Source organism: Primulina huaijiensis, chromosome 10 (assembly GCF_012295235.1).
Source record: "Primulina huaijiensis isolate GDHJ02 chromosome 10, ASM1229523v2, whole genome shotgun sequence".
NCBI classification, from domain to species: Eukaryota; Viridiplantae; Streptophyta; class Magnoliopsida; order Lamiales; family Gesneriaceae; genus Primulina; species Primulina huaijiensis.
Window position 1 is genome coordinate 37,144 of NC_133315.1, and position 72,089 is coordinate 109,232.

The 72,089-nt window shown below is 36.8% G+C and overlaps 4 protein-coding genes and 1 pseudogene across 6 annotated transcripts in view; 3 read left to right on the top strand and 2 right to left on the bottom strand.

Annotated features, from left to right (window-relative positions):
- The first annotated feature begins 1,542 nt into the window (after nt 1-1,542).
- Nucleotides 1,543-5,995, top strand: LOC140985557 (transcription termination factor MTERF8, chloroplastic-like; annotated as a pseudogene).
- A 23,396-nt stretch (nt 5,996-29,391) lies between these two features.
- On the top strand, nt 29,392-30,897 carry LOC140985579 (nascent polypeptide-associated complex subunit alpha-like protein 2). Its single transcript, XM_073453433.1, has 4 exons — nt 29,392-29,588; nt 29,655-29,754; nt 30,225-30,331; nt 30,417-30,897. The coding sequence occupies exons 1-4, from the start codon at nt 29,544-29,546 to the stop codon at nt 30,768-30,770; spliced, it is 606 nt and encodes a 201-aa protein (XP_073309534.1). The 5' UTR covers nt 29,392-29,543; the 3' UTR covers nt 30,771-30,897.
- Nucleotides 30,898-31,036: 139 nt separating this feature from the next.
- Nucleotides 31,037-33,477, bottom strand: LOC140985577 (NAC domain-containing protein 91-like). The gene is made up of 5 exons (XM_073453430.1): nt 33,156-33,477; nt 32,725-33,005; nt 32,134-32,370; nt 31,524-32,024; nt 31,037-31,436 (listed from the first exon to the last, which is right to left on the bottom strand). The coding sequence occupies exons 1-5, from the start codon at nt 33,319-33,321 to the stop codon at nt 31,185-31,187; spliced, it is 1,437 nt and encodes a 478-aa protein (XP_073309531.1). The 5' UTR covers nt 33,322-33,477; the 3' UTR covers nt 31,037-31,184.
- Nucleotides 33,478-35,189: 1,712 nt separating this feature from the next.
- On the bottom strand, nt 35,190-38,491 carry LOC140985578 (exosome complex component RRP4 homolog). The gene is made up of 7 exons (XM_073453432.1): nt 37,793-38,491; nt 37,600-37,701; nt 37,479-37,524; nt 37,062-37,151; nt 36,695-36,760; nt 36,450-36,518; nt 35,190-35,885 (listed from the first exon to the last, which is right to left on the bottom strand). Exons 1-7 carry the CDS (start codon nt 37,945-37,947, stop codon nt 35,433-35,435), a joined length of 981 nt encoding a protein of 326 aa, XP_073309533.1. The 5' UTR covers nt 37,948-38,491; the 3' UTR covers nt 35,190-35,432.
- Nucleotides 38,492-68,875: 30,384 nt separating this feature from the next.
- LOC140986320 (polyadenylate-binding protein-interacting protein 12-like) overlaps nt 68,876-72,089 on the top strand; it is a 3,871-nt gene continuing 657 nt past the window's right edge. Inside the window, exons 1-10 of one of the 3 annotated variants that reach the window (XM_073454503.1) lie at nt 68,876-69,097; nt 69,231-69,806; nt 70,087-70,197; nt 70,283-70,327; nt 70,432-70,504; nt 70,587-70,699; nt 70,787-70,846; nt 70,929-70,976; nt 71,061-71,129; nt 71,616-71,666. In XM_073454503.1, the coding sequence (XP_073310604.1) occupies nt 69,303-69,806; nt 70,087-70,197; nt 70,283-70,327; nt 70,432-70,504; nt 70,587-70,699; nt 70,787-70,846; nt 70,929-70,976; nt 71,061-71,129; nt 71,616-71,666 (1,074 nt within the window). In that variant the 5' untranslated portion in view covers nt 68,876-69,097; nt 69,231-69,302. Of the gene's footprint in view, nt 69,098-69,230; nt 69,807-70,086; nt 70,198-70,282; nt 70,328-70,431; nt 70,505-70,586; nt 70,700-70,786; nt 70,847-70,928; nt 70,977-71,060; nt 71,130-71,615; nt 71,667-72,086 lie in introns of all 3 variants that reach the window. The other 2 variants (XM_073454505.1, XM_073454504.1) reach the window with 2 other exon arrangements.

Consider the following 72,089-nt stretch of genomic DNA (forward strand, 5'->3'; position numbering starts at 1 on the left):
GCAGTCTTGTGTTTATTGTTGCCTATCATCTAGGTTGGCCTCTTGACCTTTTTCTGGGTCTCTGGACAATTTGAACGGTAAATGTTTAGAAACTTATGTTTTGAAGTTATAACTAATTAATATAATTATCACAAAGCAAGAAGGTGGCCAGCATCTATTTGGTGGTGAACACTGTGTTAAGTTTCTTCTACTTGACATGCATCATCGACTGTATAGGTGTTACAGTAATTGTCTAATGGCTGGAATCCTTATACTTTCGCTATTTTTTCCATTGTCAACCTTGGGTATTGAAAGGTGAGAGACCATGCCAAATTGACCTTGGCTACTGGTATTTCAGATGCATGTATGTATTCAGGATGTAGGAAAACGTGGTAGTACATTTTCATACTCGTCCTTGTTAACAGTACTGGTTTCCTTGAGGCTCTGAGCCTCATAGATAGTCCCCCCTCCATGCGTTCTACGCTCAACGAAACTTCCTTGTCAATTCAACATCATCGATCCTTGTAAATACGCCTCCTCTCCTCCCCCTTCGTTATGATAAAAAAATAATTGGATTGATTGTTGAAATCTGTACGCGATGCCGACGATTTTCACCCCGTGCTTCTCAACCGGTCATTGGGTGGTTGTAAAATGGGATGATATGAAGAAGGGGGGAGACCTGCACTTTATAATCTCATAATCCTTCGCATAATACAAGATACTCCACATGCATGGATTCTTTTTTCAACTTGCCAAAGTTACATGGATTATTTATTGAAAGTAATCAGCGCAAAATTTGCCACTATATATTATTGCAATAATCAATTTGAGAACGAACAATATTATTTTTCTCAACAGTTGGTGTTTATAAAAATGTCGTCGAATTTGAAAATGAACATATGATGATAAGTACTAAAGGGTACTTAATATTCTTGCTAATCAAACTCAAAATGAGATTTTAAAAATTAAATATAACGGATTCAATTGCCACGTCACCCATATAATAACGATAACCAACCCCTCTGAATGATTATTTTCGTTTCCGATTAGCTCGCGATGCTCTGCTCATCCCTGTCCCCGAAAACCGGCTCGAGCTGGATGAACCGGTTGCGAACCGCCAAAGGTTTCCCGGATGATGGCGTCTCCGATCTCGAATATTTCCTCCACAACCCTCATTCTTCCGGCTCCGATGCACCGACTCCGCGTCCTGATAAACATCAGACTTTTGACTCAACCAAGGACGAGGATCTCAAATTGTTCATTCTCATATGCGAGCTGTTCAATTTTGGAGATGGTTTCTCTTCTTCGACAAAAGTCAAAAGATCCAGTCGCAAACAGGTGAACCGTAGAGTTTTTGCTTTCTCGGATAATGGGAATGTTGATATCAACAATTTTCATACGGAGAAGACTGCGTCGAGGAGTGGAGATGGTTATGGTGGAGTGGAGGACTCGAAGGAGTCCAATGAGAGGAAAGGCGAAGAGGATGGGCTGGAGGTGGATTTGCCTGGATTTTCGCGAACCGAGGTTACGGTGATTGACACCAGCTATGAGCAGTGGAAGTTTGAGAAGTTGCTGCTCAGGAAGAAGAATGTGTGGAAAGTGAGGGATAATAAGAGGAAGAGTGAGATTTTGGGAAGTAAGAAGAGAAGGAAATGGAGTGAGTGCGTAGAAGACCAGAAAAAGCAGAAGGTTCAAGATACAGATGAGTATGGTGTGGGGTGTGAGCCACCATTGAATAGAGTAAGTTGTGAGGATTATTGTTGAGATTTATTTTGTGATCCTATGATAATTGAATGCTGAAATCTTGTTTCAAGAATTTAGCTAGTAAAGTGCACCATTTGATTTTGTTGAACGACCTATATTCGGTATTGATGTCTAGCGTAGTTTGTGATGCTTTGCTTCTGGTTGTGCTTGAGTGATTGTATGAAGTTTGGAGCATATATATTGTATGGTAACTTCTTGTGGACAATATATTGTATATGGTAATATCCTAGCCATTTTAGTTTAAGGCTCTTAGTTCGAAAATAGACCGGTGAAGGAATAACATTGTGGGATTTTTTGCTAAGGCCTAGGATTTTTCTGGACTGTTTTGCAGGATTGATGAAAGATATCTTATTGATCATATGGTCTTCAGTTTAAAGTTCTATATCAATTGTTTGCTGTGTAGGTGTACCGGCTCATGCATAGATTTTGAAACAATATTTGAAGATCAAAACTTCGTTTAGCTAAAATTATCTGGTCTTAAATCGTGCTAGGCTGCTAGCCCTCTTAGATCCTTTATAAAACTCTGTCCAATATTTTGGCTGCTAGCTTGCAAAATTGTTTCTTGAAGATTTCTTCTGACTTGTTTTCAATACTCCCAAAGCAAGTTCACGACTCTTCCCGATATGGTTGAGAAACTGATTGGAATTTCATAGCAGTTGGCACATCATACTCACACGACATTTGAACATTCATGTTACTCTGTCGTTTTTGTATAATTTAAAAATGGCGAGTCTAAACTCCCAAGGTATGTGCTCAACATATAATACATGACAGCATTGAATGCTTTTCGTCGAATATTCTATTCTTCAGGTCTCTCATCGGAACGATGGATTAGAAGATCATGAGAGAGCACCTGAAGAAGTTGGAAAGGTTCTCAAATGAAGCAAGCAGAGTTGTAAGACGCATGGTACTCTTTTCTCTTCATACCAGATACCATATTTATATTGGATGTGTTCCATCTCTTATAACAACTGCATTTTAGGCCATCCCAGGAGTTGGAAAAGGAAAACTCATCAGTTATACTCATAAAGGGCATTCCCACCAGTATAAAAAACAGGACGAGCATTTCCCAAAATTGTCACAAGTCAAAACAAATCAAACCTTGAGAGTGTTCTTGAAAATCCCGTGGGCTGCAAACTACTACCTTGTTTGATTGGTGGAAGGAATCGAGGCATTTACCTGAAATACATTAGTTCAACAAGCATTTCTCATTCTGCTTGTTTCCTCCTGCCTTGGTCTCATCCTGCAATTTTTGAATCTGTGCCCTCCGTGCCCATTTAAAGTCGTAGAGGGGTCACCAGATTTACACAATTTTCTCTAAATCTTGTTTGTATATGATGTCCAGAATTCTTTGCAACTGCTTTGGGTATTCTATAGTTAATTATAGCATTTGTGATGACATTTATTTTTTGGACTACGACAAGATTATTTTTTCATTTAGAAATTGATAAACTGCGGAAAATATCTAGAAAATTTTTCCTATCTGGTGTAGTACCTTTTTTTTCAGCTAGATAAGTGTGATTGTGTTTGGTGATTTTGTCCACATCTCTCAGCTTTAGTAAGCTGTGCAATCCTAGATTGTCTTTGAATGCAGAATTTCGAACTCTTGATTTCATATGTTTCGTATTCACCCTTCTAAACATAAGCTATAGCACGAACAAATGAAATGGATTTCAAGAGCACATTTAAAATCCATATTTCAAATTCTTCCATCTGGAATTTTTTGATTGGTGGTGGGAGGAAAACGAAATGTTTCAATGAGTGGGGGAGGAAGAAAGGGTTAGTAGAGATGTATATAATCTTTCGCTCAAATTCATTTATTTTTAATTTATTATTCTCAGGCTTAATGTTGGTCTGTTCTTGAGTTGGTTGTTTTTGATTAAGAGAGAGCAGAGCACCAACATAAACCACTTGTTATTTGATGAAATATTTCTCCTATTGTTTAGTGAATATTACGTATCCAACTGGTCATGCGTGTGATTATTCTACAATATTTAATGCCCACTGTTGTTTGTTAGAAAAAGGACATATTAGGACCGAGTTTCATTTGGTAGGCACGAAACCAGTGAACCAGGCTGGGTTCTATCTTTTAGCAAGTACACGCACAGTCCCCTCCTCTTCTCTTCTCAATGGCTGCGAATCCTCTCTCCCTACCTCGAGTCCAAAGGCCACCAATTTACTTCTCAACTCCCGCTTTCAAACTTGTTGATTTTCCTTGTATTTCTGTGCGTAAAAAACCCGCAAACGATCGTTTACTTCTCAGCTGCTGCTGCGATGCTGTTGCTATTAATGGACGCCACTCTTCTAAAATTTTCAATGATTCGAGTATGCAAAGGCTCTCTCTTTTTCGTAATGCAACTCTCTTGTTTTATTTGGGTGTGAAAGATGAAGTATTGCTCCTGTATTTAAGTTAAATCTTATGTCATATACAGTTTTGAACTCATCTTTGTTATGATGCTATTTTCGTTGTTAAAAAAAAGGATTTAGATGGTAGGGACATTACAACGCCTCTGAATTTATTTATTTAATTTTAGGTACAATGCTGTTTGTATTATTTCGAGAAATGAGGTTCAATGAGAAAGACACTGAAGCCCTTTTACGGGCCAATACATCTCTCATATTTACGCCTTTCGAATTTGTTCGACATAGAATTCAAGCCCTGCAGTCTTTGGGAGTCACTGGTTTCAGTCTTTGGAGATTGATTGTCAAACGCCCTGATGTGTTAACCGCTCACGAAATAGAAAAGTTTCTGTATTTGCTTGTAAATGATGATGCGAATTTAGAGTTGAAAGCGAAAATCGAGCCACTGCGAATTGAGTGGCTTCTGAATTCAACAAAGCCTCGATCTCTTGTAGGTTTTGAGAGTAAGGTGCGATTGTGTTTTCTGTATGGAATTCCTGAAGAAAAGCTAGCTCATGTGCTTAATACCGTTAATATGACAAAGGCATTGTGTCTTAAATCCCTGGAAGAAATTGAGAGAATGCTTTCGTACTTGCAGCATTACGATGGTGTTCATTTAATTCTTCGACGACCTGCTGTTCTGAATTATGATTTGGACACTCAGTTGATACCAAGAATCGGGTTCCTCTTGGACTTGAGTGGGGGCGATGAATCTGCCACTGCCTCGGTTTTGTGTAAATTCCAATTTGTGCTGTCTTATACTGTGGACCATGTAAAAGATCATGTTGAATTCTTGAATTCGTATGCGGGGTTGAGCAACCGAGGAAATCTTTAGAATTGTTCTTTTTTATCCTAGTCTGCTTAGTGCCAGCAGACACAGAAAGCTGCAGCCAAGAATCGATTTTCTTAAGCAATGTGGTTTGAACTCCACCGACATATTTAAGTTATTGATAAAAGCACCGCTGTTTCTGAGTCTGTCATTTGAGGGAAATCTATCCCATAAATTGATTGTCTTGGTGAAGATTGGATACGAAAACCGAACTGAGGAATTGGCTTTGGCAATGGGAGCTGTTTCAAGATGCAGCTGTAAGAATTTACAAGAGGTGATTGGGGTTTTCTTGAACTATGGTTTGACTTGTGATGATATCTTAGATATGAGCAAGAAACATCCGCAAGTTTTGCAGTACAACCACGAGTCATTAGAGGAGAAGCTGGATTACTATTGAGGAAATGGGTTGTGATGTGCGAGAGCTTCTGGGTTTTCCTGCTTTTCTTGGTTACAAGCTTGATGACCCGATTAAACATAGATATGCAGTCAAAAGAAAGATCTTGGGTGAAGGGTTGTCGATAAATAAGCTACTAAGTGTTTCCGCGGCAAGTTTCACGACGAAAAGTAAGAGGAAAGTACTCGTGGGGCAGATTCCTGAACGAAAGTGAGGAAAAGTAAGAGTTGGAAAAAGCTCTATTCACTTGGCGCCGTGGATTTGATTGGGCAGTGATCTGATTTTTCATCAACTCGAATATGATTGTTCAGTTGATCTGTCTGAGTCCGTGGAATCGAAGACTTTGAACAAAAGGAGATAATATGAAATCATCACTCTTCAAACTGAAGAAGGTCACGACTTGAGCAGAAGTGACGCTAAAATAGAATGACAACGGTAGGGAACTGAGCTTAAGCAATCTGAATGACAACGGTAGGGAACTGAGCTTAAGCAATCTGATGTATTTATATACACAATCGGCGGAGGCGGGGAGCGGAGGCAGCGGACGGGGTGGTCCGACTGGGAGTGGTGGTCCGGGGCTACTGTATATGTGTTTCATAAATTTTTTAAAACAAACGGGATTAAAAGTTGAGGCTAACATTTATTTGGGTTGGTGTATTACGAAATTTGGACATGAACTCAACCAAGTCTGGCCATGGACGACACCTTTACATTCTTTTAATTCTAGAGTAATTGTCGTGGTAAATCTCATGAAGTTATATTCTAAAAAATATTGATTCCTACAAGACTAGCTAGCCTCAACTTTAGAATCACAATTTTATGTTTTAATTATTATATGTATGACTAGGTGGTTAAACTTTTCGATAAAAATTCAAACCAATTTATAAAATTATAAATCAAACTAAACCAAACCAAACCATTAATTTTTATAACCAAACCAAATCGAACCATGAATTTCGATTTGAATGACTAATTTTAATTTTTCAGCTTCTTAGTGAATTGGTTTATGAGATATTGTAATTTTGAAAAAGTAGCAATTGAATTTAATAGAAGTTGAGTGAATATTTTATTTGATTATGAACTATAATTATTATAAATATAATGCATACATTAAAATACTTATGTAAGTAGGGGTGTTCAAACTTCGAATAAAACCGAAAAAATCGAAAATCCAAACCGAAAAAATCGAACATTGAATGAACCGAAAATCGAATTTTATAATTCGGATTTAAATGTTAAAATCGAAATTTATTTGGTTCGATTTTGGATTATATATGTCAAAACCGAACCGACCGAAAAAACTTAACTTTCATTAAATTAATAATTTTATTTTTATTATATAATTTTTGAGATGATATTAGTGAATGGTGAATTATTTTGAATAATATTTAGTTGATTGTTATTTATGTAATTCATCTAGACTTTATATTTAAATGTTTTACTAAGAAATCATGTAAAAAGATAACATATTATATTTTACAATATATTTATCTTATTAATTTAAATAATTGTATCAAAACCGAAATAACCGAACCATTTCGGTAGAAAATCAAACCGAACAGAACCGAAGAAAAATGGTTCGGATATCGAATTATATATTTGTAAAACCAAAAACCGAAATAAAAAACCGAAAACCGAACCGAACCGATCGATGAACACCCCTATATACATGTTACAAATTTTTGCTACTTCAAAAAAATACCTAAACTTCTAGAATTATGTTTATTTGAGTTAAAATATGAAATAAATAAATTTTTATAATTGGACTATTAAGTAATAATAAAAAGTAAACTAAAAAAGAAATAAAATTTTCACATGTCCAAGAAAAATCACACAAAATATCAAACTTTATCACATCATTTCTTATATTATGTAATCGGTTTGGATAAGTTTGATTTGATTTATTTATTAAACTTTGAACTAAATCAATTCTTACGGTTTGGTTGATTTTCAAAATCGTGATTGCTTGAAAATTGAATCAAACCAAACTATGCAATTTGATTTAGTTTTACAGTTTGGATCAATTTAGTTTAGTTTCTAACATCCTATGTATAACACAAAACGAAGTAAAATAATTGAGCACTCAAAATAATATTTTAGTACGAAATTGCTATAGGAGATCTTAAATTAATGTTTTAATTCTATTCCCGATTGCACGAGGGCAACTTTACAATAAATCTCTATTTCCATACTCAACTTTCTTTTCTCTCCATCCCCTTAAATATTTGTTTTAACTCCCCAGTTTTTTAAAATTTCCAAAAATATCCTTAATCTTCAAATTATGGTACGTGACATTGTCTTAACTATCAAGCCTGTTCTTAAAAGCATATAGTCTAAAAGCATGCAGCTACGCAAGGTTTCTAGCTCATATACCATGTTCAGATGATCAATTTTTTTAATAAATGGCCCATCATATTTCCGTATAATAAATTGAACATTTTACTTCTTTGAACGGAGTGCCATCGGGTTATATTCACAGAGTTTTACAGACTGCTCCTCACAGCCTAACCACGCAGTCGCAACAGATGGTTCCTGTCGTGAATTTATTCAGCTGCACCTAGCACAACCCTGTTTCGTTTCCTACCTCAGGGTGTATAGTAAAGTAGTTCGATTTGAAAATAATACATGAGAGGGGCAAAAGCCTTGGTCTTTTTATTCAAAAATAACAAATTATTATTACATAGTAACCTCCTATAGAGGAGGAGGAACTTGTTTAACTACTAATAGTAGCCGAACTTACAACAGTCATAAACTGGAGAGAGAAAATATTACAAATTATTTTGAAAGAAAATGAAGAGGTTGAATGATACATTCATCTTCCTTCTGCCTTGATATTTATAGAAGCCCTTTAATGATTTGAATTTCAGACTTCAAAATCTTGAAATAACTTTTCTTTATTGCCTTCCAGCTGTGGTTGGCATTATCTTTTTAGTGGGTTGAGTGGTCCCTCCTTTTTTCTCGAATTGTCTTTTTCTAGATCATTAATCTAGAAACAGCTTGTTCTTTCATCTTTATCTCCTAGCATAAACAGTAGTTATGTGTCTGTATCATATCTGCTGAGATCTCATTCCTTACTTCTTTTAATTATTTATAGAGATCTTTGAAAATCTTCAGCTGATTTCTTATTACCTTGATACGTCTTTTGGAAATCTTAAAATATGTAAAATACATTTCTTTGGTTCCAAACTTCGTTTTAATCTTGTGTGATTTTCTAGTTCTCATTTACGTTTTATTTATAGGTGTATTGGGGTCCAAGTCTTTTTGATAGTGGGCAAATCACATGCCTACTTCTTTTGTCGGGAAATCTCTATCTTTTGGTATCTCCGAGCAAAAGTGATTGTGGTCACATGTCCATTTATTTTTGTCGGAGAATCTTAAACTTTTGGTATCTCCGAGGAAAATGTGACTGTGGTCCTTCACCACTTAGTCCTGTCTCTGCAAGATGCTTTCTGTCTGACCTAGGTCTGAAGTCCTTGCCAAATTCTGACTATTTTTGATTTGGGCATTCTGGGTCGATCTTTTCTGACCATCTTTCCACATGAGCTATGTTACAAAATTTCAGACGAGTTTCTTTACTCTCCGGCAGCTTGCTATTCCACACAAAATTTCTTTTCTTTTCAAATAAATCTTCTGTAAAACTTGTTATTTTCCCTGTCATAGTGTTTCACATGAATGATCCATTTACCAAATTGTGGTAAAACTTAAATGAAAACTTGACTTTGTCCATCTCGGTTAGACAGACCCATAGACCCCATGCTCTTCTGGTGGAAATGTCATCTTCAGTTATTGAAGCAACAAGGGGTATTTCTTCTTTCGGAGGATCTTGATAAATTTTTGAACATTTATGTCTGGCCTCCATAACTTGATAAAATGAAAGGCTTCGTGAGAGCCTTTTCCTGCTGGTTCTGGTGTTGTACTGAAAAAGTAAAGCTCCAGAATATCTCATCTGGACAAATATTCGTTATTTGTTCATACTTCATGAACCACTTTCTGAATCCATATAGGTAATCCTGAAATTTCTGGGAAGCTGGGTGATGTAGTATAAACCGAGACAAGAGCCCCGAATTCATACTATGTCTTTACCTCCTTTGGATATGAATTTGGTTTCATCCATGCCCTAGGATATTTTCTTGAAACATCAACCCTGATTGTGGCTGGGTTAATGCCTATATATTTTTTTTATTCCAATATTGTTGATACACCTATAATGGAGAAATTGTAGCTTTATTAGTACCAACCTTAGATTTACTCTTGTCTATATTTGGTCCAAGGTTAATCTTTTCTTCTTCAATCCCCTAGGTGAAGGGTTGACTTGATGACTCGAGATATGGATCTGGAGTTTCAATTTTTATTTTAACCGACTCATCTGAAGATGATCCCGACTTAACACTTGTGCTAGTTGTATTTGAATCCCCTGCTTCAGGCATAGAGTCCTGTACTCGAAAACTCTCCATTTGCGAAACCAGTGGCTTCTCAATGCCTTGGAGGATAAGCCGTTGCATTACAGATCATAACTGAGTATAAGCCTATAACATCTTTTAATTCGATCAGAGACAATTCTCTTATCGGTTTGTTGTAGCCTACCCTCAACTTCTGCATTTAGGGCAAGGTTGTTGAACTCGTTTTGAAGCATTTCAAGGTGTTCTCTCAAATACCTCTGTATTTTTATGATGGCACCACTGTCCATCTCTTGTTAAAAAATCTGCAAGAATATTTTCACGAGATTTAATAATCACAATATCAAAAATATAATTTTAACATAGAGCTTGCCATCTTAATAATCTAGCCTTCTCATGTTTATATTCTATTCTATTTTTCAAGAAAGCTCTTACTTGTGTTATCAACTTTCAAAGTAAATTTCTTTGCTAGTAAAAATAATGACCATTTTTCAAAAGCTCTTTTTACTGTATAAAATTCTTTCTCGTTGATATGCCATCTTATGACTTCTGCATCTGAGAAAAGTCCACTGCATTATCTGCATGGTTGTTCTCTTTCTTGTGTGAGCTTGGTTAAAACTGCCGCCCACCAATGATCAATGACATCTGTATATAATATCAGATCATTTTCATCCTGAGAAATAGTCATTTTCGGAAGATTTTTACAAATCTCCTTGAGTTGGCTAAGTCCCTGTGTGTGTTCTTCTATCCATATGAATTTTGCATATTTTTTCAGTAATGGACTGAACACTTTCCTGTGTTTTACTAGGTTTTTAATAAACATCCGAACAAAATTAACAACTCTTAAAAAACTTTGAAATTGTTTCTTTTCTTTTATTTTGTTTAGAAAATTTTACACTTTTTCTACGATGTGTTCATGCAAAATTATTTCAGATTCATCGATTTCTATTACGAGGAATTCAATATTTCTTGTGGCAGTGACTGCTTTCTTTTCAGATAAAATCGTTCCTTCTTTTTTACAAACTTTAGAGAAAATTTCTAAATGCTTGATATATTCCTCCATATTTTTAGACACAATTAAAACATCGTCAATATAGATAAACATAAATTTGAAATAATCTTTAAATAGATTATTCATTTTTCTTTGAAGTGAAGAAATTGGAGCTTCGATTGCAGAAGAATGATGTTCAGGCAGATCTGATTGTGCTACCGATGCTTGAGTTTGACATCATTCTTGGTATGGACTGGCTTTCGACGAATGGAGCTTCGATAGATTTTTGACAGAGGTCAGTATCTATTCGACCGCCCAGCGGGAAGTCCTTTTTTTGAGACAGCTAAGAACCAGCTGATGCCGCACATCATTTCCTGAATTTGTGAGAGAAAACTTTTGAAGAGAGGCTGCAAAGCATTCTTGGCGAGTATTGTGTCAGTTTCTGAGCCAGTCAGTCTGAGACTGGAGGATGTGTAGATCGCCAGGGATTTTCCCAACGTCTTTCCTAAGGACGTTTCTGGCATTCCACAAGACAGAGAGGTGAACTTTTCTATTAAGCAGATGCCGAGTACAGTGTTGATTTCTAAGGCACCATATCGTCTAGCACATGCATAGATGAAGAGTTGAAGGATCAGATTCAGGATTTGCTGGACAAGGGTTTCATTCGCTCGAGTTTTTCTCCATGGGGCGCATCGGTACTGTTTGTGAAAAAGAAATACGGCAGCATGTGACTCTGCATCAATTACAGAGAACTGAACAGAGTCACAATCAAGAACAAATATCCTCTGTCTAGGATTGAAGACCTATTTGATCAGCTTCAGGGAGCATCAGTGTTTTCAAAGATAGATATTTGATCAGGATATCACCATCTAAATGTGAGAGAGTCTGATGCGCACAAGACACCTTTCATGACGCGTTATGGTCACTATGATTTTATGGTGATGTCCTTCGTACCGACTAACATGCCAGCGATCTTCATGAATATCATGAATCGTGTATTTCAGCCGTATTTGGATCAATTCGTCATAGTCTTCATATATGACATTATGATCTATTCCAAGAGCAGAGAGGAGTACAGTCAGCACTTGAGGACCGCACTACAGACTTTTAAGGACAGAAAATTGTATGCCAAGTTCAGCAAGTGTGAGTTTTGACTGGACAGAGTGGTGTTCTTGGGCCACATTATTTCCAGGGATGGAGTTGAGGTGGATCCCAGCAAGGTTGAGGCAATCAGAGATTGGCCAGTGCCTAAGAGTGTGACCGAGATCCGCAGTTTCTTGGGATTAGCTGGGTACTACATGAAATTTATTCAGGGCTTTTCTTCTATTGCGGTACCCATGATCGCCTAGACAAAGAAGAATGCAAAATTTATTTGAGGATCAGAGCGCCAGGAAAGTTTGAAAAGTTGAAGCAAGCATTGACTTCTGCGCCATTTCTAGCTATGCCATCAGGGCAAGGGGAGCATGTGCTATATACATATGCTTCGAAGTTAGGTTTAGGCGCAGTTTTGTTGCAGCATTACAGAGTGATAGAATATGCATCCAGACAGCTGAAGTTTCATAAGAATAATTATCCGACTCATGACCTCGAGCTAGCAGCAGTAGTATTCGCCATGAAGATTTGGAGACACTATATATATGGGGAGAAGTGCAAGATTTTCTCAGATCACAAGAGTTTGAAATACTTATTCACATAGAAAGAGCTGATTATGAGACAGAGGAGATGGTTAGAGCTGGTGAAGGACTACGATTGCAACATTAGCTACCATCTGGGTAAGGCTAATGTGGTAACCAACGCACTGAGTAGGAAGACTACAACGATTGCACAGTTTTTTGTAGATAGACCATTGCAGACAGAGATTCAGAGATTTGAGCTTGCAGTTTATGCTAGGAGCGATGCTCCTAATCTTTTTACCTTGACAGTGCAGTTGACGCTGAGAAACTAGATTTGAGCAGTGCAGTCATCTGATGAGCAGTTACAGAAGTGGAGACATAATGATGAGTACAAGGGCCTGAGATTTTATTCTGTTGAGGATGGCATAGTCCGATATCGCGACCGATTGTGGGTTCCTAGCAGTGATTCACTGAGAGGATACATTATGAGGGAAGCCCACAGCACTTCGTACTCTATTCATTTGGGGGTTACGAAGATGTATAAGGATCTACAGTCTCTATATTGGTGGTTGGGCATGAAGTGAGATATTTTGCGTTTTGTGTCTGAGTGTTTGACGTATCAGCAGGTTAAGGCAGAGCATCAGAGACCTGCAGGAAAGCTGAGACTACACCCTATTCTCGAGTGGAAATAAGAGAACATCACGATGGACTTTGTGACAGGTTTTCCGAGGATAGTTGGAGGGTATAATGTCATTGGGTGATAGTCGATCGGCTCACTAAATCAGCACATTTTCTACCGATCAAGAAGACTTTCACCTTGATTCAGTACGCAGAGCTGTACATCAGAGAGATAGTCAGATTGCATGGGATCCCTGTGTTCATTGTGTCAGACAGAGACCCGAGGTTCACATCTGCATTCTGGAAGAGTCTGCATCAAGCATTGGGTACGAAGTTGCTATTTAGTACAACCTTCCATCCTCAGACCGACGGTCAGTCTGAGAGAGTGATTCAGATCTTGGAGGACCAACTCAGAGCTTGCGTGATCGACTTCCAGGATAGCTGGGAGCCGAAGTTACCTATCTTGGAGTTCACATACAACAACAGTTATCAAGCATCTATCAGTATGGGTCCAAACGATATGCTTTATGGGAGAAAGTGTAGGTCATCGATCTATTGGGATGAGGTAGGAGAAAGAGCCGAGTTGGATCCAGACATTGTCAGACAGACTGCAGAGCTAGTAGTCAAGATCCGGGATAGGTGAAGACTGCACAGAGTCGACAGAAGAGTTATGCAGATAAGCGGCATAGATATCTAGAGTTTGCCACCGAATCTGGCGGGAGTTCATAACGTGTTCTACGTCTCTATGCTGCGAAAGTATATGTCGAATCCTTCGCATGTGATGAACTATGAGCCTCTGCAGTTGACGCCGAACCTATCTTTCAACCAAAGACCTACCCCGATTTTGCACAGACAGGAGAGGAGCATCCGGAACAAGGTAATCCAAATTGTCAAAGTCAAGTGGCTGAATCATTCTGAGGAGGAGACTACTTGGGAAACCGAGACTGAGATGAGGAGTCGCTATCCAAAGCTATTCGGTACGTTTTAAATTTCGAGGACGAAATTCAATTTAGGGGGGAGGAATTGTAAGGTCTAGAAATTCGAACGACGTAATATGACTACATGCAAATCTAAGGTTTTATTAAAATGCTTATTTAATTATTTTTAAATGCATGTTTATGACATGAATATGTGTTTTATTTCATGAATTACTAGATTGCATTTATTTGGGCTTTTAGTAGTATTTCACGCTAGAACGAGAAAAAGAGACCGATGACAGTTAAGGGAAAATGTTTTTATTAAATAATTATTTTAATTATTTAGTATATGGTGAATTTTTATGGAATTTTCGAAAATGGGCCTTTTAAGGTATTTTTACGCATCAAGCCATATTTTAATATGGTATTCAATTTTTAGCGAATCGGAGGACTTTTTAAGGGTTCGTGTAATATTGTAACGCCCCGAAAATTCAAAGGTCCACGCGAATCACATGCATACAAGTTATTAAATTCCTTGTGCATTTCAATTAATTGTTTTAATTGCATAAATTAATTATGTTGTGCTTATTGGCATGTTTAAAATATACTTTTCTACATCGTTGCATTAAAATGTATTTTTAAAAGATATTCGAGTTGCGATCGAGGAACGGAGACCGAGGGCTGAAAAATAGAAAATGTTTTTATTTAATAATTGTTTTTAATTATTTAAAATATGGGTGATGCTTTTTCATATTTTTGAAAATAAGGGATTTTGAGGTGATTTTATACGACGGTACGTAATTTTTATCGGTGTTGGTTTTTCAACAAAAATACGAATGTTTTGGCAACCCGACTAATAAATTCACAAACTTTATTAAGCAAAATTATTTTAAAAATTTTTAATTAAGCACTAATGAGATATTGGGCCTAATTAATTTTTCTAATGGGTCTAAACCTTTGTTAGTGTTTTAATTATTATTTAAACCCAAATCCTACCCCATAACCCACAATATCACATGCCCACTTTTCCTAAACACTCCAAACTCCTTTATTTTATACAAGACAGGGCGCACAACAAAGCAAGAAGGAAAAGCATCAAATTCTTCAAGGGTTTTGAAGGGAAAAGCTTCGATTGTTCATGAGGTTTTCAAGCCATCGTCTTTGTGTCGTCGTTCTTCAATCGTCAACGTAAAATCGTGCGTTTAAAATGCAAAGACACGCCATATTCTTTCTTTCAAACATCCATCACACCATAATATTTATTTAATTGTGTTTTGCATGAAAAACAAGTTGCATCATGTTATATTTTCGGATTTTGCATCATAGGTGATTTTTAAGGCTTGTGTTTGCATCCAAAATCATGTTTTATTTGTGTTAAGGGGCTGCCATGGTTAGGGTATGTATTAAGCATGTTTTTACACGAGTTAGGGTCCAAATAACACAACTAAAACGTTGCACATCAGGAACATAACAGAAGCTGGAACCAGCAGGTGTCATGTGTGGCTTGAGGGCTTGGTTTTGGGAGTTAAGGGTTTGGCTTGGCTTTAGCTGGGACCATGTCTTAGCTAGGGTCCATGAGGGGTCAGGGAAGGAGTCCTAGCAAGGCTAGGACTCGAGACCAGGGGATGGGGAGGAGTCCTAGACCAGTGAGTTTCAAGGAAGTGGCGTAGATGTGCAGCAGCTTGTGCAGGAGAGATGGCTCCGCCTGGGGACTCTGGGCTGGGGTAGGTCGACTCTTTAAAGTCGTAGGATGATCCTAGTTAGGGTGGTTTAGGGTCTGGTTGGCTGGATAGAAGGCTGGAACCAGAAACGTGTGCTGTACAGAAGTGGGTCTCATGGAAGCGTTGTAGGTGTTCGGCCTTAGGGTGTCAGTCATGGGCTGGACCAGGGCTCTTGGCTACGGTTTGGGACATGTATTAGGGTCCTAGGATGAGTCTTAGGGGCTGGTTCAAGGGCTGGCTCGTTGGTTAAGCGGCTAGGGAAGAAAACTTAGACTCATATCCAATTAGGAGTCTCGGCCATGGCTGGCAACTGCTGCTGTGGCTTTGGTTCGAGCTTATGTTCGGTTCCTAGGGTTGCTAAGGATCCAGTAGGGTCCATAGGGGGTCTGACTTGAGGTTGGCTCATGGTGGTTTGAGTTTGGCTCATGGAAAAACGAGTTTGGCTCAAGGGTGCTTAGGTGGGATTTTGGGCTGTTTCTGCAGCTTAGGTGTTGCTTCGGTTTTGGAGCCAATGGGTTCTAATGGTCAAGGAAGGTGCCTAGGTGGGTTGGCTTGGGTTTGGATCAAGGTGGCTCGGGCATGGCTCGAGTAAATTAGAAAATGGTTCGGTGTGTTCGATAAGGTGTCAAAACCGAAAATTAAAGAGCTAAAAATGGAACCATGGGTCCACGGGTGTAGTTCATGGCTCACAAGGGTAGAATAAATAATAAAAATGTTATGTTTAAAACCCTTGAAGAATTTGTGACTATTGAGGATATGAGGATAAGAATGAGGATATCGTGAGGGAAAAGGCCTCAGAGGGAGCCCATTTATGGGAGAAGGCTCCAGAGGGAGCCCGACGATCGTATTTCCATTCGATGAGGATAGGATAAGGCTCAGTTGACGAGAAAGTGTCACTGATGTCCCCGCCGCCCAGTTCTATGGTTACATGTAGATGGATCCATCGACTTTTTGAGGATGAGGAAAGTCACAATTAACGATATGAATTCAATAAAAAAAAATATGCATATGCTCATGATGAAAGGATTTATGTTATGAAATGAGGAAAAAGAAAATGTTGATGTTTATGTTATGCATGTTCATATGAATATGTTGAGGATGATATGAAAAGGTTTACGAAAATGTTTATGAAAAGTTTATGAAAATGTTTATGTTTAAAAAAACGATATCATTTTGAAAAATGTTTTTTTTAAAGTTTATGCATCATGAAGATGTTTATGAAAATGGTATTGTTTTAAGGTTTATGCATCTTCATGAAAACGATATTTTAAGTAAAAGTATTTTTCACTGTTGTATGTGATTTGTATATGTATTACATGTTATCAAGATTATGGTATGTTGAGTTTTTAGACTCACTAGGTGTGATAGATGCAGGTGAGTTTGATGTTAATGATATTGGAGGGCTTGATGGTTGACTTTGCTGGACTGAAGGTGCACATAACCCGAGGACCGACGCTTTTCCGCACTAGTTTATGATTATGATTTATGTTAAAAGATATTTTTACGACTATTTATTTATATTTATGAGTGGTTTTTGAGAGGTTATAGTATGTGCTATACTTTTCAAATAATGTTTTTAGGTTTGGTAAAATGTTAACGATTTTACGATTTAAACTGTTTTCCTTTGGTTTGCAAATGTTAGTTGATTGTTTATTTTAAAAAAATGGTGTCCATGTATTTTAAAGTATATATATGTATCTTTTGAATTATGGAGATTATGGGGAAAAAAATTTTCTATCACATTTTAAGGAAACAAATAGCAGACGTTTCAAAAATTTTTGAAAACATATCAAAACGAAATATTTTTCGGGAATGTTAATGGGCCTAACGGACTTGTTTTAATAAATTTTTGGGCCAAACCCATTACACTTTAACATTGTAAACCCTAGGCCCGTGTACACTCATTTTATTCTTCAAAAAACCCACCATCAAACCCTAACCCTCCATCATAATTTCGGCCGCCCAACACCCGTCCAGCAGCTCTCCCACGAGTTCAGCCGCCTTTTGTTCGATTTTTGTGAGATAAAAAGCAGCCAAGGTCTTCCCCTTCCCTCCGGTATCCATTCTACACGTTGTTGTCGAGATTTTCGAGTGTATATATGCAAAGGCATGCCCTAAACCCTTTTTTTCTCATCGATCACATCATAGTATGTAATTTGATGCTATTTGCATGATATAATATAGATCTATCGACACGAACGAATTATACATGTATTTTACAAGATTTTTCATGAATATATCGTATTTTCATCTTTTATTTCTCACGTTTTTGACATGTTTCAAAAGGGGCTGCCTGTATCGAGAGCTATAGGACTCAAGTCTTGGCTAGCAGGTGGTCTTCGAAGGTTAAGATCAGATCGGGAGTTGGTTGGGTGATGGTGAGATCGCGTTTTCCTTGTTCTAGGGCATGTGATGGCTCTTTGGGTGTTGTGTGAGGTGCAGCGGTGCAATGGTGCAAGGGCTGTTCAGGGCTGTGGATCAGGCCCTGGTGGGTCTACGTGGCCTAGAGTGGCTTAAGCACAGTTGGTTGCGGGCTAGGAGTAGATCGAAATGGGTAGACTCGGTTAGGGCTCGTTTTTTGGCATTCGGGTGAAAACGACTCGACAGCGTGCATGGGGCTAGGAACCATGGCTAGGTCCGTCCAGGAAGGTCAAAACGTGGGCTAAGAAGGGTTGGTTCGAGCCTGGCTGGTTGAACGTGGTGTAGAGTTTGGCATCGACGTTGTTTGGAGTTTTTGGTCGCAGGGGGGTAGCGCTGCTCACCAAGCACCACAGCGCTGGTGCTTGGCGCCTAGGCATTCACCAAGAGCCGTAGCACTACACAGCCAGCGCCTAGGCGCTAGTCCTGTACTTCAAGGTTGGAGATTTTAGTAGACATGGTCCGTCTTGGGTATTAATATGTCAATATGTTCAAGGTTATTGATGGTTTACTTGGGTCATACAGGGTTTGGTTAGGAGTCGTTGAACTATGGTTTAAGTTTTGTTAAGTTTGGGTTAAAACCGAGGATCCGATCTAAGTTTTAAGCGAATTATAGAAGTTAAAGTTTGAGCTTGAGTTTACATCTAAGAAATGGTTATGAATATGTTTTGAGGTGTTTTAATAAGTTTGGTTGGCTTCGGGTTGATTTAGCAGTCCTGACAGTGCCCTGATAACTGTAAATACATGTTTAAAATGTATATGTGAGTTTTGAATATGAATTTTTATGAAAATACTGATAAATACGTTGCATGCTAGTTTTTAAGAAAGTGTATGTATATGCGTGAATTTTATATGTAATGAATACGAAGACATGTTTTTGAAGGAGGTGAGTTGATTGTGACAAATACGAACACGAACACAAACATAAACATGTAAAGCCAATGCTCAGTGAATGGGTAAAATTGTCACTGATGTCCCCATCGTCGGGTACCACGGTTATACGTAGATGGATCCATCGACTTAGAGCTGATATGAAAGTCACAATTAATGAACTGAATTCAATAAGGAAAAATGAACACGTATACGATGTTATGATATGACATGATTTGATATGAATCGACATGTTTGCGTTCATGTTTACGCTTTTAGGATCATGAAACTTATTTTAATTACAGTGCTTTCCACTGTTGTATGATATGTATATGTATTTGTTATAACGGTACAGGTGTGTTGAGTCTTTAGAAGGTGTGATTGGTGCAGATGAGCATGATTCTGAGGAGACTAGAGGTGCTGAGGACTGATCTGACTGAGTTGGTGGAGCACGATAACCAGAGGACCTCGCTTTTCTTCCACACTAGCATTTTATGATAAAACAGTTTTTCATGGATTATTACGACTGATATGTTTAGGATTATTATAGATAGGATTTTAAATACTTGTGCTATTTTTGAAATCTCTACCTTTAAGTGTATTTGACTGTTTGCGATTTTTTAGATTTAACTGCAGTTGATTTGTTCAGTTAATCGAAATTATTTAATTGCTTAAAAGTGAATGATCGATTTAATTATGCATATGTGTATTTAATTTTCGGCCAAAGCATTTTTTTTTTAAAAAAAATTTCTAGTAGTAGACGTTTCAGTAGAAATGGCAGAGGATATATACCAAGATGCTGCTCCAAATCAGCATGCAGTAGTGGAATTTACTCTAAAAGAAAAAGTTCACACTGAAGATTTCTCCCTTGAACTTCCACTAGCAGCTGATGTGATGTTGTACAGTATTTTATAAGAATTGACAAATCTTAGTTCAAGTATCTCTCAAGTCAAATCTACTCAGCTGCTGCATTCTTTGAGTCTAAACATCCTAAAAGATCATACGATGAAAGACTTGAAGAAATTGACGAAGGATGTGGCTGCACTCTTTGAAACAGTAGAAAAAAGAAAAGAGAAACAGTTACAATCCCTACTCTACTCTCCTCCCAGAAACTACTCAACAATCGGATTGATTTTGTACACACAAGCCTCTCAAAGAAAATTGACTTTGTAAAAGATCAGCTGGCTGAAGTATCTGCTCAGGTCAGTTTAGCAGTCCTTTTCCGCACTAGATCAGCATATGTTGACAAAAAGGGGGAAGAACAGTTGGCAACATCAGTAGGGTCAAGCAGCAAGAAAAGGAGCGAACCAGACAAACGAACTGACAAAGGACCAGCTGAGAAAAAGTTCAAGAAATGGTCAAGTGTCCTAAGTCAGTTACTAGTCTATTGGTCTGTATTATTATTTTGTCATTCTGAAATGCATGTAAAGATATATACTTACCTCTTTCAAATTCTATGAAAAATATTTCTTGATTATGAATGAATCTGTACATTATTTTATCTACAATCTATTTCTCTATTTTAGTCCATCAGAATAATCAGTTAATCAGTCCAAGATATCTAAGTTTTGTCAAACACCGAAAAAGGAGAAATTGTTAGAATATTATAAGTTTCAGAGTTTGACAATTAAATCCGCAAGAGAACTGAAGAACCGAACTGATCAGACAAATCGTAACTGAAACAATATTTAAAACTGGTGACATAAAGTTCAGTAAACGAATTGATAATTAGAACTGAATACTTCGCTTAATTGAACTGAAAAAATCTTCATCAACTGAAGTATTCAAAACTGAAAGGACATCATTTTGAACTGAAAATGTCCAGTTGAACTGATCTGTCGATCAGTTGACTCTTGATCAGTTAGGCACGACATCAGTTGTAGTATCAACGGATAGACTGACAGTTTTTACGAAAGAAGAACAGATGTAACAGAGCAAAACAGTCTGATATTTTGTATCACTGTCAGATAAAGTCAACAACTTGAACTAAACGACGATTCAACGGATATTTGTCATTAAATGCATTCAATGTGACCGTTAGGATCGGAGACTATTTATAGCTGATCGACTCAGTTGAAGAAGATTGGTGAATATACTGAACACACTATTGTTGATCATTGATCAGTTGCAATAATTTCTTCGAGCACTTTCTAAATCTACAAACCGCTAGGGGTGTCAAAATCAGACACGACCCACCAACCCGACACGATTCAACCCGAAAAAAATTAGGTTTGAGTTTGGAGTTTTCGGGTTCGGGTCAGATCGAGTTGGACCCAATAGCTGACCCAAAAAAATGATCGGGTTGGATGTTGACCCGACTTGACCAGAAAATTTTAAATTTTTTAAAAAAATATAATTAATAAATATTGCCTACGTTTTTATATATTGTATGTCTGAAAAAATATTTATTGTATATTTATATCATAAATTTTTATAATTTAATTATTATTTTGAACATTTTTTATTTTCTAAACAATTGTTTATTTGATTTAGTAAATATATTTTCTACAATTAGACTTTCAAATTTAAATCATATATATGAGTGAGATATTGTTATTATGTGTTTAAATTAAAATATTATTTTTTTTTGAATTTTATTTATTTTTATTTTTTAAAAAAATTTTAAAAATAGAAATCTGGTTAATCCAGTTGAACGGGTTGATCGGGTTTATTCGGGTTGGGTTCGGGTTGAGCAATTTTTGAATAGTACTATTTCTCAACCCGACCCAACCCACCCGACCCACCCGAATTGACACCCTTACAAATCGCACACTTACGCTCTTATTTTCATTGTATTAATTCATAGCATTCAGGTTACTTGTTAAGAGCGAATCATTTATTCGTTGTAAAAAATTTGAGTTTCAGTTTGACAATGTGTAAGTCCAACTGAAGTGAATTATTACAATATGTTGTAATACATCAAAGTCTTTTAGTAAAAACATATCTTTGAGATAGAAGGGGAGACATAGGAGCATTTGAAGACTCCGAACATCCATAAAATTCGTGTTTTCTAGTTCATTATCTATTCAGTTTTTCAGTATCATACACTCAGTATTCTATCTATATTTCAGTCTATTTCCACACTATTATTAGTTGACTGATTTATGTCGACGAACAAGATTTCAGGATTAGTTGAATAAAAGACTGATTCATACTGAAAAAGTTTACAAAAAGCCTGAGTGTTTTTTCAACCCATGTTCTAAAGACTCTAACTGTATTAACTGATCATATCATGTTGAGGTATACCAGAAATGGTTTTCTCCATCTTGATCTCGTTTTGTGTACAATATTTCTTGAACTCAACATCTTCGTTTTCACCACCATTATCAAATCGTAGGCACTTTACCTTCACGTTGGTCTCTTTCTCAAATATGAATTTCCATTTTTTAAATGTCTCATAAATATCATATTTATTTTTCAAAAAATAAACCCAAACATCCCTGTTCGAATCGTCAATAAATGTGACATAATATCTTGAGCCTCCAAAGGATATCATGGTACCCATACATATGTATGAACCAGCTCCAACTTTGCTACTTTTCGTTCTATACCGCCTTTTGAAAAACTCATTTTTTCTGCTTTACAAATATAAAACTTTCACATAACTAGTGTTCAACGATCTTTAATTCTGGTAGTTTCTCGTTTGATACAAGCATCTCCATTCCCTTCTCACTCATATACCCAAGTCTACATTGCCATAGACTTGAATTAGCTCTAGCATCCACGGCTGCTAATGTATTTCTGCAACTGGAAGTCATATAAAGAGTCCTGATTTTCTTTCCTTGAGCAACAATCAGGGCTCCTTCATTCACTTTACAGGAACCATCACCAAAGTTCACATTATGGTCTTAGCCATCGAGCTGTTCCACTGAGATCAGGTTACATGTCAATTTCGGTACATTACTAACTTTGTTGATTTTCCAGACAAATCCATTTGACTTCTTCATTCGGACATCACCCATAACAACTATTTTCAAATGTTTTCCATTAGTAAGGAAAATTTTTCCGTAATTTCCAGCGATATAATTATCAAATACATCATGATTACAAGCGGTATGAAACGAAACTCCTGAGTCCATAACCCGAAAATCAACTGGGCTTTCAATGGATACTAATAGAGCATCATGTACCTCCTCAGTAACAACATTTTCATTATTCTTTGTTGATTTACAATTCTATTTCAAGTGAACAGTTTCACCACAACTCCAGCACTTTAAATTCTTTTTAATGTTTCTTTTTTTTTTTTCCATTTCTTGACTTATACCTACCGCGTTATCTGTTAGAACTCTTTTCGTCACTCTCGCTCCTTCCTCTATTCTCAAGATTTAGAGTAGATATCGATGATGTTCCTTCACCCGAATCCATCACGTGAACTTCTTCAGCAAGAATTTGATAACTGGCATCATTGAATTGTAGCTTTCTTTTTCCAACAGAGTTGCTAACCGCTACTCGCATTGGTTCCTAAACATTTTGTAAAGAAGCCCAAAGAATAAGTGCACGAATATCATCATCAAAATTAATTTGTGCCTTCTCCCATTTTAAAGTTGATTAATTTTTTCATGAGATGTACTTTGTTGTTTGTTGATGGCTTCGTTCATGTATGATAAAATGTACATCATCTCTTATGTGGTTTTTGCCTCCACCACTTTATGTGCCAAATTATTCATTAGGGTCAATCGCATTACACCTAACACCTATCGGTCATGAAGCTCCAAGGTATCATCCTCCATATTTTTCGGTTTCTTTCCTGATAGAGGTTGATTCAACTTCTTACTATACAGATAATCTCTAATTTGTAACTGTCAGAACGAAAAATATGTTCCGTCAAACTTGTTGATTCCTAGTCCCGATCTATCTTCTCCGGCCCTCGCTTCTCTAGCCTTAACAAAAAATCTAAAAAATATTATCTGATGTTGAAGATTAGACAAAGATGCAACCACATAGCATACTCAGAATTATAAGAAATTTTACAAAAAGCTCTGTTACAAGTTTTTGGGTAATTATGCTGAATCGAAGGCGATCATGACGATAATATGTACAAAAATTACGGAATAAAATAACTTTTACGATCATGACAATAATTTAACCACCGAAGCACCTTCTCCCATTTTCAAGTCGAATAACTTTTTCATGAGATGTACTTCGTTTTTTGCTGATGGCTTCTCGTTCATGTATGATAAAATGGACATCATCTCTTCTGTGATTTGTGCCTCCGCCACGTTATTTGCCAAATTATTCATTATGGTCGATCGTATTACACATAACATCTGTCGATCAAGGAGTTCCCAGTCATCATCCTCCATCTTTCCCGCATTCTTTCCTGATAGAGGTTGATGCAAATTCTTGTTATACAGATAATCTCTAATCTGTAACCGTCAGAATGAAAATCTGTTCTGTCGAACTTGTTGATTCCCAGTCCCGATCCATCATCTCCGACCATTGCTTCTCTAACCTTAGAAAAAAAGCTAAAAATCTTTTCTGATGTGGAAGATTAAACAAGCTGCAGACACAGAGCATGCTCAGAATTCTAAAAAATTTAACAATAAGGCTTTGATACCAGTTATTGAGTAATTACGCCGAATCAAAGGCAATCATGACAATAATATAATACAAAAATTTCTGAATAAAATAACCAACAAGAACACAAAGATTTACGTGGTTCACCCAATATAGGATACATTAATGGAGCTACTGCAAATATTTATTATAGGAAGAAAATTACAAGTGTATACAAAACACTCGATCCTTCACAATCCCAATCCGAGTATAATCGAGAAAATAATTTCTCAAACTCACTAACAAATAACATTTAATTTTTCTTCTCAAATGAATTGATCTCTTGAGCCTGAGATACTTAAAAAAAACTTTTGACGAGATGAATGACAATTGAGTTCAATTTACAGATTCATTTCTTGAAATGCAACACGAATGCAACCATCTTTACGGACTATAATACATTCGGCCTTAGTTGTGTCTTGCGAGATGAAAATGGAGAATTTATGGCATGTCGAGTGCAACACGGCCCTGGAAATGCAATGGTGAAAGAATGTGAAGTTCTTGCTCTATTCAATGCTATAACCTGGATCAAAGAGATGAACCTGGCAAATGTGATCTTTGAACTTGATGCAAAAAATGTTGTGGATGCTATCAAATCTTCCGACGATGATGCTACGGAGTTTGGATCTCTTGTGCACCAATGCAAGCATCAATTGAATCAAGGAACCTCATTCTCGATTCAGTTTGCTTATAGACAAGCAAATGTTGTAGCAGATGATCTGGTAAAATATGCTTATTTTTATGCTAGTCCTTCGATTTACTTTGAAAGACCGCCTTGTTTGATTGAACATTTAGATGGTTATTGTAGCTTCTTGCATGATTAATGAAACTTCCTTTCTAAAAAAAACTAAATTTGACTAAAGAATCAAGCTAACACATTCTTCAGTTAAAAGAAGTTGTCAATATCCACCACCAACCATCAACAGCTAATCTCACTTAACATATCATTATCAGCTCTCCATCTGTGATAAAATGCTATTGCAAAGTACAAAATATAAAAGCAATGCGCTTGGTGCCCTCGAAAAATGATGGATAGATTGGACATCCTTTGTTCAGTACTTTTTTAGGAAGCCTACACGAAAACGTCAGGCCGTGGCATTGTTTGATGTGGTAACCCTTCGCAGACCAGCGATGTTGAATCCTCACTTACATATACGTTCCTACCCATTCATATCCATTTATTTTACATTTTAGAACCAAAATTCTATTTTCCAACCATTAGTTCTTGCCTCGAACGAGGGGATCATGCAAGAAGGATTTTGTCCATTGCATTTGTTGATATCGATTCGAAATTTAGTTATAGTTTTTCTTCTTGTCTTTCAGCTAGATATGGTTTGTATAAATTTGGAATGAATATTTTTCATAATGGTGCTAACGAAGGATTAGATGACTCTCCAAGATCATGACTCAGCTAGTAGAGCTTGTACCGACCGAACTCCAAATTCTTTTGTTTTGAGTTTTTCAGATGTTTATGCAAATGGGTCTCCTTACTCCGTGAAGTTGGGAGAGGAAGAAGATGTATTTTAAATTGTTATATATCTAATTTATGATTAATTTTAATTTTTTTTTGGGTTCCTTCTCATTAAAGTTTTTTGTAGAATCTTGCTTATAGTTATATTCCAGTTTGATTTGTGTCTGGGAAAATAAATCAAGAATGTTATTTTGTGTTCTCTTTATAGTTTTTTTTAAGAATTTTTTCCCTTTATATTTAGACAAATTGAAGTTCTTTCAGCGTAAAGAATGACACTCTGGTTTAAATATTTTTTTTCCTTCATGTTATGAAGAAGACAATATATCACTGGGGACATTTTTTTCTGACACAAACAATCAATGACATTAAAATCATATCATCACATGTATTATTTTATTATATTAATTATCTGTTAAATGTGTGTCTTCCAAATTGCTAGGCTCCTGGATGCAACAACCAAGAAGCTGAAGAAGTGAGTGGCAGTTGCAACCTGTTAAACCAGCATGTGGCAGTTAGGAAGGTAAGGCACGAGGGAATAAGAAGGCAGATATATATATCTTCTTATTGGTATTGTGGAACACAACGAGATACACAAAAGAACAACAAGGGATACCCCACCGGAAGAGAGTGAAAAGAAATAACAGAGAGATCAAGGGATATAGGCTTGATTTTAGTTATTTTCTTTCTTGCACTGATAGACTTGAAAGTCTTGTATGCTGTAATTCATGAGAGGATACAGATATTGATAAATAAATGCATTTGGCCGTTCTCCCGTGGACGTAGGATGCATTATAGCCGAACCACGTAAATGCTTTTTGTGTTCTTCATTCCTTTTGGTTTTCTTTCTTCTGTGATTCTTTAGAGATTACGAGTGTGATTGTGAATTGAATAACATACTCAACAAGTGGCATCGTCCATGGGAACCAAAATCATGAAACATACCCACGGATCGATCAAACAATCAAGAAGATGGGATCTATGAAATTCGACATTGAAAAGTTCAATGGGAAGAATGAATTTGGTATGTGGAGAATTAAAATGCGAGCTATACTGATACAACAAGGTTTGGTGGAAGCCTTGAAAGGAGAAGAAGCCATGGCAGGTGATCCGAAAGAAAAGATTCAGAATCTTGCAAAGGCCCAAAGTGCAATTATTCTGTGCCTTGGGGATAAACCTCTTCGAGAGGTTTCAAGAGAGGTATCAGCTGCTGCTATGTGGAACAAGCTGGAGTCACTTTACATGACCAAATCTCTGGCTAACATGTTATATAAAGCAGAAGTTATACTCATTCTAAATAATTGATGAAAAGAACATCTCTGAAAACAAATTGATGAGTTCATCAAAATCTTGGATGACTTGGAGAATATTGAAGTTGAATTGGAAGGGGGGAACAAGGTATTGATCTTATTAAACTCCCTCCTAAGTTCATACGAAAACTTCAAAGACGCACTCCTCTACGGGAGAGAACAATCAATCTCACTAGATGAAGTGCAATGCGCAATAAGGGCAAATGAGTTACAAAAGGGTATGAACTCACAAGGACAGATACAAGCTGAAAGCCTCTATACCAGAAAGAGACCTGCTCACCGACAGCAGAAAACCACCAAGTTCTGATCAAGATCCAAGAGTCAAACAAAATACAAATGCTTCTTGTGTCACAAAGAAGGGCATTTTAAAATAAATTGTCCAAAAAGAAGGAAGAAACATCAAGAAAGAACTAAAGATGATGGAGAAGCCTCTGTGGCATCAGATGGTTATGACATAGCAGAGGCACTGACCATCACAGACCAACGGACAGAAAATGAGTGGATCTTAGACTCGGCTTGCACATTTCATATGTGCCCCACAAGGTCCTGGTTTGAAACCCTTCAAGACTCAGACCAAGGGCTGGTGATCCTAGGAAATGACAAATCATGCAAAGTGAGAGGAATAGGCTCCATAAGACTAAGGATGGATGATGGCTCTTACAAAGTCCTTCAACAGGTCAGATATGTGCCCGACCTGAAGAGAAATCTTATCTCACTTGGCACTCTAGAGTCAAATGGCTACTCCTTCAAGTCTGAGAATGGAAAATTAAAAGTACTAAAAGGTTCATTGGTTATAATGAAGGCAATGAGAAAGAACTCCCTGTATATACTACTTGCAAATATAGTGGTAGGAAGAGCTGCAATGGCAGAAAATAAAGCCAACAGGACATGGCTTTGGCATTTACGACTTGGCCATCTAAGTGAAAGGGGATTGATGGAGTTAGCCAAACAGAACTTACTTTGTGGTGATAGAATACAAACTTTGGACACGTGTGAGTACTGCATATTGGCAAAATCAAAGAGAGTAAAATTTGGACTTGGTAAACACAACACTTCTAGGGTGTTTGAGTACGCTCACTCTGATTTATGGGGGACCCTCAAGGACAACAACACATGGAGGTGGAAGGTATTTCATGACAATAATAGATGACTACTCAAGGAGACTTTGGGTTTATGTATTGAAAACAAAGGATGAAGCCTTTACCAAGTTCAAGGAATGGCTGGTAAATGTGTGTCTTCCAAGTTCAAGGAATGACATTAAAATCATATCAAACATCACATGTATTATTTTATTATATTAATTATCTGTTAAATGTGTGTCTTCCAAATTGCTAGGCTCCTGGATGCAACAACCAAGAAGCTGAAGAAGTGAGTGGCGGTTGCAACCGGTCAAACCAGCATGTGGCAGTTATAAAGGGAAGGCACGAGGGAATAAGAAGGCAGAGATATATATCTTCTTATTGGTATCGTGGAACATAACGAGATACACACAAGAACAACAAGGGATACCCCACCGGAAGAGAGTGAAAAGAAAGAACAGAGAGATCAAGGAATATAGGCTTGATTGTAGTTATTTTCTTTCTTGCACTGATAGACTTAAAGTCTTGTATGCTGTAATTCATGAGAGGATACATATACTGATAAATAAAGGCATTTGGCTGTTCTCCCGTGGACGTAGGCTGCATTATAGCCGAACCACGTAAATGCTTCTTGTGTTCTTCATTCCTTTTGGTTTTCTTTCTTCTGTGACTCTTTAGAGATTACGAGTGTGATTGTGAATTAAATAACATACTCAACATTATCCATATAATTCATTTATCCTTTAGTTATCTTCTCCACAATAAGGAAATATCAAAATAATTGTTTTTTAAAAAATAATTTTAAGTGTATAAACAAAAATAACCATCCACCTAGAAAGAAAATTATCTAGTGGTAAATTTTTCAAATTTATTTTCCCATCTAATGGTACAAGCTATTCCTAAATATTTTTTTTTATCTCATTATTAAATTATTCAAGTCATATGTTGTCTAAAGCATTTGAATTAATTATATCATAAAAATAAGTAAAATTTGTATATATATATTTTGAGGAGAAATTTGTATGGTAAAAGGCCATTTTATATGGACTCTTCGACTGCCTGTTGGAACCCAAGAATGAAAGCCCATAAACTACCAATCAACCCTAGAGGATAGTAAAGATCCAATCTTATTACCTTCTTCTTCTTCCACATACCCAACTCTATCTATCCTCTCCTGTGGTGTGGCTGGCTGTATTCCCAGTTCCTGAACAAACGCGTCATGCCGGGTCCCGTCGAAGAAATTGAATCCCAGAAAAAGACGCAGGTATCCTTTCTAAGTTTTCTTCTGAGTTTTTTGAGTTGGGATGATTTTTCTTTATTTTTTTTCAAGGATGAGCCGCTGGTGGAGGATGTGAAGGAAGATGATGACAACGAAGATGAAGCTGACGATTCTGATGATGAAGGTGATGACAAGGAAGATGGAACCCCAGGTTTGTGCTTTCTTTTCTCCTGTTCTTCTGATTGTATGTAAAGCTTTTGGCCATGAATCTAGTTTTCTTTGTTTACTCAAAATCTACATGTTTTGTGATACTAAATTAATAGTATAGGGCTGTATGGATTACTTACCCAAATTTGCTATGCTTCATGAAAACTTCACGGGACATCCTTGCTGGCCAATTTGTGTTTGATTTAGGATGATAGATTACACTTTTTTTGCCTATGTACTGCATTTTAGATGTTGCTTATTGTTTTGTATCGCAGATCGTTTTCTTTTTCATTTTTGGTTTCGATTCTCTATCTAGTATATATTCTTGAAAATTATAGTATAAAAAAATTTTTGTGCTTGGCAACATTCGAAATACTTTCTGCAGCATTTCTTTTACGTTTTGGCTTGTTAAAAAAAATTTGAGCTTCTGGTGTCCTTGAAGTGGAGTTTCTCTTTGGCTGGAGAATTGAACAGGTTCTAAGCAGAGCAGAAGCGAGAAGAAGAGTCGTAAGGCAATGCTGAAACTAGGGATGAAACCTGTTACTGGAGTAAGCAGGGTCACAATCAAGAGAACCAAAAATGTAATCCTCCTATTACATTCTTTGTTCCCTTTTGTGATATACATTTTCAGATGCTAGTATAATCGCGACATCAATTATACTGCAGGTGTTATTTTTCATCTCAAAACCGGATGTATTCAAAAGCCCGAATTCTGAGACCTATGTCATTTTTGGGGAGGCTAAAATCGAGGATTTGAGCTCTCAGTTACAGTCACAGGCTGCCCAACAATTCAGGATGCCAGATATGGGCTCTGTGATGGCCAAGTCTGGAATAGGTGCTGCAACGGCTGGCCATGTGCATGCAGATGATGAAGAGGAGGAGGTTGATGAGACGGGAGTCGAGGCTCGGGATATTGATTTGGTGATGACACAAGCAGGTGTTTCCAAGGCCAAGGCTGTGAAGGCTTTAAAGACTCACGATGGAGACATTGTGAGCGCCATCATGGAGTTGACGACCTGAATTCGGTCATGATTATTATTTTTCACACAAGGTTGAATGCATTTTGTGGTGATGATTTGGAATCAACGGTACACTGTTATTCACTATATTAATTGCTTCAGTGGACGATGGAATTGTCTTCTTCTTTCCTGTTTAGTTTGGATTTTGTTGCACCAAGAAAAGGGGCTCTATGCATTAAGATAAACCAAGTCAACGAATCGAAATTTTGAAATTACAAGTCTACTATGTCAGAATTTTCTTACTGACTAAATGTTTGTCTTTCGGCCTATCCATTATTAATTTATACACGACAGTCGTCCTAATAAAAAATATACTCCCCCACATACAATATATTCTGAAATGAAGACATCGTTTGTCAGGCTATAGACTGTTTATCCTAGTCATATTACGGAAAAAAAAACGGTTCTCTCTGATTCATAATTTAAGATACCACAATGTCCCAACAAGTACGAGGATGAGACTCGTGGTGACAACTATCTTGGGCACATACAAATAGGGAGCCATCCCGGAGCGGACAGAAGGAACATGTTCATGACTTTTATCAAGTTTCTTGGATTTGACAGTTACGCTTCCGCTTAAATCATTGGACGGTTTGTCTTGATTTGATTCATCTGATGTTGATTCCTCTGGCTTATTCAAGGTGTGCAGATTCATAGAATCGTCATCCTGTAAAAACCAATATTGTGAAAAAAATAATTCTTAGAATGGGCTTTACTGTTAATATTTGGTCATTTGTATGGTAAAAGTTCTCACCTCAGTCCCTGCTGACTCTTCCTCATCTTTTACTTTAATATCATTTGAATCTCCACGAAGGGGGCACTGAGCCGGTCCAATTTCCAATATCATCTGCAAATGCATTCTCCGAGGAGCAATTCCATGTTCAGCAGAACCATGGGCATTTACTAGATTCGATGTTTGGCGTGTCCTTAACATGATTCCAGGTCTGGAAGAGCTGTTTCTGTCCACTGCAGGGCTATACCCACCAGTTTTTTCTACAGTCGGCGCACAGCTCGGCTCCTCTGGATCATTTAAAATGGAGTCCAAGAAGATGTCAATATCAGAAGCATTTGTTCCATATTGGAAAGGAATAGTATTTCGGTCGTCATTAATTTCCCCAGAGAAACTGTCGGTACACAAGTATGGGCTTCCAAGCTCCATTTGCATCTGTGAATGCATTGGAGAGAAGATTTTCCATTCCAGTGGCTCCTGAATAGGTGGACACAAGCCCAGTAATTTTTCCAAGTCTGGGTAGGGCTGTAGAAAAATATTAGCAAAAAGAAATGAAGAGCAGCGACTCAAATATCGATCACGATTCAGATCAAGTTAGAAGTTGGGTGGTTTCAAGTATGGCTCTTTAGCTTACTTGGAAATATGATGCGTTTGAGTCTGTAATTGGAAATTTTTCCTCAGCTGGAGGTTGCATTTCAATGCTGCCACCACACGCTTGTATAATAGCTTCTGATTGTTCATCATCAGCAGAAGACTTTGTGACAGTGGGAGAAGAGGCAATATCCTCAACTTCTTCGAGCTTTGAACTTTCGGTAGCATCATCTTGTTTGAGATCGCCCTTTTTAAACAGCCGGCAGAGTACAAAGGCCCCCTGTTAAAGGAATTCATACAACAAACCATCAATACACGAAAAATAAACATGAAGAACAGCAAAGGTTAAATCAAATAGTATTTTAAACCCACGTCATCTGTCTATGAACTTCGAATTAAAGTGACTCTAAACAAAGTGATTCATGTAATAATTCGTTTTTTAAGCAAATTAATGAAATATTCATTACTTCATTCCCCAACGCGGAGGTGATTTTTTAATTAAAAAGTTGCAAATATAGGCCACCATCTTGACTAATGTGTTGTTATTCAGCCTCAACCAAAACACTGGGAAAAACCTAGGAAACATTTCACTGTAACCCAAAACAAGATATATTGCAAACAATGACGTTCCGACCTGACCAGGATGAGTTCCATCCAGCGATTTATCGGTAGCACGATACTCGTGAATCACCCAATTAGTCCTCTTGCCATCAGGTGCACGGCCGCTGTAGAAAACGAGAGTCTTTTTCATCCCAATCTTCGCCCCCTTCTTAGAAACTATATTTCTATCTTTACCAGTAGCTTTCCAGTAACCTTTCTCGGTTGCACGGTTGGATCTCTGGCTGTTCTGATACTTGCGATCTTTGGGGCAGAAAAAGAACCACTCGTTGTCAATTGACGGTATCACCGACAAATCTGCAAGAAATGACCTTTAACCCCCAGATTCGGAAATGTAAAGATTTCATCTTTCGCTATGTGACCAAATTTAAACAACTCGTCCCGCTTCAAAGCACACAGACAATCATAATAATCTTAATACCAAAACAAGAAAGAAAGAAAAAGCACCAGGTAAATCCCATGGCTCCCATTTACAGACATCAAGCTCACGAATAGCAGTGACTTCTTTATTACGTCCATTAATTTTATTCCTCAAATAGTGATCGATCAACTCCAAATCCGTCGGCCGGAATCTGAAGCCGACCGGTAAAGCTTTTAAAGGAAGCACAGCCATTAAAGTAAAGCAGAGTGCTTTTACAAAAGTTGAATAAATGAACCAAAGAGAAAGAGAGTTGGGATTCAGGGATGACGTACTAGTCACCCTCCCCCTCCGGTGTATATACCGTGTGAGAATATAAATCCCTGTTTTTGTTTAGACTCAATAGTTTAATTTTAGATTATGTTACTATAATTAATATATTACAGTAATTTTATCCATATATGATATATGTGAACGCGTGGTTGAACAAATGCAAGAAAGTCAATCTTGGCCTTAATGCTTAAGGCAGAGGCATTTTACTATGTCTTCTTCCTCTTTTGTTATGTAATAATTCTTAACTTCTTATCCTATGAATTATCAACTTGGAAATAAAGAAGAAAATCCTTTTGTTTTACTTGTAATTTTTAACTTCTTATCCTATGTATTATCAACTTCGGAAATAAAGAAGAAAATCACATTGTTTTACTAAGTTTTTCTTGTTTTCTCTCTCCAATAAAAAAAGTTTGATTTTATTTTATTTATTTATTTTTTAAAAAAAACTAGTTCTTTTGATGATGGCTATATTTATGATGAGCATGTAATTATTATTTATTCTATTCAACTTGCTTACATCACCCGCTATAAAAATAATGAACTTTTTTTATAAGAAAAGAATGTGGTAAAGACATATTTTGATCTCAACTATAGTCAATTATTGGGTTGAAAGAGGGACAATTACAAGTGCAAATGACTTGTAATGAGGTCACTACTCTTTTCACAACTTATCAAGATAACGAGATCAAAACTCATCTCAATCGACAGAATGACCATGGACTCTCAATCCAGCCTCAGTCATCTGCCACCACAATATTAAATTCCACGAAAGTTGGAATGTAGTCGATCGTAACCAAGCAGACATAGCATACGGAGCAATCACAAATATCTGTTCAATCCACCCCTCCGCTCTCTCCCCTCTCGTAGAGTTATCAACTACTAAATTGTGTCAAATTGAAATCACCAAACAATAAAGGCTGATTTGCAGATGTATGTCCCATAAGAGGATGTGACAATGGATTAATATGCTCAAACACACTGTCAACCCCATCCATTTTCTCGTGTGGATGCACTTGTTTCTTAGTTGAGACTCATTGATCAAACGTTGTCGTCCATAAGCATATCAGGTGGCGTACATACTAGCATCCAAGGGCAGTCAACAAAAGGTTTCTTTTGAATTCACAGATTTTGTACCCTCGTTATATTTCCCAAATATTGTAAATGTTGACATGCTATAAAAATAATAAATGTTGCTTTCAAAAAAATAAATAATATGCAATAAAAAAATTTCTTTAATTTATTATCAAGAAGTCAAGCCACATCAAATACCCACATATGTATGGGAGGGATCAGAGAACCGGGTGGGGTTTCATTTGTAAAGACACCGCAATCAAGGAAAGAAAACCAACTCATCTAAGGATGGAGAAAATCAAGTGGCCAAACAAAATTTCATTAATGCATAAAATCTATATGGATTTAGATTGGATCATTGGTATTAACATTCACTACATTTCATGTATTTGATACTCACTTTTCTTGACGTGTTATAATGTTTACACTTAATAAGAGAAGTGTTACATACATAAAATATAAAAGTAAGTAGATATCAAATACATAAAATATAAAAAAGATAACGAAAATAATATGATTAAGATTTACCGAAAATGTTCCGATAATGCTGTCTTAATAGATGGACTAAATTCCCCAGGGCCACAAACAGCCAAGCATTAAGTTATGGCATCTACCATATACTCGATATATCCTTTTTGTAACACCCGAGCCAACAAACAGGGCTCTAAACGAAATCGCATATGATTGACTTCATTAGCCATTTATTTACTGAACAAGCCTTGATTTGAAACCCTAGCACAAATTTCATTATTTCCCCACGAAAAGTATGCCAAAACTAGTAATAAACAAAAAAATCAAAATAAGACATCAGCAACTAATCATTTCATGGTGATGCATGCAAAAACAAAAGAGGTAATCAAAATAAGACATCAGCAATTAATCATCTCACACTGCTCTTCTCAAGTCCTTAATAATCCTACAGAATTCCAAAACAAGATGTTTATGCAACAAAATCTGGATAATCATCTCTTTTTTGATACCAAGCTTCGACGTTCAGCCTCTTTCTCAGCAACTACAACATAGAACTCCGCACCAAGCATCTCATGTATGTCAACATTCAAAGCTACGCTTAGATTAATGACTTCCATTGTATTTTCAACTGTGATCATGAAGCCTAAGGTAGACAACACTCCGATGGCATTTGCCGTCCTGCATATGCGCTGCCTCGTCTCAAGTGGGGTGCATGTTTCTTCTGATTCTTCATCGTTTATCATGTTCCAAGATTTATTTTGTTCTTCAGATTTGTTTGATAGATCGTCTATCATGTCGTCTCTCACTTCGACATGTTCACCAACCCAAATGAATCCATTACAACCCAGTATCAGATCAACTCCATATTGGTCTAGATGGTAGAAATGCTGTTTACGTTTCTTCACTAGATAAGGGGGAACAGAAAGTAACTGACCACTCTTGAGCTGAAACAAAAAGAGAAGGCAATTGAGTAACATAAAATCAAGTAATTTTAGAATAGATATGAGGATGGTTGAGGTTATGGGTTACCCAGAGAATTTGCTGCAACTATTTCACGAGGATCACCAATTTCAAAAAGCAAATTAAGATAACCTTGACAAACGTAACATGATTGTGTAAATATAATCAACGGTGGATGCTTGCAAAGATAAACAGATATGTGATGCTAACGTGTTTTTGCGATTATGTGTATAAGAAAATTTATCAAGCAATCTCTGACATTGTACCAACGTAAATCTTCACAGTTAATGTGATGAACAAGTTTAAGATACTTTTGGATAAAAGATTCATCAAGCATTCTATGGTATCAATGGAAATCTTCGATACTTTTGGATTAAAGATTCATCAAGCATTCTATGGTATCAATGGAAATCTTCACTGGTATAATAGATGTAACAACTTTTTAGATCAAATGGAATATCAATACCGCCATTAGATCATAGTTTTCTGAAAATAGTTACACAACACACCACTGCTGCTCACATATTGAACAAATATTATAAACATACCTTTCCATACTTCTGGCTTCTGGCTTGTAGGTGTAGGCAGCCGTCATGCTGGAAGCCACGAACTTCAGCCTGAAAACAGTTAGAAACTTAAGAGGCAATATATAATGTCAAACTGAAAATATCATCCTTGATTGCTAATAAATATAGTGGGTTTTGCCAGAATTAACTTTCAAGGATACTAAACCACATAAAAATAAAAATTTGAGATCAGCTGGTTCGTGCACAAGAATATTCAAGGAGCTTACACAGAGAACATCATTCTCTTCAAAAACACTGCGCATATTGAGTTCATCAACTGCAGTTCTTCGTCTCTGAAACCCAAATGCATGAAATAAAAAACGAGCACAGAAGTGAGAATGAATGAGGCCCAACAAACTGCAGTTGTCAGATTGAAACCAATTACTACTAGAAATTTCACATGGATAGCGCGTGATAACTTCAACAGGAATCTTGTTTAGCCAACTATATTCAGAATTGTATGCTGACTCCTAACAATGCAGCAAAAAGATGACACAGCAGCCAAAAAAACGACCTCAACCATCAGTATCTTAATCCTTTCAGCACTCCTCGCATATTGTTCACAATATTTAAAACCAAAAGCACCAAAAGTACCTGGATGCCATCTGGCAGGTTCATTGACGAGAGCATTAACACTGCATCCTGGCTAAAGTTGATCTCCAATCTCCAGCGCTTTGGTGCAACCTTAAATTAAAAAGAACAAAAGCTTTTCAGTTAGGCTTGATCCCGCTCGGTGTACTTATACTTCATTTTTATAGACAGGTCTCCTTAGTCCCGCATCGCTTGGGGTTCTCTTTAAAAAAAGCGGATTAACAAAAAAATCTACATCGCTTGATGGATCTCATTAAGAGTTCACATAAAACAACAGATTCATATCATAAAGGAACCAGATATGGTAGATAATATACACTGTTAATGTCTATCCAGGTCTTATAAAATGTCAACAATACTCATTAAAATTGGATTTAAATAATCTGACGATCAAGAACGACACAAGAGAAAAAAAATTACCTCAATAACACGGCCGACTATGATATCACCAATTTCAGGCTTGTACCTACGACAAAATGAAACACAGATAAATATACAATTCTCAAGATCAAACTATTCTGGTGAAAAACAAAAATGAAACCTGGCTCTCAAAGTCCTAACATAAACAAGCTTGTTCACGCGCTCAACCACTCCGCATATGGTCGCCACCACGCGTCCGCCCATCTCTGTTGTCCCATGGCCCCTTAATTCCACAAAAAGAAGATCAAAATTAGGAAAAGCTCTTCACTACAGTAAATGAAAAAAGTAGAGGATTAAGATACGGTTGAAAATACTTGAGAATGGCGTCTTCATTATTGACAGAAATATCGTCGGCCACTGTGACGGAGGCGTCAGAATTTTGTTTTGAGGATAGCGACTCCAGTTGCTCTAAAGCTCTATCGAGTCTAAGATTCTGGTGTTTACTCAGTGTAAATTGAATGCCTCTCATCGTGTTTTGTGCGTTGAAAGAGTCAAATTCTTTAAATTCGAAACCTTGGTAAAACCCTAAATTTTGGGTAGCAAATGAGAACGGAATACGGCGGCGTCGGCACGGCGGAGCGGCGGCGTCGAGTCAGAGGCAGAGGCAGAGGCAGAGGCAGAGATGCAAGACACTGGACTGGGGCAGGGGGAGAGACGCAGTGGCTAGGCAACAATAGGGATTTTAATTATGCACATGGCATGGGCTTACATTTGGATGATGGATTTGGGCTAAACCTTGAGCTAAATCTTGACTGGATGTGCCTTCATTAAACCTAAAAAATAATATGCATTATATTTGTCGGGATCGGGTACCCAAAACACTACTCCACAGAAAAAATTATACTTGAACATGACATTTTCGAAAATTACCCGACCCAGTCCCAGAAACCCAAGAAACTTTCTCAAACCGGAAGCCTAAAAACCGAGGAAATGACTTTATTTTTCATGGAGGGAATATGCTAAAAATCTATTGTTAACAGGTTTTTAGTGTAGACATCTTCTGTGAAAATATTTTGAATGAAAAGCGTAAGGAAATTTTGAGAATAAAGATTATTTGAGAACATAGAAATTTTAAGGCAGATGAGAAGAAAATTTCTAAGATTTAAAGATAATTTATTTTAATGGGACAGCTACAACAAAACATGTGTCAGTTATGTTGTGAATTGGGAATTTCAAAATTTGAAAAGAATTTTAAGAGTCGTCGAAACCCTGGCGAAGCTCTGCACATACGTGTTTAATGAATAAAATATAATTTCCGATCAAAAAAACTAGCTTAATGAAGCGACGATTTTTAATCTATCTAGTAAAAAAAAACTCATGCATGATTTATCAAATTAATAATCTAATACGTTAAAATTCAAAAATAAAATACTACGCTAAAATTCGTAAATAAACTACTACGCAAAAATTAAATATTAAATTAACTGTAAAGAAAAGCTTTAACAATATGACGTGCGCGAAGATATGCAGTTTCACGTAACGCTGGAAGATCACACCGACAAGCAAATCTACGAAATTAATAGGAAAAAATGTTAGTACAAAGTAAAAAAACCGAAACTTGTCTAAACAAATTGATAGAGTTTCGCTACTACCAGAGAAGAACGGCGAAAATCGCTGAAGAAAACGTTCGCGAGCATATATAGAATCATAGCGACAGTTTTCACAAAACCCGTCGCAATTAGCGACGGTTTGGAGTTATGGCGACGGTTTTTTTAACCGTCGTGCTCAACTGTCGCTATTGGCGACAGTAGTAGTAAAACTGTCGCTAAGAGCGACGATCGCTGAATATTAGCGACGGTTGTTTGATAAACCGTCGCTAATTCTTCAGTCACGGGACGCTAAGAACGTTATTTTTACGTTTCTCCAATTTTCAGATCTTGCCTTTGACTTGCACACATTTAAATTTCTTGGCGCATGATTTCACATCACAGAAATTTTATGTATATAGTTCTGCATTGATTTTAATTAATGTACACGACTAAGGAGTGAATGAATTTACCATTATTCAAAGGTTGATGTAGAACAATGGGGAATGAAAGTTTCTTACCCCATGGGTATTATTTCTTACTGTGAAATGGATATCATGATCCATTATGCTTTAGAGGTATTATTATGATATAAGTAACTTCATTACTTTTTATAATTCTGTGTTTGGTTCTGATCTTGACTGACAAACTTCGTTTTACAGAATCAATTCCTTTATAATTTGGCAAAGAGTACATATTGTATTTTGTTTCAGTTTGTAGAATGATGGTTGTATTGTTTTCCATAAGGTTTGGACATAACTCAATTTGCACACCAACCGTTTGACATAATACGTGAATATGGTGCTCTAAAGTTTTAAGTCATTTTTCATTTATACTTTGGCAGTGATGCAAAGTTGGAAAATAATTTCTCAGTGATGTTTGTGTCGTAGTTTACGTGTTTGAAAACCATAACTTACGAACCAGCTGAGATAAGGTTTATGGCTATGAAGCAATGAGATGCAGTGTCGCTTGGCTACAAATAAAGGGTTTTGGAGAGAGAAAATAATAGGAAAGGTGAGATTTGGTAAACACAAAAATCGCTCTTGAAATTATGAACTAGTAGCATTTTGTGAAAGGGAAATTATTTTTGAATATTAAAATAATTTGACGGTGACATGAATAATTATGTTCCATATACGAATGCGATATTTGCACAAAAGTATCGTTGTTATGCACTGCTCTCTAATTTTCAGTGCTCCATAAGCGTGCAGCCTTTTCGAAGCCACATTTAATGACAATGCTCTCTAACATCTCCTAGAGCACTACTATACAATTTGCTTTGAGCTATTTGGTTTGCTTACGAATTTAATTTGTTTGCAAAATTTAAAAAAAATCTAAAAATGTAGTTTGAAATCTTTTATGCGGTGATAATGGACTTTCAGAGTAGGTGTTTACCTTACATATTTCTTTATTCTGTAATTTCTTCAAGAAATAAAATTTCAAACTACAATTTTCATATCTTTTTCCTCATATTCAGTATATAAAAATTATTCTATTTTTTTCTTTGGTTGTGTTGAACTCAACAAGATATCTGGTTGTGTTGCTCGAGGAATAGTAAGTGTTCGTAAGATTTACTCAAGCAGAACTATTACTATATATTGATAATTGTTAGAAGAATGGGGTTTTCTTGGATTTGTGTGTATTTTTTTTTTTTTGCATTTTAGTGAAACATAAGTTTAGTTTGATTTTTTAGCGCTTTGTCGGTGTTTAAAAGCAGGAGCAATGATGAAAGGAAGTTTATGCCGATGGTGAATATAGGTGGTGATACCCCATGGATGAGCCCACTACCCCTGGCCCATCCCAAGCCCAAATGGAAGACAGGCCCATCAAGGGCCCAGGTATTCTCCTATAAATATTAGGTTTTGGTGTTCATTTGATTCATTCACTATATTGTTTTCAGCAGCGCCCTTAGCTGCTCCCCCATATATCCTCAGTCTCTGACTTGAGCGTCGGAGGGGCTACGCCAGGACACCCTCCTGGCCCCCTTCTAACGGTCTTATTTGTGATTTCAGGCTCAGGACAATTTCAAACCTGCGTCTGGATTAGTGACCCTCGCCGGAATCGGACCCTAAATTTCCCGTNAAGGCCCCTCATCTGACTCGGACCCTTTTGGAGAAGAGACTGATACAACTGAGATATCAGAAATCTTACGTTTACCATGCTGTGAGACCGACGGGCTAGGATCAGTGNTAGCAAGAGGCACCAAAAAAATTATTTGAGCATGTTCGTGATGAAACAACAGGAGTCTGAGACTTTGCGAGAATTTGTCCAGCGTTTTAACAATGCAGCGCTGGAGATACCATCAGCTACCCCAGACATCATGATAAGTGCCTTCACCCAAGGCTTGAGAGGAGGGGAGTTTTTTAAATCACTGNCGGCCATCGTGGCTGCTGGAACGACTGACTTCTGGGGAACGGATGATGAACTCCCAGCCTTCTTTTTCGCAACCTCGCGAAGCAGTGCAGCATTCATGACTCTAACACCTGCAAGTAAAAACAGAAAACCGAATGAGAATATTATCAAAGAACGCAATAAGCAAAAGAAAGATAAAAATGGTTAAGAGGCGAGAATATCTACCGGCATTCTCCTTCAGCTTAATTTTCGCGGGACTCAACCCGGCGTGACACATGAGATCTTCAGACAAGANAGCGGTGTTAGGATGCCTCCGGCGGACAAACGAGAGGCATCCTCATCCGGGGACCGACCGAAGCCTCGCCCATCTTCTAGGCGAGGTCGAGGTCCTCCTTGGATCAACCAGAGGGTCGGAGAGCCGAGAAGAGAAGGGCGGGGNTATGAAGCAGGTCAATTCCTTAGGGGGCTGAACAAAAAAGAAATATTTTTTCCATTCCTTCACGTGACTGGGGGCCCCATCGAAGAGTTTGTGACTAGACCGGGAGGTCACATAGAAAGGTCCTTCTTTTGATCGAGACAGAACTAAGAAGTAGGAGAAGGTGGTGCAATTCNAACCTTCGAGGTATCGTGGCTCCTCATAACGATGCCTTGGTGGTGACAGCCACTCTTGCCAACTACGATGTGGTAAGGATCTTCATTGATAATGGGAGCTCTGTAAATATATTGTTCAAGAGCACGTTGGATCAGATGAAGNTGTATAATAACCCTTAGAGGCTAGATAGGGTCGGTCCTCTGGGCTAGGTATGATGATTTGGTGAGAGGATGGAATGTGCCACAAAGTCCTAAGTTTCGACTCGCTAGTGGGAGGAATATGGGATGACAAATGACCGTACCATAAGTTATCTGCTTCAGACATGTTCATTTGTTGGTTCACGTGACGGACTTCCTTACCAGGANGCATATCATCAGAAGTTGAAGTTTCCTGTGGGGAAAGAAGTGGGAGTCTTGTGCGGGGACCAGAAGGTCGCGCGTNGTTAGACTCACTAGACCCGCTGGATCTCTCGGAATCACCCGATGAACTAGACTCGGAATCAGATGAAGACATAAGTGCTAAGGATAATCAAACAGCAAGAGGAGAGAACTGACCCGGGAGAGACGTGGAAAAAATACTCAAAGCAATAGAATCGCATGGATGGGCGAGCGTGCGGAGGACCCGGGCGAGGTGACACGCGAGCGAGCAGGGGCTTGGGCGAGCTCGCGTTGGGGCGAGCAGGGGCTTGGGCGAGCGTGAGGTGCTGAGCGCTCGGCAGGCGCGATGCGCACGCGGCGAACGTGACAGGCGCGAGGCTGGGCGCGCGGCGAGCAGGGCAGGTGCTCGGCGAGCGGCGAGGTGACACGCGGGCGAGCAGGGGCTTGGGCGGCCTCGCGCTGGGGCGAGCAGGGGCTTGGGCGAGCTCGCGCTGGGGCGAGCGTGCGGCGAGCTGGCGAGCAGGGGCTTGGGCGAGCTCGCGCTGGGGCGAGCGTGCGGCACGCGGGCGAGCAGGGGCTTGGGCAAGCGTGAGGTGCTGAGCGCTCGGCGGGCGCGAGGTGCTGGGGCGAGGCGCGCGAGGTGCTGGGGCGAGGCGTGCGGATGGACGCGCGGCGAGCGGCGAGGTGACAGGGTGAGCGTGGGCAGGGCTCGACAAGCGTGGGCAGGGCTAGGCGGGGCGAGCGTGTGTAGGGGCGGGCTGACGCGCAAGGTGGACGGGCGAGCTGCACGACGGGCGAGGCTGCGCGCGGGGGCGAGCGCTCGTGCGGTGCGAGGCAGGCGCCGGGGGAGCTGCTCGTGCGGCGGGCGTGCGCGCAGTAGGGGCGGTGTGCACGCGGCCGCGGCGCGGTGCTAGCGGCGTGAGGCGAGGGCGGCGGCGCGGCTGCGGCGACGGCGGCGAGGGTGAGGCGGAGGCTAGGGTATGTTCGACGTTGAGAACGAGGTAATTAATATTATATGGGAGAAGTCAAAATGAAGTAAAGAGGGAACTCATATTTATAGGAGGAGCGGAGACCAAATCTTTCCTTTCAGGTCGATCCCCGTAATTTTCGCAGTGGTAAACATCGTTCGTTAACGCAAACAAAAAAAATTTTTCTAATACGGTACGTCCTCATCGCCGATAAACCAAGGACAACACAATTAATATAACTTTGAACCTGCGATTCAGTTCGACTCGGGAGGAGGAGACTGGTGATACCCCATGGATGAGCCCACTACCCCTGGCCCATCCCAAGCCCAAATGGAAGACAGGCCCATCAAGGGCCCAGGTATTCTCCTATAAATATTAGGTGTTGGTGTTCATTTGATTCATTCACTATATTGTTTTCAGCAGCACCCTTAGCTGCTCCCCTCATATATCCTCAATCTCTGACTTGAGCGTCGGAGGGGCTACGCCAGGACACCCTCCTGGCCCCCTTCTAACGGTCTTATTTGTGATTTCAGGCTCAGGACAATTTCAAACCTGCGTCTGGATTAGTGACCCTCGTCGGAATCGGACCCTAAATTTCCCGTGAGTATCAGGTGGAAAGGAAACAATCCAGGTTTAAGATCTTACACGAAAGCTAAGATCCGTAATTTTATTCTCAATTAAAAAGAAAAACATATGGATTTCTTGGGTTTTTCACATTTTTATTTTAGCCTTGGAAAAGTTTTCTATATTTTCTTGCTAGAAATAAAACAACCAATAGAATATATTTGCTTTATTTCTATGTTTTTTATTCATAGTTTGGTGTTTACTAATGTTTCCAATCATCTAATTCAAAAAATTAACGTTTTCATTGTTTTGCCTAATTTGATATCTTTTATTTTGGTCTTCGTCAAAACTTCTTATTGACCATTTTTCATTAATATGTGGTCAAAGCATTTAAAGGAGAATAATAGTTCAAGTTCTCATTCACCATCATTCTCGAGTGACTCAGTATGCAAAAGTGCTGAGGGTATTGTGTGTACCAAAAAAGTTGTTGATGTTCATAAACCAATGACTAATTCTTATTTATTGCTGATGGATTATGGATGTGCTTACATTTTAGAATTTCTTACAGGAAAATTAAATGCATTTTTATTTCTTAACCTTTCAATTAATTATATACGAGTAAAAACAAAACTACGCAAATTTTGGACCATTATTCATGATTCTGCCTTGCATATGTCTTTTACGACTTTTTTTTTAAAAAAATTGGACATTAATCTCCTGCTTCTCAAAATGTTTCTTTACTACTACTTCTTCACAACTTGCAATAAATTTATCATATTTTGTGTCATGATTTTCAAAATTCTTAAAATAGTTTAGCCAGTGGGTTTTTAATTCAGTATTTTACGTGATGCTTTAGCTCGAATTTGATGGAATGAGAATACATTTCTCTTGCAGATATCTGATGGAACCCATGAGTTCCGGATAACGTACACCAAACGACAATGACGTCGCAAATCAACAACAAAGGTCTACGCATGTATGCAAATTTTTTAATTCCAATTTTCAAGTAAACATTTTAATTTATTTAAATTTTCCTTAATTGTATTCTACTATTATTTTCTTATTTTCATAAGCACATTAACTATTGGTCTGTAATTCTATGCAGGACATGACAAATTTTAACTCCAGCTCTTACATAATTGAAAGGCGACATTTGCATCTTTACTTAACTGACATATTTGAATCTTTGCTGCATATGTATTTAAATCTGAAGATTCATACATGAAGAACGTGTATGATGGAGGCATGAATCCAACAAATAATGTCAATAATAGCCAAAGCCGCGGGTTTTTAAAATTCTTTGTATTACAGTAATAAACTCTACCTTAGCATGGATTTACAAATTTATTATTTCCATTGTTCTATCTACTTAATTTGTTTATTTCTATTTCAACTTAAGCAAAACATATTATGTGTATTCCGACCATGATTTAATTGTAGCGAAGTTAATTTTATAATTGTTTGTCTTAACTTTACATTCTGTCACTATTGCTACAATTTGTATTCTCCCTCTTTGTCAAGTCATCTACTTAAATTATTTCGGTTTTTTTTTTTGGCAAATAAAAGGAGTTTGCCAATTTATACTTTATTTGCCATGTATTTAGCGAAATCCTTGCAGTAGTTTACATTTTGTTCTATCATATCGATTTTTTATCATACGCTTTAATAGATTGTTCTATTTATTTTGCATGTTTAGGTTACACTATGGTATGATTCGATAAAATGAATATTTTCTTATTACGCTTGACCAGAGAAGATTTAGCTTATGCATAAAATGCTTAAAGATATCTACAACTTGAATTTTTTTTTTTTCAATTTATTAGGTGAATGTAGAAGACAAATTTTAGGTTTTTATATTCAATAAATTTTAGTTTGATGATATTTTTCATATTTTTTAGATAATTTTTTACTATTAGTTTACTTCTTTTACATTGAATTTTATCATTATTTCACATGAGATGATATTATTATTTCAAAAGAATAATATTTTTTATGATCAATACCTATATTATGTGAGGTAACAAATTGAGTTTGACATATTTATTTAAGCTTTGGAATCCCTTGTTTTTCATGGATCAAGTACAAAATTTTTTACTGTCATGGTGTTGCAAAATCATGAAGGTTTAATAAATTAACCTCATATATTCATGACACACGCAACGCGTTTGCCTTGGTGGCTAGTTTTTATTATTATTTTAGGACCGGGTTTTTACCCTTTTTTCAAAATTATATTTAGTGGATCACTATTCAACTCAAGTATTTTAAATCATATGATAGCCCAAACACTATGTATCGATCTCTTTCATATATATAGCATTAGCATTACTAGATGTGCGTGATCGACATATTCAAATAGAAAAAAGACTATGAAAATGATCATAGCTGCTGAATCCTTAAAATATATATATCTTGAGCTACAATATATACCAAAAAACATGCATGATTATGTGAAATTATAAGTAGCTCATCAATAATAATAATCATTATTTGCAAGCATGATGATGGAATGCCAAGCATGCTACATGCTTAATCATCTTCAAAAGTTTACAAAGATTTTATATGGTCCACCAAAATTAGAAAATCATGAATTGTAAATACCAATAATTAACTGATGTTTTTGATATCAATATCTCAAATTTAGAACAAAATCTCATCTAGGAGCAAGAAACTATGGTTTACACTCTTTAATATGTTTGCTCATCTAGGAGCAAGAAACTATGGTTTACACTCTTTAATATTTTTTAATGAAAAATAATTGTGAAATAAATGTTCTCTGTTACACTAGGTTGGTGTCTTTTGGTAGTTTACTAATAATATATTTTTATATTCCCAATTGGATTATAAATTGTACAACAAGAAACAAAAAATATAGTCCTCATTTTGTGTTACCCCATAATAAATGAAATTGTTTAAGAAAAAAATAATATTCTTGGTCCAATAACTTGTCTAATTTTTTTTGTTTACGTAAATTAAATTTTTAAAGTTTGATTTTGATATATTAAATTTTAATTTTCGTTTATTTTGGTACAATTTTTGTATGACAGCTACAAGTCATCATTTTTCTAATTTACGTAAGAATTTTTAATTATATGTCAATATTTTTTAATGATAAGTCGCGAACCTGAATCATAGCGATGGTTTTGAGTTAAACAGTCGCAAGTAGCGACGGTTTTTGACAAACCGTCGTCGATACCGTCACTATTGGCGACGATGGTAAAAAACCGTCACTAATAGTGACGGGCTACAAAAATCGTCGCCGAATATTGCGACGGGTTTGTATTATACCGTCGCACAAAGGCGACGGTCCAAAAACCCGTCGCAAAAAATGGCGACGAGTTTGTTCGAACAGTTGCAATATTAGCGACAGTTGATCAAAAACCGTCGCTAAAATAGCGACGGTTTTTGATAAACCGTGGCTTAGTTTAGTAGGAGAAGGTTTAACAAAAATCGTCGCTATAATATCGACGGTTTATCCTATAACTGTCGCTAATCCAACTGTTTTTTTGTAGTGCCTTAGTGCTTAAGGCAGAGGGGAACTTCTTCCTCTTTTGTTATGTAATAATTCTTAATTTCTTATCCTATGAATTATCAACTTGGAAATAAAGAAGAAAATCCTTTTGTTTTACTTGTAATTCTTAACTTCTTATCCTATGTATTATCAACTTCAGAAATAAAGAAGAAAATCCCTTTGTTTTGCTAAGTTTTTCTTGTTTCTTCTCTCCAAAAGAAAAAAGTTTGATTTTATTTTATTTATTTATTTTTTAAAAAAACTAGTTCTTTTGATGATGGCTATATTTATGATGAGCATGTAATTATTATTTATTCTATTCAACTTGCTTACATCACCCGCTATAAAAATAATGAACTTTTTTTATAAGAAAAGAATGTGGTAAAGACATATTTTGATCTCAACTATAGTCAATTATTGGGTTGAAAAAGGGACAATTACAAGTGCAAATGACTTGTAATGAGGTCACTACTCTTTTCACAACTTATCAAGATAACGAGATCAAAACTCATCTCAATCGACAGAATGACCATGGACTCTCAATCCAGCCTCAGTCATCTGCCACCACAATATTAAATTCCACGAAAGTTGGAATGTAGTCGATCGTAACCAAGCAGACATAGCATACGGAGCAATCACAAATATCTGTTCAATCCACCCCTCCGCTCTCTCCCCTCTCGTAGAGTTATCAACTACTAAATTGTGTCAAATTGAAATCACCAAACAATAAAGGCTGATTTGCAGATGTATGTCCCATAAGAGGATGTGACAATGGATTAATATGCTCAAACACACTGTCAACCCCATCCATTTTCTCGTGTGGATGCACTTGTTTCTTAGTTGAGACTCATTGATCAAACGTTGTCGTCCATAAGCATATCAGGTGGCGTACATACTAGCATCCAAGGGCAGTCAACAAAAGGTTTCTTTTGAATTCACAGATTTTGTACCCTCGTTATATTTCCCAAATATTGTAAATGTTGACATGCTATAAAAATAATAAATGTTGCTTTCAAAAAAATAAATAATATGCAATAAAAAAATTTCTTTAATTTATTATCAAGAAGTCAAGCCACATCAAATACCCACATATGTATGGGAGGGATCAGAGAACCGGGTGGGGTTTCATTTGTAAAGACACCGCAATCAAGGAAAGAAAACCAACTCATCTAAGGATGGAGAAAATCAAGTGGCCAAACAAAATTTCATTAATGCATAAAATCTATATGGATTTAGATTGGATCATTGGTATTAACATTCACTACATTTCATGTATTTGATACTCACTTTTCTTGACGTGTTATAATGTTTACACTTAATAAGAGAAGTGTTACATACATAAAATATAAAAGTAGATATCAAATACATAAAATATAAAAAAGATAACGAAAATAATATGATTAAGATTTACCGAAAATGTTCCGATAATGCTGTCTTAATAGATGGACTAAATTCCCCAGGGCCACAAACAGCCAAGCATTAAGTTATGGCATCTACCATATACTCGATATATCCTTTTTGTAACACCCGAGCCAACAAACAGGGCTCTAAACAAAATCGCATATGATTGACTTCATTAGCCATTTATTTACTGAACAAGCCTTGATTTGAAACCCTAGCACAAATTTCATTATTTTCCCAGGAAAAGTATGCCAAAACTAGTAATAAACAAAGAAATCAAAATAAGACATCAGCAACTAATCATTTCATGGTGATGAATGCAAAAAAAGACATCAGCAATTAATCATCTCATACTGCTCTTCTCAAGTCCTTAATAATCCTACAGAATTCCAAAACAAGATGTTTATGCAACAAAATCTGGATAATCATCTCTTTTTTGATACCAAGCTTCAACGTTCAGCCTCTTTCTCAGCAACTACAACATAGAACACACAATTTTATGGATGTTCGGAGTATTCAAATGCTCCTACGTCACCCCTTCTGCTCCTCTTCCACATCAGTTGGAGGGAACTCCTCAGCTGTTGTCGGACTGCTAGTATCCACTGGAACGTGGATAAGATGTATGAGTCACTTTCTTATTTTTGAATCGAATTGGAGAACAGAATGTGGTTCAGGATGTAACAGATAATGCAAGCTGCAAAGTTAGAGCATGTAATATTTTAATTGTAAATTGAATTACAAATCTGATTTTTAAAATTTTTAAAGTAAATTTACTTTATTTTTTCAGGTTGTCTTTTGGAAAACAATATTCCACACTTGTATTGGACTTCATGTGCAGCTCGTTGCTTAGATTTGATCTTTGAATAAATATTTAAAATTATTATCTCAAAAAACTACATGAATGGGCGTTGATGGTGAATGGTTATATTTACAATAGACCACGATTGTTGAGCATGATGAGAGAGTTTATTGGACAGAGAGACATGATAAGAACTGCAAAGACTACGTTTGATATTTTTTTGTATAACTCAATTTTTTTTAAAAAAAGAATTAGTTTCGTTTTATATCAATTTTTTCAATTCGAGAAAATTTTGATATCGATTTCTTCAATTCGAGAAAATTTTGAAAATGATATCATCTTTACATGTATTTTAAAAAATGACAATTTTTTTTGTTAAAATACCATAATACAACATGTTGCATTAGATATTTTTAGTAAACAAAGATTGTTTTTAAAATAAATGTAGCGGAACCGTTAGAAATTTAAATGTCTTTTCGATTTCTTATACGTTGATTTGGATTTGGTAAAAGAATCGATATATTATTTACAATTAGATATGATCTAATAAAAATTTTAAAGACGAAGAAAATATGTATATGTGGATAATTTTCACATATTAATTTGCTGATATTAATATCAACTATGATATATGAAACATGTATTTTTTATAGCGGATATATAAAAAATGTTTGTGTTTGTACATAAAATTGTGGGGCGTTCCAGACACGTAATCGTGTCAAATGATGTGAAATGATCTGATTTCTATTATCAAATATTGTGTGACTCGATTTGACCGTTCATTATAATTTCGTCTGTATGACTTCAAAGCTAAGAATTTGATTGATGAATATAGTGAAAATTGCATAAAGAATCCATGAAATTCAAATTTAATTATGTTTTTATGAACTTGTGCGACTTTTTTACAAGCAAATTGAAGGACTATGTCAAAAATTAAAGAAACTAGAATATTGAAAATTGAAAATAAGCGAACAAATAATTGAGAGAATTTACAGAAGCTTTTTGATGTTGTTTGTTGATGTTTTTTGCGACAGATTCTTCTGACCCTTGTTGATGGTTTTTGTTCGACTCCTCCAAGTAGTTCCAGCCACATTCTGTGATCATCAACCATGGGTCGTGGACCAACTTCTCCAATCGCATAGATCAATCGATTTCTTTATGGGTTGGCAACCGAACTTTCATATTATATGGATCTCACTTTAGGATTTGTATAATTCGAGTTTTGCAAATTCGGGCTCAACAATTGTGGGACCCTTAACTCCTAATCATTATTACTGTGGGAACCCGGACGCTAAACATCTTCTTAATCGTCATTGGGATAAATGGATCAATTAATTAATCTGGGTCTAATTTTTTTTAAAAAAAAATTGCGGAACGTAATGTAATTCAATCTAATATACATATCAGTATAAAAGTACAAGTCTTGTACAACAAACATCAAACTCAAACTAAGGTTCAACAACTAAATGTCAAGTGCTGAATCCTATATACAGCAAGGTCAAAGTCCGTAGTCTCCACTCTAATCACGATATCTCATCATTTCCTCGACCCTGATCATGTCCCACCTGTTGCCATGCACACATACAAACACGACAACAGCCGGATAACTCCGGTGAGATATACATACCAGTATAAATCAACGAAACATGCAATCATATAAACAACGTAAAAGCATGTAACAGATATCAGTCATATGTATCAACTCTGAAAACATAATCAATATAAAACTGTCAATCAACTCATGACTCCATATCTCAGACTAGACTCATTCCTAGTCTAGGGATCTCGGTTTCCAGACGTTGGCATTCCTATATCGAATAACAGTAATAGAAGAAACTCCAATTCTATCCACTTCGATATAACCAAACATCAGGTGTCTTGACCTATCCGTCACAGACTATGGCATTTTCATCAATATACTATCCTGTGACAATGTGCAATGTGCTAGTGACGATTCCATCACTATTCGGCACTACTGTCACAAGATCGCTCGTCTAATACTCGTCTAATACATACTTTCTATAAATCAATAGAACAAGCATATCAATGTCAAAAAATTGCAATAAAATAAAGTATGTGGTTTTAGGGAAACTAGAGTCCAATCTGACTCAAGTTAATCTCCCGGTTAACGTCGACTTATACCTTTCGTTCGTAGTCTCGGTCTGAAGAATTGGAAGTTCTGAATTCAAGACTGTCTCTGTCAATCTGAAATGACATATCGAGAATAACAATATCAACATTCCATTCACAATTCAATACCGAATCTGATCAATCTGAATTTAATTCAAAATCAACGGCATAACGGTACCATCCCGATATTCCCGTCAATACCATATCAACAGATATCAATTACCAATCATAACACATATCCAATACAATCTGTAATCAATCAATAATCCAAATCTATTCAATTTCAATCAATATAATCTGAAAAATCATAACAATTCCATAATCAATCTGTTCTTCGATCTGACTTCGATTCTACGATGTCTAACATATCCAGAACACCATATAATAATCAAATAATAATTCCTCAAATATCATAATTTTAAATGATAACAGAACTCAATAAAACTTACGTCCAGTTGTAGCTGTTGACAAGAGGAGTACAGAACCGTGCTCGGATTGATATTCTGATAGACGGATCGTACAAAATCAATTTTTCCAAACTTTAAAGAAACTTGAGGATTCTTCAGCGCTGTTCTCGGTCCTCGGCTACGTTCAGACGGAGGGATGAAGATTTTACCATATACATTGCATGGCAAGGACAAGTGTCATATTCAAGTCCCATAATTGCACTTTAGCCCCTGAAGTCTTCACTATTTGCAATTTGGTCCTCACAACTCTTTTTAATTCCATTTCAATCCTAATTAATTACAAAAACCGTGGAATCTAATTCATCATTCCAAAATTCGTAAATTAAATAATCTCGAATTAAAATGATAAAATCTCGGGCCTTACAATTACAATGCAATTTGATTAGGGTTAATTAATTACAGAGGAAAACGAGTTTAAATTTTCTTTACAATGACCCCAAAATATATTCTTTGGATACTAAAAATAGTATTTCATCTCACATCATAAAATATGCTCACACATAAACAAAACCAACTACATACAAACAACTCATATCCTGGGGACATGCCCCAATACATAGATACATATATATATATTGGGAAAGACCACTAAACCTCAGCTCAAACTGTGACTCTCTCCAGAAGCACCCTCTCGGGTCTCCTGATATCCTGGAGTACCTGTAATTGTCAAAATACAAAGACAACAACAGCCCCCTCTGGGTGAGCAAAGCTCAGTCTGAAACAATCACAATATATACCACAAGTATCTAAACAATGATATATGATATGCAATGCATGTATGTCGTGGAGGTATCAGGTCAAATGCCTATCCACTGAGCACATGTCAGAATCAATCAAATCGCTATCAAATCAATGCTCGAGGGCACACCGGCCTCAATTAGGGATACTCGTATGATAGTGTCGACAAAGCGCCATCAAATCCCAACTCTCAATCAATCATCGGGGCCACTAATGACTATGTTTTCAGGGCCAAATAATGCCAAACATAGCATCGTGTTCACAAACCCCAAAATCAAATCTAATCATATCAAGATATCAAAGGATCATAGATCAACATGCATGTCATGTATGACACATCAACTCAATAAATAAGACATATAGACATGTAATCTCAATCCAATCAATCAAACATATATCATATAATACAGATACATGTCGTATGTTACCCGATCGCAACATACCTCAATTTTTCGTTTCCAATCGATGTAGCTTTAAGAATTCAGTATAGAAACTCTATCTACATCAATAACATATTCATTTCAATCAGTAATTTCATTCAAATTCAATAACATAAGTTTCAAATATCTTTTGAAACTTTAAAAATTCATATCAAATTGAAATCATAACATAATTCAATTCTGACTTCAAATACGAATTTCTTGTCGGTTATTCTATCACATATATGGATCTTGACTTCAAATACATAATATTCCAGCATTTCCATAAATAAAGGTGCTGAAACTAGAAGAAACTTACCTCAAAAGAAAGAATTCAACGAGAGGATTCCAAATATATAATTTGTTTCAAGTTTGGACAACCTTTCGAGGTGGTTTCGTACAAAAGAGATTGATTTCCCAGTATTTCTTTCAAAGGTTCAGAGGAAAAGGGAAGATATGTTATGAAAATTTCATCTTTATCACTTCTTAAATCGTATGTTTCATAGGTGTGCTCGCAACTCGCGCATATGCAAGCCTAAACTCGCGCATATGCACGCTCTGTTCTGTCCGAAACGCTATTTTAGGTTCCAAATTAGCAAAAGTGGTAAACATGAAAGTTGTAGATCTATGTCTTGAATTTCATTTTCCACCAACCTCATGCAATTTGGATATAGGATGCAATAGTTATGCTCATTCTCCCAAAATGTGTCAGTGCAGGAACTGCAACACACACGATACATTTCGGGATGATTTTGCCCATATTTCCAAATGGATTTGGACATAACTCAAAACATGAAAGTTTTAGTACTATGTATTATATTTCCAATAAAATTTGTCTCATGTCATTTGGACCAATACTCAATTAATTATGCTAAAAATCGTAACATGTGTTACTTTTCTGTCGCGGTTCAGCATATTTTTCAAACACAAATCAATTACTAATACAATATTTCATTATCACCACCTATCTTCTCACTTCCATTGTCATGATATCCATCATATACGTAATCACATGATAATTTCATGAATTATCGATAATCAAATTGTGATTTACGATAATACGATACACGGCCTTTACAACAATTGCCCCCTAACCAATTTGGCTCATTGGCCAATTTGACTATATTTAAACTTGCTATGTGTAATTCTTTAGTGATCCATGAATGAGGCCTAGAGTAAAATTCGATGGTTGGGAGGAATTGATCACTGAGACATATGTTCCTCTCTTTCAAAAAATTAAACTCAAACGTGTACTTCCTAAACATCTTGATTCATTTGGTGTTTCTCAATTCTATGCTATTTCAATTTTGTGTAGCCTCACATTAACACGGAGATCTAATTATGAGACAAATTTTACCTGAACTGTGGCATTCCATGACCCATGTTGGCAATTCCATATGATCCCCGTGCCATGTGGTTTTTGCTTATGTCTTGAGGTCATGTTTGTATATACTTTGGAAAACAATAGGTGTCTTGCTAATGTGAAAGATAAAATATGCTCAATGGCTAGATTTTTGTGTGATGTTGCTTCTTTAATAGCCATTATTTGGCTTGTTGAATCACATTTTCTGAATGTCTACAGCTTATTCTTTGTTTAGTAATCCTCATTTTCTTGTTGCCTCTATTCCTATGCAGAACTTTTTTTCCCCTATGGCTGCCACATTTATTTCTTTTCTTGGTATGTTTTCGATATTTATTTGGCTATTAACAATCAGAGCAAAGTCAATTTATTGACGTTAACACAAACTTGTAGGTCTTTATCATATATTCCTGGAGATTATGAAGAAGTGCAAGTCTTAAACCACACCATTGACGTTTCTTTCAATCACATTCCATTATCCAAAGGAAGTATCAACATGTTATTCCCTTTACCAACTCTCTAGTCTAGTTCTCTGTTGTTGAATCGTAAAGAGTATTTTAAGTTTAAGTATTTTCCATGGGTTGATATCAATTGTAATATATGGGGTAGACAGATAGAAAAAATTTGATGGGGTACATGGCTGAAACAAGGCCTTTACCAATTCATCCAGATGTCTATTGTTGACACCATCTCTAACGTGAACCTCCTTGAGGCTGCTATTAGGTTTTGTGCTTCCCCGTGTAACTCTTTTATAATCTCTTGCGGTCCTATGTCCATTACATTGTAGGATATACTCCAATTCACATGCATTATATTTCTTGGGAGAGACTTTGCTGGTCTAGCTGACACCAAAGATTTATTCCAGCTTTCTGAACAATTCTTAAATCCTTCCTCCTATTCTCAAATCATCTGGTGCTGGTTTAAGGTCAAGCGGACTTCTCCTACTAGCGAGGAGCGTATATCATTCATGTGGGTGTTTATATGCAAGTACTTTTTCTGTCCTTCTTCTGTTAAGCCTGCCATGGAATATTTGGGTCTTTGTTGTTTCTTTGGTCTCTCCTCAAGTATCGATCAAGATGACTGCCCAAGAACATGCAATACAAAGTGTCTCTTCTTGGTAGCACCCTCAGTAATTTGGATAAGAAAAACAGTAGCAACACTCACAGAACATGAAAGAAAAGAACAGAACGAAAAAGGCAACACAAGATTTATGTGGTTCGATCAAATCGATCTACATCCACGGGAGGCGGTCTCATTAAAACGATAGTGTTCGATTACAAAACCAATCAGGCGAGCCGTAGCGACCTTCTTTCTACCAATCATTCTTGTATGTTCTTCTCTTATGCATTACAAAAGAACACAAACTCCTTTTGCATCATCCAGTGAGGTATACTTCCTTTCTTCAGGGTTTATTTCTCTCAGCTTCTTTTTCTTGTGATCAACCGATATCCCTTATATGTTAAGCTTCCTTGGAGTATTCAAAAACCAACTGCTCTTTTTGATCATACCAGAATGACAGGATCAGTTATGAGAATAATCGTTGAGCTACAATAGCTCGGTTCTTGAAATATTGAACACCGATGAATTAAATCGAGTTTGATTTTAAAACCAAGCAAAAGACACTCGAAATAATCCTTCGTAGAAACCGATAAAATATTTTGTAAACCATTTAAAATATATACAAGTTGAATGAGTAAGAAAATATTTCAGTTGAAGCATTTTATCAAACACTTGGTATACAATATTTTGTTATTTGAAGAACACATAAAATACTTCAACAATGCATTTTTAAAATTGTGAAAAAAACAAGTAAATGCAATAAACAAATAGACACAAATTTGTTTATGGATGTTCGGAGACTTCAAATGCTCTTACGTCACTCCTTCTTCCCCTTGGGAAAGATTTACTAGAAGACTTTGATTTATACAACTCTTTCTACAAACACATTCAGCCAGGAATTACACTACTGCCTAACTGAACTCCTAGCACTCCAGATTATAGACAGCACCTCACAATCAGCATAATTTTTAACTTCTCTTATGCCAAGACTACAAACACAAGTTTAATGTCTTTGTGCAAGACTCACTCAACTAATCTTTGAAGTTCAACTCTCTTGTATATGTGTGAGTGATTGTGTGTGAGAAATTTATCATTTACTATTTACATCTCAAATGTATCCTCACACAAAGGCTTGTGCTCTCAACTATCTGATTTCTTCATGCTAACTGTCCATACTTTGAATCCTCCTCCAAAGCTCTTGTTTGATCTTCAAGATGTATTTATAGGCTCTAACAATGATATATACGTTAGACACAAGAATATGACAGTTTGGAAAGTTTAAGTACTGTTTCTGAATTTCAACGGTCAAATTCGACTTGCTGGACATTTTTCCCGACTGGTAAACTTTGGTCAACTGTTCAACTGGTCAGCAGCTAGTCTAGTTCAATTTCAGCTGGTTCAGTTCAACTGGTCTGGTTCAACTGGTCTTTAGCTGGTCTGGTTCAGTTCAACTGGTTCAATTGTTTTGGTTCAGTTCAGTTGGTCAGCAGCTGGTTCAGTTCAGCTGGTCTGGTTCAGTTCAGTTGGTCTGGTTCAGTTTCAGCTGGTGTGCTGAAATCAGCCTAGCTGATTTCAGTTTGTGCAGAACCAGTAGTTTCATCGTCATTTATCAGCATCTTAAGCTTCAAATCAGACTTTTACTTCTAAAGATTATTTGTAGATCACCATCTTATCTTTTCAATGCATATTGAATTGCTTCGTTTCAATTAGCCAGCTAAGAGATATGACCAAAATACCGCAACTGCTCAAACCCAACTAATTGTTGTCTTCATGTGATCAGTTACGATCAGTTTGACCTAGATAACATCCGATTTTTCCCAACTGACGTGAAATACGACTTGTTTCAAATTGAGTTTTCTTATCATTCAAGTTGACAAATTATCATTTGGATTATCCATCTGAGAAATATCTTCAAAACACCGAAACTCTTCAGAAATTCAGTTTGTGCAGAATTCAGTTTTAGCTCGCTTTTTGTGTTAATAACTTCACACTTGAGTAAATATGTTAGAAACACAATAACAAGTTTTGTTAATATCAAATTCAAGATTGCAAATATGAAATATTCCAACACAGAAACTCGGAGATACCAGCATGGGCTCAACTAACTAACTGACTAGCATTTCTTCAAATCGTTTTGTAACCTTCCATCTACGTAATCTTCAATTTATGACATTGGGGCAACAAATCTCCGCCTTGTCATCAATTTAAGCTTCCAATGAGAGTACCTCCTACCACATCACATTCATTGGGTGGTTCATGGCTCGGTTATATTCACCAGCTCCATACAATGATGAAGCTTGTTTGTGGATATAACCTTAGTGCACATATTTGATGGGTTATCTGCCGAACTTATCTTTTGGATATGCACTTCTCCGGATTCAATTATGTCTCTTACAAAGTGGAGCTTAACATCTATGTGTTTTGACATTTCGTGAAAAACTTGGTGTTTTGATAAATGTATTGCACTTTGATTGTCACAATATACTGTCAATAACTCTTGTTCAAAACCAAGTTCTGTCATGAATCCCTTCATCCACTTTGCTTCCTTGAAGGCTTCTGTCACTACCATATATTCAGCTTCAGTGGATGATAGGGCAACCACCGGTTGGAGAGTGGCTTTCCAACTCACTCCAGTGTCATTTAATGTGAATATATAACCTTATAAAAACTTCCTAATGTCAATTCTCCCTGCATAATCGGAGTCCACGTAACCTTTGACCACATTTCCATTTGTTGTGCCAGCTCTGTACATCAGTCCCTGGTTCATTGTGCCTTTTATGTATCTTAGTATCCATTTTAGGGCCAACCAATGTTCCTTTCCAGGATGTGCCATAAATCTGCTTACAATACTTACAGAATAGGCCAAGTCTGGCCTTGTGCATACCATCAAATACATTAGGCTCCCAACATCACTTGCGTAGAGAACTCGTTTCATGTATTCTTCCTCGTGATCATCTTCCTCATGATCATCTTTTGGGGATTGACTTACTGAAAGTTTGAATGTTGAGGCATAGGTCCTGACATTGATTTTGAGCTTTCCATTTCAAACCTTTTCAATATCTTTTGAGCATATCCATGCTGATTCAGAAACAATTCCCTATCCTTCCTGTTTCTCTGTATTTCCATGCCTAGGATGATTTTGGCATGCCCAAGGTCTTTCATCTCAAACTCTGCACTAAGTTGAGCTTTCAAGGATTGTATTTCTAGTATGTCACGACTTGCAATCAGCATGTCATCCACATATAGTAGCAAGTACATGGCCTTTTCAGTGTTGATCTCCTTATGATATACACACCAATCATAATTGTTCCTTGTGAACTTGTGTGCTATCATAAAGTCATCGAAGCGTTTATACCATTGCCTAGGTGATTGTTTTAAGCCATAAAGGGACTTGTTTAGTAGACAGACCAAGGGTGGGTGGATTTGAGTTGTTTTCAAACATCTGGGGTTGTTTCATATAAATTCTTTCATCAAGATATCCATGGAAGAAAGCGATTTTAACATCAAGTTGTTCAAGTTCCAGGTTTTCTTTTGCGACCACTGCTAGCATGGATCTGATTGATATGTGTTTAACAATAGGTGAGAATACATCATGGAAGTCTATTCCTTCGACTTGAGATAATCCCTTTGCCACTAGTCTTGCTTTGTATCTAGGTTTTTCTACACTGAGTATTCCACTTTTCCTTTTAAAAATCCACGTAGACCCAATTAATTTTTGACCTTTAGGCTTTGGAACCAATGTCCATGTGTTATTCTTCAAGAGTGACTCCATTTCCTCCTGAGACCTCATTGCTTCATGAAGATTTAGTGGTTCATTTTCTATTTAGGATGCCACAGAGAAACCATAGACCATACAGTCTGCATGTCCAAACCTTTCTGGAGGTTTTATAACTCTCTTTTCCCTGTCCCTTGCAAGTTTGTAGTTTTGTAGACCTGATGAGTCTTGAATATCAGTACTTAGCTCATCATCATCTGTTAAGTAATCACCTTGGTTACAATATTTAGTTCCTGACAGCTCCACCTCAACCTTTGTGCTCCATTCCCTATCAGAGACTTCAGTGGGTGTTCTTGCAGCTGCTTGGGACTTCAATGGGAATAATTCCTCCGTGAAAGTAACATCTCTACTTACTATGGTCTTTTGTTTTCCCGGCTCAATACACCAAAGCTTGTAGCCTTTGATCCCTTCAAGATATCCCATTAAAACACACTTAATTTCCTTGTCATCTAGCTTTCCCTGTCTGAAATGTGCATATGCAGCACATCCAAACACATTCAAGTCATTTAGTTGGGGGGTACGGATGTCCATTGCTCCATTGGGGTCTTGAATCCAAGTGGAACCGAGAGGCTTCTGTTTATTAGATGACACACTGTGTTTGCAGCCTCGGTCCAAAAAGATTTTGGTACCCCTGAGTGTGACAGAAGGCACTTAACTCTTTCCAGAATGGTTCTGTTCATACGCTCGCCGAACCCATTTTGCTGGGGAGTATTTGGTACTGTGAAATGCCTTGATATTCTTTTATTCTTACAATATTTGTGGAACTCTTTTGAGCAGTATTCTAGCTCGTTGTCTATCCTTAGTTTCTTTTACTTCCAACCAGTTTGATTTTCAACAAGTGTGAGCCATTGCTTGAATTTTTCAAATGCCTCACTCTTATTCTTCAAGGTATATAACCATACTCTCCTTGAGTGATCATCTATTATTGTCTTGAAATACCTTGCTCCGCCATTCGATGGTACTCTTGACGAAACTCAGAGATCTAAATGAACATGATCCAAAAGTGCAGTAGATGTGTGTTTTCCAATATTGAACTTAACCCTTGTAGATTTTCTTCTTATGCAGTATTCATAGAATTTCATTTGTTTCAGTGGCTTCTCTCCATGTTAGCCTTGTTTATGGAGTTCAAGAATACCTTTCTCACTTATGTGAGCTAGTCTGAGATGCCACATCCTGGAGTTTTGTTTTTCTTCAGCTGGACTGGCTGAGCCCACTAATGTGTTCCCTGAGAGGACATACAGTCCATTTGATCTATGTCCTTTCATCATACTTAATGCATCTCTGTAAATTGCCAGTGTTCCTCTCTCGGCCTTGAAGGTATATCCAGCAAGGTCAAGGCTACCTAAGGAGATTAAGTTTCTCTTCGAGTCTGGAACTAGTCTCACTTCCTTGAGGATTACTTCAGTATCATTTTCCATCGCCAGCCTTATAGAATCGATCCCTTTTATCATACAGGTCTTGTAGTTTCCAAGAATGACTTCTCCACCATCAATCTCCTCTATCTCTTCGAACCAGAGTTTATTTGGTGTCATATGAAAAGAGCATCCACTATCAAGAACCCAATGTTGATCAGGTTTGAAATCTGAAACGCATAATACCTAAGCACTTTCATAACCATCTTGGACAGTGGACATTTCACCTTGATCCTTGGCTTTATCTCTTGGTCTGTATCGATCGGGGCAGTCTCTTCTGAAGTGCCCTTGTTTAAGACATGAGAAACACTTCAATTTTCTTGTCTTTGACTGGATCTGCTTCTATTCTTCGTTCTTATATCCCTCTTATCTGATCTGCCCCTTATATGTAGGCTATCACCTATATCTCTCGAGTCCTTCTCCAACATACTCTGTGATTCCTTTGCCTTCAATGCCTTTTGAACCTCCTTAAAGAGTAGTGATTCTTTGGAATATTTCATGGTATCCACAAATACCGAGAATGATTTGGGCAGAGAGTTGAGTACCAAGATAGCCTTATCTTTTTCTTCAATCTCTATCCCAATATTATCTAAGTCCAGACTCATCCAAATTTTCTCCAATTGTCTTCGAATCGATCATCTTGAAACCAAATAGCTTTCTTTTAAGATATATTCGATCTTGCAGTGACTTGGTCATATAAAGAGATTCTAGTTTTGCCCAAATAAGCGCAGTTGTACTCTCCGATGAGACTTCACGGAGAACTTTGTCACTTAAGTGAAGTGTCAATGTACTAAATGCCAATTCCATTATCTCTGTCTTCCTTTCTTCTGACAGAGATTAGGAGAGTTTGTTATTCCCCTCGAGAGCCTTGGCAACCTTATGTTGAACCAATATGGCATGCATTGTCCTGTGCCAGAGTGCAAAGTCCCCTTTCCCATCGAATCGATCTAGTTCGATTTTCCCAGCCATCATCGTGTGAGTTTCACTTCTAAGAACCTGGCTCTGATACCAGTTGTTGTTTCTTTGGTCTCTCCTCAAGTATCGATCAAGACGACTGCCCAAGAACATGCAATACAAAGTTTCTCTTCTTGGTAGCACCCTCAGTAATTTGGATAAGAAAAACAGTAGCAACACTCAAAGAACATGAAAGAAAATAACAGAACGAAAAAAGAAACACAAGATTTACGTGGTTCGATCAAATCGATCTACATCCACGGGAAGCGATCTCATTAAAACGATAATGTTCGATTACAAAACCAATCAGGCGAGCTGTAGCAGCCTTCTTTCTACCAATCACTCTTGTATGTTCTTCTCTTATGCATTACAAAAGAACACATTCACCTTTTGCATCATCCAGTGAGGTATACTTTCTTTCTTCAGGGTTTATTTCTCTCAGCTTCTTTTTCTTGTGATCAACCGATATCCCTTATATCTTGAGCTTCCTTGGAGTATTCAAAAACCAACTGCTCATTTTGATCATACCAGAAACTCGGAGATACCAGCATGGCTCAACTAACTAACTGACTAGCCTTTCTTCAAATCGTTTTGTAACCTTCCATCTACGCAATCTTCAATTTATGACACTGAGGCAACAGTCTTGCTAGGTCCTTGAGTGTTGTACATGTTCATGGACTTGGCGTGATGTTCTTGGAGACACTTTATCGACGGTTGAATGTTGCTATAAATGATGCCCTCTACCCAAACTTAACAGCGTTATATGGATTCTCCATATGTGTTTGTTTTCTTACTTACCACCTCTACATCATCTCCTTTCCACATTAACAATAACTGGTGCATGGATGATGGCACGCAATTATTGGTATGAATTGAATATCTCCCTAACAAACCCTGGAAGCTAGCACTGAAGTTGACCACGAAGAAATCTGATAGAGATGATGAGACCCTACTGTGACATATGCTAGTAAGATACACAAAGTCTTTATATATTCTTCGGTAAAAGCTGTCACAAAGACTTCTGTAGGAATCAAGTCTTCCACACTCTTCCCCAACTTCTGAAGAATCATGTAAGGTAGAATATTGACAGCGGAATCATTATCTATCAATAGTCCAGACACCGACTTTCCATTAACATGTGCCATGATGTAAAGTTGTTTAATATGTTTAGTTATCTCACTGGTATGTTTCTTCATAACCACTATTTTCTTTTCATCAACAAGAATTCTAGCACAATCTTTCAAAATATCATTTTGAATGGATTATGCAACAATTTTATTTTTCATGGAAACGTCGAATTCAGAGATAATTTTGGGCTCGAACTCATTCGGTAACATCAACGAGTCTGTGGTGCACTACCTCGTGGAGCCCGAGTTCGAGTGCGTTTTGAAGAAGAAGAAGCTTCGTCAGAGGTAGCCATGGTAGCTCACAACAAGCAAAAACTCACCAAGGAAAGATGTCGCAATATCGATTGTTACCTCTTTAAAAGGTAAATCGATGTCGGCATTTCAGTTGGTTGCCGCATATACGCTGAAGGAAATGCTATCGTGCGCCCAGACGAACTCTCTCTAGACACCAACCAATCCTTTATTTATATAGGATTCATGTGCAGCTAGGGGACTTAAAGTACTAATGCTCTCTCCAAAACTAGAAATCGAAAAAGGGGAATTAAGGGATAATAGCCGAAGGCGGACTAGGAGCTCTGGAAGGCATTACCCCTGCTACAGTTGACGGTCCTAGTTCTGTTACAGTAAGAGCTGTTGCTGGAATAAGCAGTGACTTGACTGTTGGAGGAAGAACAGCAAAATGGATTATGCAACAATTTTATTTTTCATGGAAACGTCGAATTCAGACATCATTTTGGGCTCGAACTCATTCGGTAACATCAACGAGTCTGTGGCACACTCAAATGAGACAAAATTGAGCCTCACCATGAATGTAGCTTTTCTGACTATGTGACCATCTTCCTCTGATAACAGGTCATCATATTCTTCCTCATTATCCTCAGTAGCCCTCTTCCCAAACTTCTTATTCTCCTTTAATGACTCATCCACCTTTATCATACGTTCTGCAGCCTTTTCCCTTAAAAACCTTCATTTTTAAGTTCAAGAAAGAGGCTTTGGAAATTTGTATGTTCCACATGCCTCCATTGCCCATTGGGGGCTATCATAGGAGGAATAACAAAACAAGGCTTCCTTTCATATTTTTTATGACTATCCAGGAGTGGTGACCTCTAAAGTACCTTTTGGAATGAGTGTTGGTCATATCTTCTTTCATCATTCATGGCCTTAGTAGACGAGATTCCTCCAAGGTACTGGTTCACATGCCTTTTGGCCATGAATCTCCCATCATATCTCGTATTCCTCCTCCTTCTATAAAGCACATTCCCTCTACTGTAATGATTATTTTCTTCATAGAAAATTTATGCACTTTTGTCATTAACCTCAAATACCAACTTGCTAGGTACCCAGAATTTCCTTGTAACAACGCTCCGACTGAAGAATATGTTTTCAACTACAATTTTCTTATTTTCATTGATTTGAAACCGCAAGTCAGTGTTATTCACATTCACGTTGGCTATCAGGGGAAAATGGTCTTCATCCACTAATATTGTTTCTTTTTTCATGAGAAATTTCAGAATCACCTTATTGATTCTTTCTTGTAGGACATTTTTAAAAGCTTGATAAGTATTAGTCTTATGGTTGAATGAATTATGACAGTTACATTAGTCCCTTTCCTTTATCTTCTTTCTGGTCAGTAGCTTATAATCTGGGGGGAAAAGTTATAAACTTTTCTTTCACCAAGTAATCCAAAATTTCTGTTGCCTTTGGCGCATCAAAGATATATGGCATTTGAACTGGATCAGCATTCTTCCTAAAAAATTCTTCATTCTTGCGCTTCAATAACGGGACCGTGCATGATCCAAAATTTGTCACTTTTGCCAAGGCGATTTCCTCAACTTCCTGGAAGTAAGTTCCTACAGTGGATTTTTTTTATGACTTTCATCACGCAATAATTCTTCATACTTTGACAATTTGGCAGCAAGATCATAATTCATCCCTTGGAATTTCTCTCTAAGATCGAAATCAAGTCCTCGTTGTGCCATGTTCACACATTGTGATTCAGGAAGGAAAAATCTGAACATACTCCTCGCTTTCTTGAACTTACATATGAAATCATTAGCAGATTCTCCAGACTTTTGGATTACCCTTGATGATTCTGCTATACTAATCTCAGGAACTGTTCTGAATTATGTATGGAATTTTCATTCTATGTCATGCCAAGTCAAAATGGAATTTCGAGGTATTGTTGAATACCACGTAAAAGCAGTGCTAGTCAAGGAATTAAGAAACAACCATTGCTTGTAGTTGGGAAAAATTATCCAATTTTGCTAATTCATCACATTGTATTGTAAACCTTGTTACATGTTTCTTGCTAGACTAACGATCTTTCCCAGAGTATAAAGTGAAGTCTGAAATGTGATATCCTCGTGGATAAGGAATATCATGATCGACAACATCAGGGAATGGCTTGTGAAAATCTGGTCAGTTGATTGGCATCACCCTAGGCCATAAAACTCCTGAATAACATCACGTACAATCTCAAAGTCCAAAACTGAAGTCTGTCTTAATGGGTGTGGAGGATAGCATGCCTCCTTGAGTGTTCTTCCCTGAATTTGGCATTGAATATCCCCACATATTTCCCCATCATCACACATCCCTTGATGTATGTTAGGAGAAGTCACATCAAACACAATACATATGGCTTGTTTACAATTGCTATGTTTTGGTGTCTTGGCCACGATTCATCCTTCCTTCTGTGTGGACGAGTATACTTGCCTTCCTCAAGAGACACAAAACCCAAATCCCCCATTTCCCCAGCGGTGAGCTTCGTCTGTTTGAGAATTCCCCGATCCTTGACCTTGATCCGTGAACTGCTTAGTCTCATTGTATTTGACTTTGTCATCCACTGAGGGTTGATTCCTCTCTTTTAGAGATCTCATCCACTATGTTATCTTTGTCATATTTGTCATGAATATAATAAAGGAATCAGTCATACCTCTGAGTTCACTGCGTTTTGTTGTTTTACTCCAGAGACTTTATAATGTTCACATGAATTTCTTGGCCAATAGAAGATGCAACTCTTTCTTTCACAGCTTCCTCTTTGAACTCATGCACATGTCGTTCTATTAATTTCCACCACCATCAGTATCTTCTACCAGTGAACAATGGTACTTCCCTCGAGATTGGGGAATAACTTCATGCTTTTCTGTACGCTTTGGAGGCATTGGTCCCACTGGACGTGTCAAAATCTGTTTGCACAGAAAATTGAGGGGCGTGTCAGGCATGTGATCATGCCAAATGTACCCATTATAAACGTTGTGTATCCTGATTAAAAATATTTTTTATAATTATCTCGATATGATTTCAAAGTTAAGAATTTGGTTAATAAATATAGTGAAAATTGCAGAAGAAATATATGAAAAACATCAAATTTAATTATACTGATATGAACTTTAGCGACATTTTTACAAGAAATATGAAGGAATGTGTCAAAAATTAAAGAAATTAAACTACTGAAAATTGTAAATAAGTGAACAAATAATTGAGAGAATTTGCAGAAGTTTTTTGATGCTATTTGTTGATGATTTTTGCAAAAGCTTCTTCTGATCCTTGCTGCTGGTTTTTGTTCAACTCCTCCAAGTGGTTACAGGAACCTTCCACGATCAACCATGGGTTGTGGACCAACTTCTCCAATCATGCAGATCAACCGACTTTTTTATGGGTTGGCAACTGAGATTTCGCATTATATGGACCTCACTATGGACTTTGTAGAATTTGAATTTTCCATATTCGGACTCATCAACAGTTTGTTTATTTTTTAGTCGTCCATTTTTAGAGAATGTTCGTAAAACTTTTTTCCAGACTTTTTGTTAATAATAATAATTAAACCACGTAATATCTAAGTTTTTTAGACCAACTCTTTTCCTATTAATTTAGGAAAATTGTTGATACATTATTTATTGATGTATCATCCAATTTTTGTATGTTGAATAATTGTATTTTTGTAATACGTAAGTTTGTATAATTCTTTTTAAAAAAGTGAAGGAGGTTTTAAGATATTGATTTTCACTTCTTTTTTATATCATTTTATCTTTAAGCATGCGATAATGAAATAAGATGAAAAGTGAATTAATCAAGGAAATTGAATGATAATATTAGATTTAATTTTTATGACTGGCAATAAGGATTGAAATAAAGAATTTTTTTTTTTATATTTGATTGTCAAACAAATATATATAGATTTTGAATGAATGACTGATTAGCTAGTATATGCTTGTTGGTACATGTTTATTTTGCTATTATTATTTTTTTATCACATATTTTTATTGTTTTAGAAATAAATACTAAATAATTCAATACTGATGTGTTCCCGATCATCTTCCCCACGGAGGGACCTGGTCATTTCCAACTATCTATGCTAAATTTGACCAACTGCTCAATAATAATAATAATAATAATAATAATGTAAGTAAAGTCTTTCAATGACAACATAATAAAAATTTATTAGTCAAGAAAAGATGAATCTCCTTTAATTAAATTCTATTACATATTAAACTTTCGATTGGCTGGTATTTGATGGATGATCCAAAATTCTTCATTTCATATTCTAAAGATATGAAGAAACAAAAACAAATAATAATTGACATGGTAACCTTTTTGCGTGATTGTAAAAGAGACAATTAGGACTTGGCAAAATTATAATTGGCCAACATAGATAGGATTCTTTCGTGGCCCGGCCCGGTTAATAATGTGTTTCGATTATATATATATATATATATATATATATATGAGTAATGCTACATATACAACCAAATTCATACAACAATTCTTACAACACAAAAAATTCAATACAAAAATTTCATTTATCAAAATCTAACGATAAATTCAATACAAAATCTCTCGAAATAATAACAAAACCTCACGATATAATAATAAAATATCACGATATTATTGTTGTACATATCGTTGTACGATATTTTGGTTGTACCTATCAGAGCCGTATCTGTGTTGAATGAGGCCTGAAACGAAAAATAAAAAATGGGCCCTCTTGTTGCAGTAATAAATATAAATTCAATTTTCAAATAACAAATATAATAATAAATACATAAATATATCAAAACCAATATATTACATCAATAACAACTCAATAAATATTTAAAATAATTACATAAATACTATTCGTCTAGTTTTTTAGAGACGAAAATATTTATCAAATCTGTGTAATACAATTGTCAGACCATTTCTTTCCCAATCGATAAAATAGTTAGCCCTTTTAGTCTATCTTGCGACATTGTTGATCGAAGATAATTATCATAGAAACTACACTTTTAGTCTCTATAATTGTAGAAACTACAAAAGTCGCACATAAAATTTATATAAAATTCATAATTCAATTATAACTCATTAAAAAAGTTAAATCATACGATATGTGCTTTAGTTATATATTTAATTAACATGATCTCTAAGCACATTATAGTGCTCATATCATAAGTAAATTTCATTTTCAGTAAGGATGTTTTAATATAATAATCTACAAATATAAATATAAATGTGTATTTATAAAGAAGATTTGAAATGGAAATAAAACATAATTAATGAAGAAAATTACTTACTTTCAGGCTTAAAAGAAGTAGGGAAGCGTAAACTTTATTTGTTGAATGAGAACAAAAATCAGTGTTGAGATTTGAGGTGGGTTAGAGAACAAATNCTCATAAAAGGTACGGCTCTGGTACCTATAGCATTATTCTATGTATATATATCATCAACAAACTAATATATGTTTAAACTTAATATTGGATAATTAAATAATAATAATAATGGTGACTGTCATTTGCATGTGGTTGCTGCTTTAAATTTGGGAAGGAAAAAAGAAAAGAAAAGAGAGAAGCCTAAGAAAACACATATTTGCTTTATTTTTATCTCACTAAAACATTTGTATTTCTCTCTCTACATATACATACACCTTATGTGTGTATGTATGTGAAAGTAATCGTACTGCTGATACTCTCTTTTCATTTTCATTTCTCCTCGGTAAAATATTCTGAATACTATAAAAAAAAATACTAAATCAGCTCTGTTCTCTTTCTCGTTTGATATTTTTTCTTCGCTCGCGATCTTCCTGTTCAATGGGCACCGTTTAGAACTCACCCATCAGGTTAAATTTTATTATTATTATTTATTATCTTGATTTGTTGCAAAGGGGTAAAAAATTGATGCTTTGATCGATGGAAGTAGATAATTAATTTTGGGTTGGTTTCTTGCTTTTTCGGGTGTTTGTTTTATGGCAGAACACGTGTAGAAAATACAAGAGATAAAGAAAAAATATTTAGTTGAGAAAATTCTCCCCAAGGGTTTTGATCATGGCGGTGGTGGAAGATGCTGGGGGGGTTAACCCGATGACGTCATCGAATCGGGATGTGGCGCAGCACGGAGGCGCTGGGGATCATCAGCAGCAGTCAACGAAAGCCGCCGCCGACTCCCAAAAGTCAACGAAACCCACCGATCAGAGTTACCATCTGATGCAGCAGAAAGTTTCCAACGGACATCATCAGCTGCAGCAGCACGCCATCAACGCCGATGGAGTGTCTCTGGAGAATAAAATGAATGGGGATGCTGATGGAGGGGAGGCGTTTAAGAGGGAAATGAGAGATTTAGAGGAAATGCTGTCCAAACTGAACCCGATGGCGGAAGAATTTGTGCCACCATCTCTGGCTGCCTTTAGCAGCGGCGGGCACCATAGGTTGCTGATGACGCCGACACATGTTGCTGCGGCGGCTGCAGGGCACTTTGGGTACAGCGCCAACGGTTTTTTATTGCAGCAACATGCTAACTCGGGAGCTTCGACCGGAAATTCTTTCAGAAGGGTTGGTATTTTATTTGGCAATTTTTCTCCACCCAAATGAGTTTCTATTGAAATGGTTTCCCACCTTTTCTTTTCTTCGTATTTTTATGTTTCATTGTAATAATCAGGTTTTATAATTGCATGTTTCATTATTTGGTTGATGAAGATTAATTCTGAATTACATTAACTCAATGGTTTGAATGGACTATAGTAATCAGTAATCTCCTTTCACCATTCTAATCACGTTTTGTTATAGGGCTTAAGTTTGTTTTTTATTTTGCTTACGGTATTGATATGTACAGAAGAGAAATGGCTATCCTCAAGGAAAACGGAGGATGAATAGCCGAACAAGCATGGCTCAAAGCGATGATGTGATCAGGAGGACTGTGTATGTATCTGACATTGATCATCAGGTACAGAGAATTTAGATTTTGAGGTCTGTGTTTTTCTAGTACCTCTTATAGTTTTTAATAACAGCATGTCTTGTTTGAAATACAGGTTACTGAAGAGCAGCTTGCAGCTCTTTTCATTAATTGTGGACAGGTAAGTGCCTGTTAGTAACTATTCCTTAAACTCTGTGGTTTTGAATCTGCTTTTACTACACAGTATATGTTTCAAGTGTTTTTACCAAGAGATTCTCGATGAAGGTGGTGGACTGCCGTGTTTGTGGCGACCCTAATTCTGTTCTACGTTTTGCGTTTGTTGAATTCACTGATGAAGGTAAGTTGGTCAGTTGTTTGGTGACGTATTACAGTTATTGACAGAGTTGTATCACATGACATTCTCTGGAGAAAACTTGCAGAAGGGGCTAGAAATGCTTTGAGTTTGGCGGGAACTATGCTTGGATATTATCCTGTGAGAGTGCTGCCTTCCAAAACTGCAATTGCACCGGTTAATCCGACATTATTACCTAGGGTAAGAATTTACTTCATTTATATGCTACCTGTAACACGTATTTGTTGGGAATTAAACACTAACTCATTTCTGTTATTGTGCCACTAGTCTGAGGATGAAAGGGAGATGTGTGCTAGAACTATTTACTGTACAAACATTGATAAAAAGGTAGTTCTGGAGTTTACTGTACATTTGACATGTTGATGATAAGTATTTATAGAACATTGGCCGATTTGCTTGTTTAATGCAGGTTACTCAAGCTGATGTCAAACTCTTCTTTGAGTCCATTTGTGGTGAGGTATGTCTTTGCTCATTCGATAACTCAGAATTAACTCATTTCTCGATAATTTTACCATCCTATGGATCACATTCTTTGGTTCAGGTTCATCGATTGAGGTTGCTAGGTGACTTTCATCACTCTACTCGTATAGCTTTTGTGGAGTTTATTATGGTAAGAAACACTTATTTAAAGATCTTACTGGTTAGTGTTAACATATGAGATTTGATTAGTCTTGGGTGTAGATCTTTTCCTTGTGGAGAGATCGACACGAGAAAATGATTTTTTGTGATATATTGGAGTGATAATTTAGCCACATTCAATACAAGATTTTCCACATTAACAGATTTTTTGCCGATTCAAGGGGAAATGCATCCTGTTTTGTTCATTCACCTTCTGTCAGGACATAGATTCCATCAAATGTGTGCCGTTTTAATTTTATGGAAAGTCTATTTACTAACATAAATAGCCTTTTTAACATAACAATGAATATCATTTGCAATTATGTCAACCTATTTGGAGTTTGTGCACGAGGTCTTAAGAGTATAGATTTTGTGGTTTGTTAAGGGGTAAAGAGCTGAAGGATTTATTTAGTTTTTTGTTTTTATTGAAGAAAAACCTGAGAAGTATTTGATAATTTAGTTCCAACTCACTCCTTAGGCACTTCAGATGTTTGTCAATGAATCCTTGCTTTTAAGCTTCTGGTGGCAAGCAAGTTTACCTGATTTTGATGATCTTAAATTTCAACTCGATTATCTTTGAACTTCATTGTTTTAATTTCATAATGTCATTTTCCCATGTTAGTATCATTTTTTTTTCATTTTGCGTATAAATTGGAGGATGAGTTTAAAAAAATTACTTTCTTTTTGGTAATTCTGTGTTTGATGCCATTTATTGGCCCCTTTTCTTGATGTTTTGTAGTTTTGGTTTTGATTGTCCTCTTCACAGGAAACTACCAATTATTCTGGCATGTTCCTGGGTAGAGTCTTTTCAGCCGCTTTTGCTTATTTTTTTCTTTCAATATTGGATCTTGATTTATGGTGGAATCCTTTATTTTCTTGTAAGACTGCTAGTATATCATTGTTACGTTGAAGACCGCATGACTGAAAAATTTTGCATCACTACACGCAGTCC

Excerpts from the sequence above, each read along its gene's own strand:
- LOC140985577 (XM_073453430.1), bottom strand. The coding sequence starts at position 33,321 with ATGGCTGTGCTTCCTTTAAAAGCTTTACCGGTCGGCTTCAGATTCCGG. Across the intron at positions 33,006-33,155 it reads GGAGCCATGGGATTTACCTG|ATTTGTCGGTGATACCGTCA; the intron begins GTGCTTTTTCTT and ends CATTTCTTGCAG. Across the intron at positions 32,371-32,724 it reads ATGGAACTCATCCTGGTCAG|GGGGCCTTTGTACTCTGCCG; the intron begins GTCGGAACGTCA and ends TTCCTTTAACAG.
- LOC140985578 (XM_073453432.1), bottom strand. The coding sequence starts at position 37,947 with ATGAGAGGCATTCAATTTACACTGAGTAAACACCAGAATCTTAGACTC. Across the intron at positions 36,519-36,694 it reads AAGAGAATGATGTTCTCTGT|GCTGAAGTTCGTGGCTTCCA; the intron begins GTAAGCTCCTTG and ends AACTGTTTTCAG. Across the intron at positions 35,886-36,449 it reads GAAGCCAGAAGTATGGAAAG|CTCAAGAGTGGTCAGTTACT; the intron begins GTATGTTTATAA and ends TTTTTGTTTCAG.
- LOC140985579 (XM_073453433.1), top strand. The coding sequence starts at position 29,544 with ATGCCGGGTCCCGTCGAAGAAATTGAATCCCAGAAAAAGACGCAG. Across the intron at positions 29,589-29,654 it reads AATCCCAGAAAAAGACGCAG|GATGAGCCGCTGGTGGAGGA; the intron begins GTATCCTTTCTA and ends TTTTTTTTCAAG. Across the intron at positions 30,332-30,416 it reads CAATCAAGAGAACCAAAAAT|GTGTTATTTTTCATCTCAAA; the intron begins GTAATCCTCCTA and ends ATTATACTGCAG.